General features: G+C 36.4%; 2 protein-coding genes across 2 annotated transcripts; both read left to right on the top strand.

Annotated features, from left to right (window-relative positions):
• The first annotated feature begins 13,234 nt into the window (after positions 1-13,234).
• On the top strand, positions 13,235-13,672 carry LOC123314013. The gene has a single exon (XM_044899125.1). It carries the CDS (start codon positions 13,235-13,237, stop codon positions 13,670-13,672), a length of 438 nt encoding a protein of 145 aa, XP_044755060.1.
• Positions 13,673-29,982: 16,310 nt separating this feature from the next.
• On the top strand, positions 29,983-34,306 carry LOC123314012. The gene is made up of 4 exons (XM_044899124.1): positions 29,983-30,296; positions 30,372-30,538; positions 31,537-31,764; positions 31,893-34,306. Exons 1-4 carry the CDS (start codon positions 29,983-29,985, stop codon positions 34,304-34,306), a joined length of 3,123 nt encoding a protein of 1,040 aa, XP_044755059.1.
• The last annotated feature ends 37,783 nt before the right edge of the window (positions 34,307-72,089 follow it).

Here is a 72,089-nt window from a genome sequence, read left to right as displayed (position 1 = left end):
TCGAACCAAATCTTGAAACTGCACATAATTTTCGGTTTGAGATGCACATGTTGAATTTCAGTTCGATAATTCAGATATGAATTGAGATTTTAGTGGTCAATTCGGCAAAGTGTGATATCAATTCCTCGAAAATTGTTGGATCAATTCGAACCAAATCTTGAAACAGCACATAGTTTTCGAATTGAGATGCACATGTTGAATTTCAGTTCGATAGTTCTGATAGGAATTGAGATTTCAGTGGTCTATTCGGCAAAGTGTGATATCAATTCCTAAACTATTGGATCAATTCGACCCAAATCTCAAAACTGTACATAGTTTTCGAATTGAGATGCACATGTTGAATTTCAGATCGATAGTTCTGATAGGAATGAAGATTTCAGAGTCGATTCGGCAAAATATCATTTCAATTCCTAAAGAACTATTGGATCGATTCGAACCAAATCTTGAAACTGCACATAGTTTTCGAATTGAGATGCACATGTTGAATTTCAGTTCGATAGTGCAGATAGGAATTGAGATTTCAGTGGTCTATTCGGCAGTGTGATATCAATTCCTCAAAAACTGTTGAACCAATTCGACCCAAATCTTGAAACTGCACATAGTTTTCGAATTGAGATGCACATGTTGAATTTCAGATCGATAGTTCTGATAGGAATGAAGATTTCAGTGGTCTATTCGGCAAAGTGTGATATCAATTCCTCGAAAACTGTTGGATCAATTCGAACCAAATCTTGAAACTGCACATAGTTTTCGAAATGAGATGCACATGTTGAATTTCAGATCGATAGTTCTAATAGGAATGGAGATTTCAGAAGTCGATTCGACAAAATATCATTTCAATTCCTAAGGAACTATTGGATCGATTCGAACCAAATCTTGAAACTGCACATAGTTTTCGAATTGAGATGCACATGTTGAATTTCAGTTCGATAGTGCAGATAGGAATTTAGATTTCAGTGGTCTATTCGGCAAAGTGTGATATCAATTCCTCGAAAACTGTTGAAATAATTCGACCCAAATCTTGAAACTGCACTTAGTTTTCGAATTGAGATGCACAAGTTGAATTTCATATCGATAGTTCTGATAGGAATGAAGATTTCAGTAGTCGATTCGGCAAAATATCATTTCAATTCCTAAGGAACTATTGGATCGATTCGAACCAAATCTTGAAACTGCACATAGTTTTTGAATTGAGATGCACATGTTGAATTTCAGTTCGATAGTTCATATAGGAATTGAGATTTCAGTGGTCAATTCGGCGAAGTGTGATATCAATTCCTCGAAAGCTGTCGGATCAATTCGAACCAAATCTTGAAACTGCACATAGTTTTCGCAATGAGATGCACATGTTGAATTTCAGATCGATAGTTCTAATAGGAATTGAGATTTCAGAAGTCGATTCGGCAAAATATCATTTAAATTCCTAAGGAACTATTGGATCGATTCGAACCAAATCTTGAAACTGCACATAGTTTTCTAATTGAGATGCACATGTTGAATTTCAGTTCGATAGTTCAGATAGGAATTGAGATTTCAGTGGTCAATTCGGCAAAGTGTGATATCAATTACTCGAAAACTGTTGGATCAATTCGAACCAAATCTTGAAACTGCACATAGTTTTCGAATTGAGATGCACATGTTGAATTTCAGTTCGACAGTTAAGATAGGAATTGAGATTTCAGTGGTCGATTCGACAAAACATCATTTCAATTCCTAAGGAACTATTGGATCAATTCGACCCAAATCCCGAAACTGTACACAGTTTTTGATTTGAGATGCACATGTTGAATTTTTGTTCGATAGTTCAGATAGGAATTGTGATTTCAGTGGTCTATTCGGAAAAGTGTCATATCAATTCCTCGAAAACTGTTAGATCAATTCGAACCAAATCTTGAAACTGCACATAATTTTCGGTTTGAGATGCACATGTTGAATTTCAGTTCGATAATTCAGATATGAATTGAGATTTTAGTGGTCAATTCGGCAAAGTGTGATATCAATTCCTCGAAAATTGTTGGATCCATTCGAACCAAATCTTGAAACAGCACATAGTTTTCGAATTGAGATGCACATGTTGAATTTCAGTTCGATAGTTCTGATAGGAATTGAGATTTCAGTGGTCTATTCGGCAAAGTGTGATATCAATTCCTAAACTATTGGATCAATTCGACCCAAATCTCGAATCTGTACACAGTTTTCGAATTGAGATGCACATGTGTAATTTCAGTTCGATAGTTCAGATAGGAATTGATATTTCAGTGGTCAATTCGGCAAAGTGTGATATCAATTCCTCGAAAATTGTTGGATCAATTCGAACCAAATCTTGAAACTTTACACAGTTTTCGAATTGAGATGCACATGTTGAATTTCAGTTCGATAGTTCAGATAGGAATTGAGATTTTAGTGGTCAATTCGGCAAAGTGTGATATCAATTCCTCTAAAATCGTTGGATCAATTCCAACCAAATCTTGAAACAGCACATAGTTTTCGAATTGAGATGCACATGTTGAATTTCAGTTCAATAGTTCAGATAGGAATTGATATTTCAGTGGTCAATTCGGCAAAGTGTGATATTAATTCCTCGAAAATTATTGTATCAATTCGAACCAAATCTTGAAACTTTACACAGTTTTCGAATTGAGATGCACATGTTGAATTTCAGTTCGATAATTCAGATAGGAATTGAGATTTTAGTGGTCAATTCGGCAAAGTGTGATATCAATTCCTCGAAAATTGTCGGATCAATTCGAACCAAATCTTGAGATGCACATGTTGAATTTCAGTTCGATAGTGCAGATAGGAATTGAGATTTCAGTGGTCTATTCGGCAAAGTGTGATATCAATTCCTCGAAAACTGTTGGATCAATTCGAACCAAATCTTGAAACTGCACATAGTTTTCGAAATGAGATGCACATGTTGAATTTCAGTTCGATAGTTCTGATAGGAATGAAGATTTCAGTAGTCGATTCGGCAAAATATCATTTCAATTCCTAAGGAACTATTGGATCGATTCGAACCAAATCTTGAAACTGCACATAGTTTTCGAATTGAGATGCACATGTTGAATTTCAGTTCGATAGTTCAGATAGGAATTGAGATTTCAGTGGTGAATTCGGCAAAGTGTGATATCAATTCCTCAAAAACTGTTGAACCAATTCGACCCAAATCTTGAAACTGCACATAGTTTTCGAATTGAGATGCACATGTTGAATTTCAGATCGATAGTTCTGATAGGAATGAAGATTTCAGTAGTCGATTCGGCAAAATATCATTTCAATTCCTAAGGAACTATTGGATCGATTCGAACCAAATCTTGAAACTGCACATAGTTTTCGAATTGAGATGCACATATTGAATTTCAGTTCGATAGTGCAGATAGGAATTGAGATTTCAGTGGTCTATTCGGCAAAGTGTGATATCAATTCCTCGAAAACTGTTGGATCAATTCGAACCAAATCTTGAAACTGCACATAGTTTTCGAATTGAGATGCACCTATTGAATTTCAGTTCGATAGTGCAGATAGGAATTGAGATTTCAGTGGTCTATTCGGCAAAGTGTGATATCAATTCCTCGAAAACTGTTGGATCAATTCGAACCAAATCTTGAAACTGCAGGTAGTTTTAGAAATGAGATGCACATGTTGAATTTCAGATCGATAGTTCTAATAGGAATGGAGATTTCTGAAGTCGATTCGACAAAATATCATTTCAATTCCTAAGGAACTATTGGATCGATTCGAACCAAATCTTGAAACTGCACATAGTTTTCGAATTGAGATGCACATGTTGAATTTCAGTTCGATAGTGCAGATAGGAATTGAGATTTCATTGGTCTATTCGGCAAAGTGTGATATCATTTCCTCGAAAACTGTTAAACCAATTCGACCCAAATCTTGAAACTGCACATAGTTTTAGAATTGAGATGCACATGTTGAATTTCAGATCGATAGTTCTGATAGGAATGAAGATTTCAGTAGTCGATTCGGCAAAGTGTGATATCAATTCCTCAAAAACTGTTGAACCAATTCGACCCAAATCTTGAAACTGCACATAGTTTTCGAATTGAGATGCACATGTTGAATTTCAGATCGATAGTTCTGATAGGAATGAAGATTTCAGAAGTTGATTCGACAAAATATCATTTCAATTCCTAAGGAACTATTAGATCAATTCGAACCAAATCTTGAAACTGCACATAGTTTTCAAATTGAGATGCACATGTTGAATTTCAGTTCGATAGTGCAGATAGGAATTGAGATTTCAGTGGTCTATTCGGCAAAGTGTGATATCAATTCCTCGAAAACTGTTGGATCAATTCGAACCAAATCTTGAAACTGCACATAGTTTTCGAATTGAGATGCACATGTTGAATTTCAGTTCGATAGTGCAGATAGGAATTGAGATTTCAGTGGTCTATTCGGCAAAGTGTGATATCAATTCCTCGAAAACTGTTGGATCAATTCGAACCAAATCTTGAAACTGCACATAGTTTTCGAATTGAGATGCACATGTTGAATTTCAGTTCGATAGTGCAGATAGGAATTGAGATTTCAGTGGTCTATTCGGCAAAGTGTGATATCAATTCCTCGAAAGCTGTCGGATCAATTCGAACCAAATCTTGAAACTGCACATAGTTTTCGCAATGAGATGCACATGTTGAATTTCAGATCGATAGTTCTAATAGGAATGGAGATTTCAGAAGTCGATTCGGCAAAATATCATTTAAATTCCTAAGGAACTATTGGATCGATTCGAACCAAATCTTGAAACTGCACATAGTTTTCTAATTGAGATGCACATGTTGAATTTCAGTTCGATAGTTCAGATAGGAATTGAGATTTCAGTGGTCAATTCGGCAAAGTGTGATATCAATTACTCGAAAACTGTTGGATCAATTCGAACCAAATCTTGAAACTGCACATAGTTTTCGAATTGAGATGCACATGTTGAATTTCAGTTCGACAGTTAAGATAGGAATTGAGATTTCAGTGGTCGATTCGACAAAACATCATTTCAATTCCTAAGGAACTATTGGATCAATTCGACCCAAATCCCGAAACTGTACACAGTTTTTGATTTGAGATGCACATGTTGAATTTTTGTTCGATAGTTCAGATAGGAATTGTGATTTCAGTGGTCTATTCGGAAAAGTGTCATATCAATTCCTCGAAAACTGTTAGATCAATTCGAACCAAATCTTGAAACTGCACATAATTTTCGGTTTGAGATGCACATGTTGAATTTCAGTTCGATAATTCAGATATGAATTGAGATTTTAGTGGTCAATTCGGCAAAGTGTGATATCAATTCCTCGAAAATTGTTGGATCCATTCGAACCAAATCTTGAAACAGCACATAGTTTTCGAATTGAGATGCACATGTTGAATTTCAGTTCGATAGTTCTGATAGGAATTGAGATTTCAGTGGTCTATTCGGCAAAGTGTGATATCAATTCCTAAACTATTGGATCAATTCGACCCAAATCTCAAAACTGTACATAGTTTTCGAATTGAGATGCACATGTTGAATTTCAGATCGATAGTTCTGATAGGAATGAAGATTTCAGAGTCGATTCGGCAAAATATCATTTCAATTCCTAAAGAACTATTGGATCGATTCGAACCAAATCTTGAAACTGCACATAGTTTTCGAATTGAGATGCACATGTTGAATTTCAGTTCGATAGTGCAGATAGGAATTGAGATTTCAGTGGTCTATTCGGCAGTGTGATATCAATTCCTCAAAAACTGTTGAACCAATTCGACCCAAATCTTGAAACTGCACATAGTTTTCGAATTGAGATGCACATGTTGAATTTCAGATCGATAGTTCTGATAGGAATGAAGATTTCAGTGGTCTATTCGGCAAAGTGTGATATCAATTCCTCGAAAACTGTTGGATCAATTCGAACCAAATCTTGAAACTGCACATAGTTTTCGAAATGAGATGCACATGTTGAATTTCAGATCGATAGTTCTAATAGGAATGGAGATTTCAGAAGTCGATTCGACAAAATATCATTTCAATTCCTAAGGAACTATTGGATCGATTCGAACCAAATCTTGAAACTGCACATAGTTTTCGAATTGAGATGCACATGTTGAATTTCAGTTCGATAGTGCAGATAGGAATTTAGATTTCAGTGGTCTATTCGGCAAAGTGTGATATCAATTCCTCGAAAACTGTTGAAATAATTCGACCCAAATCTTGAAACTGCACTTAGTTTTCGAATTGAGATGCACAAGTTGAATTTCATATCGATAGTTCTGATAGGAATGAAGATTTCAGTAGTCGATTCGGCAAAATATCATTTCAATTCCTAAGGAACTATTGGATCGATTCGAACCAAATCTTGAAACTGCACATAGTTTTTGAATTGAGATGCACATGTTGAATTTCAGTTCGATAGTTCATATAGGAATTGAGATTTCAGTGGTCAATTCGGCGAAGTGTGATATCAATTCCTCGAAAGCTGTCGGATCAATTCGAACCAAATCTTGAAACTGCACATAGTTTTCGCAATGAGATGCACATGTTGAATTTCAGATCGATAGTTCTAATAGGAATTGAGATTTCAGAAGTCGATTCGGCAAAATATCATTTAAATTCCTAAGGAACTATTGGATCGATTCGAACCAAATCTTGAAACTGCACATAGTTTTCTAATTGAGATGCACATGTTGAATTTCAGTTCGATAGTTCAGATAGGAATTGAGATTTCAGTGGTCAATTCGGCAAAGTGTGATATCAATTACTCGAAAACTGTTGGATCAATTCGAACCAAATCTTGAAACTGCACATAGTTTTCGAATTGAGATGCACATGTTGAATTTCAGTTCGACAGTTAAGATAGGAATTGAGATTTCAGTGGTCGATTCGACAAAACATCATTTCAATTCCTAAGGAACTATTGGATCAATTCGACCCAAATCCCGAAACTGTACACAGTTTTTGATTTGAGATGCACATGTTGAATTTTTGTTCGATAGTTCAGATAGGAATTGTGATTTCAGTGGTCTATTCGGAAAAGTGTCATATCAATTCCTCGAAAACTGTTAGATCAATTCGAACCAAATCTTGAAACTGCACATAATTTTCGGTTTGAGATGCACATGTTGAATTTCAGTTCGATAATTCAGATATGAATTGAGATTTTAGTGGTCAATTCGGCAAAGTGTGATATCAATTCCTCGAAAATTGTTGGATCCATTCGAACCAAATCTTGAAACTGCACATAGTTTTCGAATTGAGATGCACATGTTGAATTTCAGTTCGATAGTGCAGATAGGAATTGAGATTTCAGTGGTCTATTCGGCAAAGTGTGATATCAATTCCTAAACTATTGGATCAATTCGACCCAAATCTCGAATCTGTACACAGTTTTCGAATTGAGATGCACATGTGTAATTTCAGTTCGATAGTTCAGATAGGAATTGATATTTCAGTGGTCAATTCGGCAAAGTGTGATATCAATTCCTCGAAAATTGTTGGATCAATTCGAACCAAATCTTGAAACTTTACACAGTTTTCGAATTGAGATGCACATGTTGAATTTCAGTTCGATAGTTCAGATAGGAATTGAGATTTTAGTGGTCAATTCGGCAAAGTGTGATATCAATTCCTCTAAAATCGTTGGATCAATTCCAACCAAATCTTGAAACAGCACATAGTTTTCGAATTGAGATGCACATGTTGAATTTCAGTTCAATAGTTCAGATAGGAATTGATATTTCAGTGGTCAATTCGGCAAAGTGTGATATTAATTCCTCGAAAATTATTGTATCAATTCGAACCAAATCTTGAAACTTTACACAGTTTTCGAATTGAGATGCACATGTTGAATTTCAGTTCGATAATTCAGATAGGAATTGAGATTTCAGTGGTCAATTCGGCAAAGTGTGATATCAATTCCTCGAAAATTGTCGGATCAATTCGAACCAAATCTTGAGATGCACATGTTGAATTTCAGTTCGATAGTGCAGATAGGAATTGAGATTTCAGTGGTCTATTCGGCAAAGTGTGATATCAATTCCTCGAAAACTGTTGGATCAATTCGAACCAAATCTTGAAATTGCACATAGTTTTCGAAATGAGATGCACATGTTGAATTTCAGTTCGATAGTTCTGATAGGAATGAAGATTTCAGTAGTCGATTCGGCAAAATATCATTTCAATTCCTAAGGAACTATTGGATCGATTCGAACCAAATCTTGAAACTGCACATAGTTTTCGAATTGAGATGCACATGTTGAATTTCAGTTCGATAGTTCAGATAGGAATTGAGATTTCAGTGGTGAATTCGGCAAAGTGTGATATCAATTCCTCAAAAACTGTTGAACCAATTCGACCCAAATCTTGAAACTGCACATAGTTTTCGAATTGAGATGCACATGTTGAATTTCAGATCGATAGTTCTGATAGGAATGAAGATTTCAGTAGTCGATTCGGCAAAATATCATTTCAATTCCTAAGGAACTATTGGATCGATTCGAACCAAATCTTGAAACTGCACATAGTTTTCGAATTGAGATGCACATATTGAATTTCAGTTCGATAGTGCAGATAGGAATTGAGATTTCAGTGGTCTATTCGGCAAAGTGTGATATCAATTCCTCGAAAACTGTTGGATCAATTCGAACCAAATCTTGAAACTGCACATAGTTTTCGAATTGAGATGCACCTATTGAATTTCAGTTCGATAGTGCAGATAGGAATTGAGATTTCAGTGGTCTATTCGGCAAAGTGTGATATCAATTCCTCGAAAACTGTTGGATCAATTCGAACCAAATCTTGAAACTGCAGGTAGTTTTAGAAATGAGATGCACATGTTGAATTTCAGATCGATAGTTCTAATAGGAATGGAGATTTCTGAAGTCGATTCGACAAAATATCATTTCAATTCCTAAGGAACTATTGGATCGATTCGAACCAAATCTTGAAACTGCACATAGTTTTCGAATTGAGATGCACATGTTGAATTTCAGTTCGATAGTGCAGATAGGAATTGAGATTTCATTGGTCTATTCGGCAAAGTGTGATATCATTTCCTCGAAAACTGTTAAACCAATTCGACCCAAATCTTGAAACTGCACATAGTTTTCGAATTGAGATGCACATGTTGAATTTCAGATCGATAGTTCTGATAGGAATGAAGATTTCAGTAGTCGATTCGGCAAAGTGTGATATCAATTCCTCAAAAACTGTTGAACCAATTCGACCCAAATCTTGAAACTGCACATAGTTTTCGAATTGAGATGCACATGTTGAATTTCAGATCGATAGTTCTGATAGGAATGAAGATTTCAGAAGTTGATTCGACAAAATATCATTTCAATTCCTAAGGAACTATTAGATCAATTCGAACCAAATCTTGAAACTGCACATAGTTTTCAAATTGAGATGCACATGTTGAATTTCAGTTCGATAGTGCAGATAGGAATTGAGATTTCAGTGGTCTATTCGGCAAAGTGTGATATCAATTCCTCGAAAACTGTTGGATCAATTCGAACCAAATCTTGAAACTGCACATAGTTTTCGAATTGAGATGCACATGTTGAATTTCAGTTCGATAGTGCAGATAGGAATTGAGATTTCAGTGGTCTATTCGGCAAAGTGTGATATCAATTCCTCGAAAACTGTTGGATCAATTCGAACCAAATCTTGAAACTGCACATAGTTTTCGAATTGAGATGCACATGTTGAATTTCAGTTCGATAGTGCAGATAGGAATTGAGATTTCAGTGGTCTATTCGGCAAAGTGTGATATCAATTCCTCGAAAACTGTTGGATCAATTCGAACCAAATCTTGAAACTGCACATAGTTTTCGAAATGAGATCACATGTTGAATTTCAGATCGATAGTTCTAATAGGAATGGAGATTTCAGAAGTCGATTCGACAAAATATCATTTCAATTCCTAAGGAACTATTGGATCGATTCGAACCAAATCTTGAAACTGCACATAGTTTTCGAATTGAGATGCACATGTTGAATTTCAGTTCGATAGTGCAGATAGGAATTGAGATTTCAGTGGTCTATTCGGCAAAGTGTGATATCAATTCCTCAAAAACTGTTGAACCAATTCGACCCAAATCTTGAAACTGCACATAGTTTTCGAATTGAGATGCACATGTTGAATTTCAGATCGATAGTTCTGATAGGAATGAAGATTTCAGTAGTCGATTCGGCAAAATATCATTTCAATTCCTAAGGAACTATTGGATCGATTCGAAACAAATCTTGAAACTGCACATAGTTTTCGAATTGAGATGCACATGTTGAATTTCAGTTCGATAGTTCAGATAGGAATTGAGATTTCAGTGGTCAATTCGACAAAGTGTGATATCAATTCCTCGAAAACTGTTGGATCAATTCGAACCAAATCTTGAAACTGCACATAGTTTTCGAATTGAGATGCACATGTTGAATTTCAGTTCGATAGTGCAGATAGGAATTGAGATTTCAGTGGTCTATTCGGCAAAGTGTGATATCAATTCCTCGAAAACTGTTGGATCAATTCGAACCAAATCTTGAAACTGCACATAGTTTTCGAAATGAGATGCACATGTTGAATTTCAGATCGATAGTTCTAATAGGAATGGAGATTTCAGAAGTTGATTCGACAAAATATCATTTCAATTCCTAAGGAACTATTAGATCAATTCGAACCAAATCTTGAAACTGCACATAGTTTTCGGATTGAGATGCACATGTTGAATTTCAGTTCGATAGTTCAGATAGGAATTGAGATTTCAGTGGTCAATTCGGCAAAGTGTGATATCAATTCCTTGAAAACTGTTGGATCAATTCGAACCAAATCTTGAAACTGCACATAGTTTTCGAAATGAGATGCATATGTTGAATTTCAGTTCGATAGTTCTGATAGTAATTGATATTTCAGTGTTCTATTCGGCAAAGTGTGATATCAATTCCTCAAAAACTGTTGAACCAATTCGACCCAAATCTTGAAACTGCACATAGTTTTCGAATTGAGATGCACATGTTGAATTTCAGATCGATAGTTCTGATAGGAATGAAGATTTCAGTAGTTGTTGGAATTAAGAATCCCCCTACTTTGTTTTTCGAATATATGTTGATCGTCGAGTTGTCAGTGTGTAATGTTTTTTTGAGTAGAACTTGTCATAGTTGTCAAATACATATATTGAAATAAAAGTTGTTAATATAAGAAGTAGATTTGGCCCTCAATTCGAAAAACGTACACCCATATCTGATAGCTAGGGAACTATAGACTGAGGAAACATTAGTTCCAACATATGGCGACCGTGACAGGACCCTCTATTACAGGTATGGAAAAAACCAAGAAAGCCTTAGCTCTACAAAGAACAGCTTTTATAAGGATCTATGATAAGTTGAAAGAAGATTTCTCCAAAGAAAAATGCGATATCCTAGAAATACAGAGTAGCATCAAAGTCTTGGATGAAATAATGCTTCAAGTATCTGAACTGAATCAACTCATGATTGATATAATGTTGGATGCAGGAGAAGAAGAAGCGAATATGAATGCAGAAGTGGAATTGATGAATACGATGAGTTCTCAATATCACAAGATAAAATGTAGTTTCGATAAGTTAATATGTCAAAGCAGTGTCTCCAAGAAATCAGAATCCAGAAGCAAATTGAAGATTCCCAAACTTCAATTCAGACAGTTTGGTGGTGAAACGAAAGATTGGCTTGGATTTTGGAATCAATTCAGCAGAATTGATGAAGATTCTGATATAGAAGAGGAGGATAAACTACAATATTTAGTTCAAGCTACCACACCAGGCTCTCGAGCTAGACAAATTGTGGAAAGTTACCCTGCTTCTAAAGGTAACTATGTTAAAGCAGTGGATAGTTTGAAACAAAGATTTGGAAGAGAAGATTTGTTAATAGAAGTTTATGTCCGAGAACTTCTCAAGCTAGTTTTGATGAATCTGAATACCAAAAATAAACTATCAACATTTTTTGACAAAATTGAATCACAATTGAGAGCATTAGAAAGTCTGGGTGTAAAATCAGATACCTGCGCTGCGATGCTATACCCTTTGGTTGAATCATGCCTAGGAGAAGATTTAATACGAGCATGGCATAGAAGTCAGTTCTATTCATCAGAGTGCAGTTTGAAGAAGCGTCTTGATGCTCTCATGAATTTTCTGAGAGAAGAAGTGATGAACGAAGACAGAATTCATCTCGCGGTGTCCAGTTTCAAAGACAGACGAAAGCCTGAAGATAGGAGCATACGTACTAGTTCTAATGTACTGAATGTACTGCTTCTGAATTGTACAACAAAGGAGTTCCACGATGTGTGTTTTGCAAAAATTCACATTCAACTGATCAATGTAAGGAAGTGTTGAAACTCAGTTTTGCAGAAAGGAAACAGAAATTGTCAGAAAATGCTTGTTGCCACCTATGCACCAAATTTGGTCATATAGCTCGAAGATGCCGCTCTCGAGAAAAATGCCACAGATGTCAAGGTAGACATTGTGTTATTATGTGTCCCAAAAACGATGTCGAGTCATCATCGAGTTCTAATGATAGGAATTTGAAAGAGCCAAACTTAAAAATTGATGAACACAGTCTGTCCAACCACACTTTTCCCGAAATTTTTTTGCAAACCATAGTAGTAGAACTGAGGGGGGACAAAGAATGTCGCCGAGTAAGACTCTTGATCGATACTGGATCCCACAAGTCATATATTACAAGAAAAATTGCCGAAGAGATGGGGTACCCTCCAGTTCGAGAAGAACAGCTAGTACATTCACTTTTTGGAGGAACACAAACTGAATCTGTGAGTCATAGATGCTTCAGAATTTCTCTTCAAAGTCTTACTGAAGACTACTGTTGCAACTTCGAAGTTTTGGATCAACCATTGATTTGCAACCACATAAGCTCAGTGAAAAAGGGACCTTGGCTGGATGAACTGAAACAAATGGGAGTAGAAATTACTGATACTACAGATGGGCCAATTGATGTTTTGGTTGGTGCCGACATAGCCGGAAAACTTTTTTCCGGACGTAAACAAGATTTGGATTGTGGACTTGTAGCGGTTCATACATTACTAGGTTGGACACTCATGGGAAAACTGAAATCAGAATACTCATCTAAGACATCCCTTCTTGTAACTTCAATGTTTTCGAAAAATATGTCCATATGTGTGACTTATGGAACCTAGATGTCCTTGGTATTCAAGCTCCTGAAAATTCTGAATCACAACGGGAACAAGAAAAACTTGTTATGGAACATTTTCTAACAACAGTTAAACGAAGAGATGACAGGCGATATGAAGAGTGTATGCCTTGGATTGAAGGTCATCCCCCTTTATCATCCAACTTCGATTTATCCTATAAAAGACTCCTCCACACTGTGAAAAAGTTGAAAAAGGATAATTTCTATAACGTCTACGATAGCGTCTTCGACAATTGGTTAGCTGAAGGAGTTATAGAATGTTCGTCAGAAAATGAACCTCTTGAAACATCATCTCAGTCTGGTCATTTTTTACCTCATCATCCAGTATATAAGCCCAGTAGTACCACAACACCTGTACGTCCAGTTTTTGATGCTTCGTCAGGAGCAAAGAATCAACCATCTTTGAATCAGTGCCTTGAGAAAGGAATCAACCTCATTGAATTAATTCCATCTATGATTCTACGTTTCCGCTTGGATAAGATATGAATCACAGCTGATATAAGAAAGGCATTTCTTCAGATTGGATTACAAGAAAACGATAGAAACTTTCTGAAGTTTCTTTGGTATGATAAAAACGGAAAAATAAAAATTTATAGACATGCCCGTGTCGTATTTGGAGTAACTTGCAGTCCTTTTCTATTGGGAGCAGTCCTCGAATTTCATCTGCAGGAAACTCTAAGAGAATCAATTCATGAAGAAAACTCGTATAAGTGTCATATCAATTCCTCGAAAACTGTTAGATCAATTCGAACCAAATCTTGAAACTGCACATAATTTTCGGTTTGAGATGCACATGTTGAATTTCAGTTCGATAATTCAGATATGAATTGAGATTTTAGTGGTCAATTCGGCAAAGTGTGATATCAATTCCTCGAAAATTGTTGGATCCATTCGAACCAAATCTTGAAACAGCACATAGTTTTCGAATTGAGATGCACATGTTGAATTTCAGTTCGATAGTTCTGATAGGAATGAAGATTTCATTAGTCGATTCGGCAAAATATCATTTTAATTCCTAAGGAACTATTGGATCGATTCGAACCAAATCTTGAAACTGCACATAGTTTTCGAATTGAGATGCACATGTTGAATTTCAGTTCGATAGTGCAGATAGGAATTGAGATTTCAGTGGTCTATTCGGCAGTGTGATATCAATTCCTCAAAAGCGGTCGGATCAATTCGAACCAAATCTTGAAACTGCACATAGTTTTCGAAATGAGATGCACATGTTGAATTTCAGATCGATAGTTCTAATAGGAATGGAGATTTCAGAAGTCGATTCGGCAAAATATCATTTAAATTCCTAAGGAACTATTGGATCCATTCGAACCAAATCTTGAAACTGCACATAGTTTTCTAATTGAGATGCACATGTTGAATTTCAGTTCGATAGTTCAGATAGGAATTGAGATTTCAGTGGTCAATTCGGCAAAGTGTGATATCAATTCCTCGAAAACTGTTGGATCAATTCGAACCAAATCTTGAAACTGCACATAGTTTTCGAATTGAGATGCACATGTTGAATTTCAGTTCGACAGTTAAGATAGGAATTGAGATTTCAGTGGTCGATTCGACAAAACATCATTTCAATTCCTAAGGAACTATTGGATCAATTCGACCCAAATCCCGAAACTGTACACAGTTTTTGATTTGAGATGCACATGTTGAATTTTTGTTCGATAGTTCAGATAGGAATTGTGATTTCAGTGGTCTATTCGGAAAAGTGTCATATCAATTCCTCGAAAACTGTTGGATCAATTCGAACCAAATCTTGAAACTGCACATAATTTTCGGTTTGAGATGCACATGTTGAATTTCAGTTCGATAATTCAGATATGAATTGAGATTTTAGTGGTCAATTCGGCAAAGTGTGATATCAATTCCTCGAAAATTGTTGGATCCATTCGAACCAAATCTTGAAACAGCACATAGTTTTCGAATTGAGATGCACATGTTGAATTTCAGTTCGATAGTTCTGATAGGAATTGAGATTTCAGTGGTCTATTCGGCAAAGTGTGATATCAATTCCTAAAGAACTATTGGATCAATTCGACCCAAATCTCGAAACTGTACACAGTTTTCGAATTGAGATGCACATGTGTAATTTCAGTTCGATAGTTCAGATAGGAATTGATATTTCAGTGGTCAATTCGGCAAAGTGTGATATCAATTCCTCGAAAATTGTTGGATCAATTCGAACCAAATCTTGAAACTTTACACAGTTTTCGAATTGAGATGCACATGTTGAATTTCAGTTCGATAGTTCAGATAGGAATTGAGATTTTAGTGGTCATTTCGGCAAAGTGTGATATCAATTCCTCGAAAACTGTTGGATCAATTCGAACCAAATCTTGAAACTGCACATAGTTTTCGAATTGAGATGCACATATTGAATTTCAGTTCGATAGTGCAGATAGGAATTGAGATTTCAGTGGTCTATTCGGCAAAGTGTGATATCAATTCCTCGAAAACTGTTGGATCAATTCGAACCAAATCTTGAAACTGCAGGTAGTTTTCGAAATGAGATGCACATGTTGAATTTCAGATCGATAGTTCTAATAGGAATGGAGATTTCTGAAGTCGATTAGACAAAATATCATTTCAATTCCTAAGGAACTATTGAATCGATTCGAACCAAATCTTGAAACTGCACATAGTTTTCGAATTGAGATGCACATGTTGAATTTCAGTTCGATAGTGCAGATAGGAATTGAGATTTCAGTGGTCTATTCGGCAAAGTGTGATATCATTTGCTCGAAAACTGTCAAACCAATTCGACCCAAATCTTGAAACTGCACATAGTTTTCGAATTGAGATGCACATGTTGAATTTCAGATCGATAGTTCTGATAGGAATGAAGATTTCAGTAGTCGATTCGGCAAAGTGTGATATCAATTCCTCAAAAACTGTTGAACCAATTCGACCCAAATCTTGAAACTGCACATAGTTTTCGAATTGAGATGCACATGTTGAATTTCAGTTCGATAGTGCAGATAGGAATTGAGATTTCAGTGGTCAATTCGGCAAAGTGTGATATCAATTCCTCGAAAACTGTTGGATCAATTCGAACCAAATCTTGAAACTGCACATAGTTTTCAAATTGAGATGCACATGTTGAATTTCAGTTCGATAGTGCAGATAGGAATTGAGATTTCAGTGGTCAATTCGGCAAAGTGTGATATCAATTCCTCGAAAACTGTTGGATCAATTCGAACCAAATCTTGAAACTGCAGGTAGTTTTCGAAATGAGATGCACATGTTGAATTTCAGATCGATAGTTCTAATAGGAATGGAGATTTCTGAAGTCGATTCGACAAAATATCATTTCAATTCCTAAGGAACTATTGAATCGATTCGAACCAAATCTTGAAACTGCACATAGTTTTCGAATTGAGATGCACATGTTGAATTTCAGTTCGATAGTGCAGATAGGAATTGAGATTTCAGTGGTCTATTCGGCAAAGTGTGATATCATTTGCTCGAAAACTGTTAAACCAATTCGACCCAAATCTTGAAACTGCACATAGTTTTCGAATTGAGATGCACATGTTGAATTTCAGATCGATAGTTCTGATAGGAATGAAGATTTCAGTAGTCGATTCGGCAAAATATCATTTCAATTCCTAAGGAACTATTGGATCGATTCGAACCAAATCTTGAAACTGCACATAGTTTTCGAATTGAGATGCACATGTTGAATTTCAGTTCGATAGTTCAGATAGGAATTGAGATTTCAGTGGTCAATTCGGCAAAGTGTGATATCAATTCCTCGAAAACTGTTGAATCAATTCGAACCAAATCTTGAAACTGCACATAGTTTTCAAATTGAGATGCACATGTTGAATTTCAGTTCGATAGTGCAGATAGGAATTGAGATTTCAGTGGTCAATTCGGCAAAGTGTGATATCAATTCCTCGAAAACTGTTGGATCAATTCGAACCAAATCTTGAAACTGCACATAGTTTTCGAATTGAGATGCACATGTTGAATTTCAGTTCGATAGTGCAGATAGGAATTGAGATTTCAGTGGTCTATTCGGCAAAGTGTGATATCAATTCCTCGAAAACTGTTGGATCAATTCGAACCAAATCTTGAAACTGCACATAGTTTTCGAATTGAGATGCACATGTTGAATTTCAGTTCGATAGTGCAGATAGGAATTGAGATTTCAGTGGTCTATTCGGCAAAGTTTGATATCAATTCCTCAAAAACTGTTGAACCAATTCGACCCAAATCTTGAAACTGCACATAGTTTTCGAATTGAGATGCACATGTTGAATTTCAGATCGATAGTTCTGATAGGAATGAAGATTTCAGTAGTCGATTCGGCAAAATATCATTTCAATTCCTAAGGAACTATTGGATCGATTCGAACCAAATCTCGAAACTGCACATAGTTTTCGAATTGAGATGCACATATTGAATTTCAGTTCGATAGTGCAGATAGGAATTGAGATTTCAGTGGTCTATTCGGCAAAGTGTGATATCAATTCCTCGAAAACTGTTGGATCAATTCGAACCAAATCTTGAAACTGCACATAGTTTTCGAATTGAGATGCACATATTGAATTTCAGTTCGATAGTGCAGATAGGAATTGAGATTTCAGTGGTCTATTCGGCAAAGTGTGATATCAATTCCTCGAAAACTGTTGGATCAATTCGAACCAAATCTTGAAACTGCAGGTAGTTTTCGAAATGAGATGCACATGTTGAATTTCAGATCGATAGTTCTAATAGGAATGGAGATTTCTGAAGTCGATTCGACAAAATATCATTTCAATTCCTAAGGAACTATTGAATCGATTCGAACCAAATCTTGAAACTGCACATAGTTTTCGAATTGAGATGCACATGTTGAATTTCAGTTCGATAGTGCAGATAGGAATTGAGATTTCAGTGGTCTATTCGGCAAAGTGTGATATCATTTCCTCGAAAACTGTTAAACCAATTCGACCCAAATCTTGAAACTGCACATAGTTTTCGAATTGAGATGCACATGTTGAATTTCAGATCGATAGTTCTGATAGGAATGAAGATTTCAGTAGTCGATTCGGCAAAATATCATTTCAATTCCTAAGGAACTATTGGATCGATTCGAACCAAATCTTGAAACTGCACATAGTTTTCGAATTGAGATGCACATGTTGAATTTCAGTTCGAAAGTTCAGATAGGAATTGAGATTTCAGTGGTCAATTCGGCAAAGTGTGATATCAATTCCTCGAAAACTGTTGGATCAATTCGAACCAAATCTTGAAACTGCACATAGTTTTCAAATTGAGATGCACATGTTGAATTTCAGTTCGATAGTGCAGATAGGAATTGAGATTTCAGTGGTCAATTCGGCAAAGTGTGATATCAATTCCTCGAAAACTGTTGGATCAATTCGAACCAAATCTTGAAACTGCACATAGTTTTCGAATTGAGATGCACATGTTGAATTTCAGTTCGATAGTGCAGATAGGAATTGAGATTTCAGTAGTCTATTCGGCAAAGTGTGATATCAATTCCTCGAAAACTGTTGGATCAATTCGAACCAAATCTTGAAACTGCACATAGTTTTCGAAATGAGATCACATGTTGAATTTCAGATCGATAGTTCTGATAGGAATGAAGATTTCAGTAGTCGATTCGGCAAAATATCATTTCAATTCCTAAGGAACTATTGGATCGATTCGAACCAAATCTTGAATTTTTACACAGTTTTCGAATTGAGATGCACATGTTGAATTTCAGTTCGATAGTGCAGATAGGAATTGAGATTTCAGTGGTCTATTCGGCAAAGTGTGATATCAATTCCTCAAAAACTGTTGAACCAATTCGACCCAAATCTTGAAACTGCACATAGTTTTCGAATTGAGATGCACATGTTGAATTTCAGATCGATAGTTCTGATAGGAATGAAGATTTCAGTAGTCGATTCGGCAAAATATCATTTCAATTCCTAAGGAACTATTGGATCGATTCGAAACAAATCTTGAAACTGCACATAGTTTTCGAATTGAGATGCACATGTTGAATTTCAGTTCGATAGTTCAGATAGGAATTGAGATTTCAGTGGTCAATTCGGCAAAGTGTGATATCAATTCCTCGAAAACTGTTGGATCAATTCGAACCAAATCTTGAAACTGCACATAGTTTTCGAATTGAGATGCACTTGTTGAATTTCAGTTCGATAGTGCAGATAGGAATTGAGATTTCAGTGGTCTATTCGGCAAAGTGTGATATCAATTCCTCGAAAACTGTTGGATCAATTCGAACCAAATCTTGAAACTGCACATAGTTTTCGAATTGAGATGCACATGTTGAATTTCAGTTCGATAGTGCAGATAGGAATTGAGATTTCAGTGGTCAATTCGGCAAAGTGTGATATCAATTCCTCAAAAACTGTTGAACCAATTCGACCCAAATCTTGAAACTGCACATAGTTTTCGAATTGAGATGCACATATTGAATTTCAGATCGATAGTTCTGATAGGAATGAAGATTTCAGTAGTCGTTTCGGCAAAATATCATTTCAATTCCTAAAGAACTATTGGATCGATTCGAAACAAATCATGAAACTGCACATAGTTTTCGAATTGAGATGCACATGTTGAATTTCAGTTCGATAGTTCAGATAGGAATTGAGATTTCAGTGGTCAATTCGGCAAAGTGTGATATCAATTCCTCGAAAACTGTTGGATCAATTCGAACCAAATCTTGAAACTGCACATAGTTTTCGAATTGAGATGCACATGTTGAATTTCAGTTCGATAGTGCAGATAGGAATTGAGATTTCAGTGGTCAATTCGGCAAAGTGTGATATCAATTCCTCGAAAACTGTTGGATCAATTCGAACCAAATCTTGAAACTGCACATAGTTTTCGAATTGAGATGCACATGTTGAATTTCAGATCGATAGTTCTGATAGGAATGAAGATTTCAGTAGTCGATTCGGCAAAATATCATTTCAATTCCTAAGGAACTATTGGATCGATTCGAACCAAATCTTGAAACTGCACATAGTTTTCGAATTGAGATGCACATATTGAATTTCAGTTCGATAGTGCAGATAGGAATTGAGATTTCAGTGGTCTATTCGGCAAAGTGTGATATCAATTCCTCGAAAACTGTTGGATCAATTCGAACCAAATCTTGAAACTGCACATAGTTTTCGAATTGAGATGCACATGTTGAATTTCAGATCGATAGTTCTGATAGGAATGAAGATTTCAGTAGTCGATTCGGCAAAATATCATTTCAATTCCTAAGGAACTATTGGATCGATTCGAACCAAATCTTGAAACTGCACATAGTTTTCGAATTGAGATGCACATGTTGAATTTCAGTTCGATAGTGCAGATAGGAATTGAGATTTCAGTGGTCAATTCGGCAAAGTGTGATATCAATTCCTCGAAAACTGTTGGATCAATTCGAACCAAATCTTGAAACTGCACATAGTTTTCGAATTGAGATGCACATGTTGAATTTCAGATCGATAGTTCTGATAGGAATGAAGATTTCAGTAGTCGATTCGGCAAAATATCATTTCAATTCCTAAGGAACTATTGGATCGATTCGAACCAAATCTTGAAACTGCACATAGTTTTCGAATTGAGATGCACATGTTGAATTTCAGTTCGATAGTGCAGATAGGAATTGAGATTTCAGTGGTCTATTCGGCAAAGTGTGATATCAATTCCTCGAAAACTGTTGGATCAATTCGAACCAAATCTTGAAACTGCACATAGTTTTCGAATTGAGATGCACATATTGAATTTCAGTTCGATAGTGCAGATAGGAATTGAGATTTCAGTGGTCTATTCGGCAAAGTGTGATATCAATTCCTCGAAAACTGTTGGATCAATTCGAACCAAATCTTGAAACTGCAGGTAGTTTTCGAAATGAGATGCACATGTTGAATTTCAGATCGATAGTTCTAATAGGAATGGAGATTTCTGAAGTCGATTCGACAAAATATCATTTCAATTCCTAAGGAACTATTGAATCGATTCGAACCAAATCTTGAAACTGCACATAGTTTTCGAATTGAGATGCACATGTTGAATTTCAGTTCGATAGTGCAGATAGGAATTGAGATTTCAGTGGTCTATTCGGCAAAGTGTGATATCATTTCCTCGAAAACTGTTAAACCAATTCGACCCAAATCTTGAAACTGCACATAGTTTTCGAATTGAGATGCACATGTTGAATTTCAGATCGATAGTTCTGATAGGAATGAAGATTTCAGTAGTCGATTCGGCAAAATATCATTTCAATTCCTAAGGAACTATTGGATCGATTCGAACCAAATCTTGAAACTGCACATAGTTTTCGAATTGAGATGCACATGTTGAATTTCAGTTCGAAAGTTCAGATAGGAATTGAGATTTCAGTGGTCAATTCGGCAAAGTGTGATATCAATTCCTCGAAAACTGTTGGATCAATTCGAACCAAATCTTGAAACTGCACATAGTTTTCTAATTGAGATGCACATGTTGAATTTCAGTTCGATAGTTCAGATAGGAATTGAGATTTCAGTGGTCAATTCGGCAAAGTGTGATATCAATTCCTCGAAAACTGTTGGATCAATTCGAACCAAATCTTGAAACTGCACATAGTTTTCGAATTGAGATGCACATGTTGAATTTCAGTTCGATAGTGCAGATAGGAATTGAGATTTCAGTAGTCTATTCGGCAAAGTGTGATATCAATTCCTCGAAAACTGTTGGATCAATTCGAACCAAATCTTGAAACTGCACATAGTTTTCGAAATGAGATCACATGTTGAATTTCAGATCGATAGTTCTGATAGGAATGAAGATTTCAGTAGTCGATTCGGCAAAATATCATTTCAATTCCTAAGGAACTATTGGATCGATTCGAACCAAATCTTGAATTTTTACACAGTTTTCGAATTGAGATGCACATATTGAATTTCAGATCGATAGTTCTGATAGGAATGAAGATTTCAGTAGTCGATTCGGCAAAATATCATTTCAATTCCTAAGGAACTATTGGATCGATTCGAAACAAATCTTGAAACTGCACATAGTTTTCGAATTGAGATGCACATGTTGAATTTCAGATCGATAGTTCTGATAGGAATGAAGATTTCAGTAGTCGATTCGGCAAAATATCATTTCAATTCCTAAGGAACTATTGGATCGATTCGAAACAAATCTTGAAACTGCACATAGTTTTCGAATTGAGATGCACATGTTGAATTTCAGTTCGATAGTTCAGATAGGAATTGAGATTTCAGTGGTCAATTCGGCAAAGTGTGATATCAATTCCTCGAAAACTGTTGGATCAATTCGAACCAAATCTTGAAACTGCACATAGTTTTCGAATTGAGATGCACTTGTTGAATTTCAGTTCGATAGTGCAGATAGGAATTGAGATTTCAGTGGTCTATTCGGCAAAGTGTGATATCAATTCCTCGAAAACTGTTGGATCAATTCGAACCAAATCTTGAAACTGCACATAGTTTTCGAATTGAGATGCACATGTTGAATTTCAGTTCGATAGTGCAGATAGGAATTGAGATTTCAGTGGTCAATTCGGCAAAGTGTGATATCAATTCCTCAAAAACTGTTGAACCAATTCGACCCAAATCTTGAAACTGCACATAGTTTTCGAATTGAGATGCACATATTGAATTTCAGATCGATAGTTCTGATAGGAATGAAGATTTCAGTAGTCGATTCGGCAAAATATCATTTCAATTCCTAAGGAACTATTGGATCGATTCGAAACAAATCTTGAAACTGCACATAGTTTTCGAATTGAGATGCACATGTTGAATTTCAGTTCGATAGTTCAGATAGGAATTGAGATTTCAGTGGTCAATTCGGCAAAGTGTGATATCAATTCCTCGAAAACTGTTGGATCTATTCGAACCAAATCTTGAAACTGCACATAGTTTTCGAATTGAGATGCACATGTTGAATTTCAGTTCGATAGTGCAGATAGGAATTGAGATTTCAGTGGTCAATTCGGCAAAGTGTGATATCAATTCCTCGAAAACTGTTGGATCAATTCGAACCAAATCTTGAAACTGCACATAGTTTTCGAATTGAGATGCACATGTTGAATTTCAGATCGATAGTTCTGATAGGAATGAAGATTTCAGTAGTCGATTCGGCAAAATATCATTTCAATTCCTAAGGAACTATTGGATCGATTCGAACCAAATCTTGAAACTGCACATAGTTTTCGAATTGAGATGCACATATTGAATTTCAGTTCGATAGTGCAGATAGGAATTGAGATTTCAGTGGTCTATTCGGCAAAGTGTGATATCAATTCCTCGAAAACTGTTGGATCAATTCGAACCAAATCTTGAAACTGCACATAGTTTTCGAATTGAGATGCACATGTTGAATTTCAGATCGATAGTTCTGATAGGAATGAAGATTTCAGTAGTCGATTCGGCAAAATATCATTTCAATTCCTAAGGAACTATTGGATCGATTCGAACCAAATCTTGAAACTGCACATAGTTTTCGAATTGAGATGCACATGTTGAATTTCAGTTCGATAGTGCAGATAGGAATTGAGATTTCAGTGGTCAATTCGGCAAAGTGTGATATCAATTCCTCGAAAACTGTTGGATCAATTCGAACCAAATCTTGAAACTGCACATAGTTTTCGAATTGATATGCACATGTTGAATTTCAGATCGATAGTTCTGATAGGAATGAAGATTTCAGTAGTCGATTCGGCAAAATATCATTTCAATTCCTAAGGAACTATTGGATCGATTCGAACCAAATCTTGAAACTGCACATAGTTTTCGAATTGAGATGCACATGTTGAATTTCAGTTCGATAGTGCAGATAGGAATTGAGATTTCAGTGGTCTATTCGGCAAAGTGTGATATCATTTCCTCGAAAACTGTTAAACCAATTCGACCCAAATCTTGAAACTGCACATAGTTTTCGAATTGAGATGCACATGTTGAATTTCAGATCGATAGTTCTGATAGGAATGAAGATTTCAGTAGTCGATTCGGCAAAATATCATTTCAATTCCTAAGGAACTATTGGATCGATTCGAACCAAATCTTGAAACTGCACATAGTTTTCGAATTGAGATGCACATGTTGAATTTCAGTTCGATAGTTCAGATAGGAATTGAGATTTCAGTGGTCAATTCGGCAAAGTGTGATATCAATTCCTCGAAAACTGTTGGATCAATTCGAACCAAATCTTGAAACTGCACATAGTTTTCAAATTGAGATGCACATGTTGAATTTCAGTTCGATAGTGCAGATAGGAATTGAGATTTCAGTGGTCAATTCGGCAAAGTGTGATATCAATTCCTCGAAAACTGTTGGATCAATTCGAACCAAATCTTGAAACTGCAGGTAGTTTTCGAAATGAGATGCACATGTTGAATTTCAGATCGATAGTTCTAATAGGAATGGAGATTTCTGAAGTCGATTCGACAAAATATCATTTCAATTCCTAAGGAACTATTGAATCGATTCGAACCAAATCTTGAAACTGCACATAGTTTTCGAATTGAGATGCACATGTTGAATTTCAGTTCGATAGTGCAGATAGGAATTGAGATTTCAGTGGTCTATTCGGCAAAGTGTGATATCATTTGCTCGAAAACTGTTAAACCAATTCGACCCAAATCTTGAAACTGCACATAGTTTTCGAATTGAGATGCACATGTTGAATTTCAGATCGATAGTTCTGATAGGAATGAAGATTTCAGTAGTCGATTCGGCAAAATATCATTTCAATTCCTAAGGAACTATTGGATCGATTCGAACCAAATCTTGAAACTGCACATAGTTTTCGAATTGAGATGCACATGTTGAATTTCAGTTCGATAGTTCAGATAGGAATTGAGATTTCAGTGGTCAATTCGGCAAAGTGTGATATCAATTCCTCGAAAACTGTTGGATCAATTCGAACCAAATCTTGAAACTGCACATAGTTTTCAAATTGATATGCACATGTTGAATTTCAGTTCGATAGTGCAGATAGGAATTGAGATTTCAGTGGTCAATTCGGCAAAGTGTGATATCAATTCCTCGAAAACTGTTGGATCAATTCGAACCAAATCTTGAAACTGCACATAGTTTTCGAATTGAGATGCACATGTTGAATTTCAGTTCGATAGTGCAGATAGGAATTGAGATTTCAGTGGTCTATTCGGCAAAGTTTGATATCAATTCCTCAAAAACTGTTGAACCAATTCGACCCAAATCTTGAAACTGCACATAGTTTTCGAATTGAGATGCACATGTTGAATTTCAGATCGATAGTTCTGATAGGAATGAAGATTTCAGTAGTCGATTCGGCAAAATATCATTTCAATTCCTAAGGAACTATTGGATCGATTCGAACCAAATCTTGAAACTGCACATAGTTTTCGAATTGAGATGCACATATTGAATTTCAGTTCGATAGTGCAGATAGGAATTGAGATTTCAGTGGTCTATTCGGCAAAGTGTGATATCAATTCCTCGAAAACTGTTGGATCAATTCGAACCAAATCTTGAAACTGCACATAGTTTTCGAATTGAGATGCACATATTGAATTTCAGTTCGATAGTGCAGATAGGAATTGAGATTTCAGTGGTCTATTCGGCAAAGTGTGATATCAATTCCTCGAAAACTGTTGGATCAATTCGAACCAAATCTTGAAACTGCAGGTACTTTTCGAAATGAGATGCACATGTTGAATTTCAGTTCGATAGTGCAGATAGGAATTGAGATTTCAGTGGTCTATTCGGCAAAGTGTGATATCAATTCCTCGAAAACTGTTGGATCAATTCGAACCAAATCTTGAAACTGCACATAGTTTTCGAAATGAGATCACATGTTGAATTTCAGATCGATAGTTCTAATAGGAATGGAGATTTCAGAAGTCGATTCGACAAAATATCATTTCAATTCCTAAGGAACTATTGGATCGATTCGAACCAAATCTTGAAACTGCACATAGTTTTCGAATTGAGATGCACATGTTGAATTTCAGTTCGATAGTGCAGATAGGAATTGAGATTTCAGTGGTCTATTCGGCAAAGTGTGATATCAATTCCTCAAAAACTGTTGAACCAATTCGACCCAAATCTTGAAACTGCACATAGTTTTCGAATTGAGATGCACATGTTGAATTTCAGATCGATAGTTCTGATAGGAATGAAGATTTCAGTAGTCGATTCGGCAAAATATCATTTCAATTCCTAAGGAACTATTGGATCGATTCGAAACAAATCTTGAAACTGCACATAGTTTTCGAATTGAGATGCACATGTTGAATTTCAGTTCGATAGTGCAGATAGGAATTGAGATTTCAGTGGTCAATTCGGCAAAGTGTGATATCAATTCCTCGAAAACTGTTGGATCAATTCGAACCAAATCTTGAAACTGCACATAGTTTTCGAATTGAGATGCACATGTTGAATTTCAGTTCGATAGTGCAGATAGGAATTGAGATTTCAGTGGTCTATTCGGCAAAGTGTGATATCAATTCCTCGAAAACTGTTGGATCAATTCGAACCAAATCTTGAAACTGCACATAGTTTTCGAAATGAGATGCACATGTTGAATTTCAGATCGATAGTTCTGATAGGAATGAAGATTTCAGTAGTCGATTCGGCAAAATATCATTTCAATTCCTAAGGAACTATTGGATCGATTCGAAACAAATCTTAAAACTGCACATAGTTTTCAAATTGAGATGCACATGTTGAATTTCAGTTCGATAGTGCAGATAGGAATTGAGATTTCAGTGGTCAATTCGGCAAAGTGTGATATCAATTCCTCGAAAACTGTTGGATCAATTCGAACCAAATCTTGAAACTGCACATAGTTTTCGAATTGAGATGCACATGTTGAATTTCAGTTCGATAGTGCAGATAGGAATTGAGATTTCAGTGGTCTATTCGGCAAAGTGTGATATCAATTCCTCGAAAACTGTTGGATCAATTCGAACCAAATCTTGAAACTGCACATAGTTTTCGAAATGAGATCACATGTTGAATTTCAGATCGATAGTTCTGATAGGAATGAAGATTTCAGTAGTCGATTCGGCAAAATATCATTTCAATTCCTAAGGAACTATTGGATCGATTCGAAACAAATCTTGAAACTGCACATAGTTTTCGAATTGAGATGCACATGTTGAATTTCAGTTCGATAGTTCAGATAGGAATTGAGATTTCAGTGGTCAATTCGGCAAAGTGTGATATCAATTCCTCGAAAACTGTTGGATCAATTCGAACCAAATCTTGAAACTGCACATAGTTTTCGAATTGAGATGCACATGTTGAATTTCAGTTCGATAGTGCAGATAGGAATTGAGATTTCAGTGGTCTATTCGGCAAAGTGTGATATCAATTCCTCGAAAACTGTTGGATCAATTCGAACCAAATCTTGAAACTGCACATAGTTTTCGAAATGAGATGCACATGTTGAATTTCAGATCGATAGTTCTAATAGGAATGGAGATTTCAGAAGTTGATTCGACAAAATATCATTTCAATTCCTAAGGAACTATTAGATCAATTCGAACCAAATCTTGAAACTGCACATAGTTTTCGGATTGAGATGCACATGTTGAATTTCAGTTCGATAGTTCAGATAGGAATTGAGATTTCAGTGGTCAATTCGGCAAAGTGTGATATCAATTCCTTGAAAACTGTTGGATCAATTCGAACCAAATCTTGAAACTGCACGTAGTTTTCGAAATGAGATGCATATGTTGAATTTTAGTTCGATAGTTCTGATAGGAATTGATATTTCAGTGTTCTATTCGGCAAAGTGTGATATCAATTCCTCAAAAACTGTTGAACCAATTCGACCCAAATCTTGAAACTGCACATAGTTTTCGAATTGAGATGCACATGTTGAATTTCAGATCGATAGTTCTGATAGGAATGAAGATTTCAGTAGTTGTTGGAATTAAGAATCCCCCTACTTTGTTTTTCGAATATATGTTGATCGTCGAGTTGTCAGTGTGTAATGTTTTTTTGAGTAGAACTTGTCATAGTTGTCAAATACATATATTGAAATAAAAGTTGTTAATATAAGAAGTAGATTTGGCCCTCAATTCGAAAAAGGTACACCCATATCTGATAGCTAGGGAACTATAGACTGAGGAAACATTAGTTCCAACATATGGCGACCATTCATTCATTCATTGCTGTATCCCGTTACCGGGAATAAATCAACAAAAAGAAGAAGGAAAAAAAAAAAAAAAAAAAAAAAAAAAAAAATTCGAACAGACTTGTAACTTCTTAGTGCTAGTTGCGACTGTGTGCCCTCCTGTGACTAAAGAGACCCAACCGTGACCTGCAGATCCTTCCACACTCAGGGCATGGATAGTCACCAACCAGATCTGGCCGCCGCTGTATCCTTCTCGATTCTCCATTATAACTGTGGACCAAAGACCTCCACTGTGACCTGTCTAACGCTAGTTGTTCCCAGTTATGATTAGCATTAACTGATTTTAGGGATTGATGTAGTGTGTCCTTAAACCGCTTATACTGGCCTCCTGGTTTCCGGGCTCCCTCATTGAGTTCGCCGTATAGAGCTATTTTGGGGAGTCTTGTGTCTTGCATCCTCAGAATGTGGCCGCTCCATCTGAGTCGGGCCCTCGTTACTTGAGTCTCAATTGTTGTACAACTCGCGCGCTGCAAGACTTCTGCATTCGAAACTTTGTGGAACCATCTGATGTGCATTATCTGTCTTAGATGACGTTGCTGCGTCTGTTCAAGCTGTTTAATATGTCGCCTGTAGGGAGTCCAGCTTTCGCTTCCGTAAAGAAGCGTTGGGAGGACCACTGCTCTGTAAACAGCTGTCTTGGTCTTCAGATTGAGATCATGATTTTGGAACACTCTGTCCTTCAGCTTCCAGAATGCCCGTGATGCCGAATTGATACGGTTGTGTATTTCCGTGTCAAGGTTAGCCCTAGTATTTATGAAGCTTCCCAAGTATTTGAACTGCTCGACCTGTTCTAGAGTTTCATTGTCCAGGCTGATATCTGTTTGAAGGCTTTCTGGCGGACTTACCAGGATTTTGGTTTTGTCAATATTGAGTCTAAGGCCTAAAGCTTCGTATATATGTTTATAGGTGTCCATCATTATCTGTAGATCCTCTGAGCTGCTAGCGATGAGTGAACAGTCGTCTGCATATTGAAGTTCCGTGATAAACTTGGTACGGGTTTTTGCTCTGAGGCGCTTCAGGTTAAACAGGCCTCCATCAAATCTGAATCTTATCCCAACACCTCTTACGGGCATGCTCATGTCAGCAATTATCGATACAGCTATGGCGAAAATATTGAACAGTAAAGGCGCTAATACGCAGCCTTGTTTTATTCCAGAGTTGGTTGAGAAATGGTCGGTTGTAGAGCCATTATGCTGTATTCTAGCGGTGTTGTTGGTATGAAGGCTTTTACACACTGCTAGGAATTTTTCGGGTACTCCTAGACGTGCCATGATTTTCCATAGCGCTCTCCGATTCACCGAGTCGAATGCCTTGCTTAAATCGATGAAGGCTGTATAAATCCTTGATTGTTGTTCACGGGCCTTTTCTTGTAGCTGTCGCAGTGTAAAAATTAGGTCCACCGTACCTCGATTTGGTCGAAAGCCGCACTGGGATTCAGGTAAAAGCCTCTGTAAGAGTGGAACCAGTCGATTAGCCATAATCTTCGAGAGAATTTTACCGGCCACATTAAGCAACGATATGCCCCTGTAATTGTTGCAATTCGACGTATCGCCTTTGTTCTTATAGAGGTTGATAACTAAAGCGTCTCTGAAGTCTTGTGGCACATCTCCCTGTTCCCAGATATGGCGACCGTGACAGGACCCTCTATTACAGGTATGGAAAAAACCAAGAAAGCCTTAGCTCTACAAAGAACAGCTTTTATAAGGATCTATGATAAGTTGAAAGAAGATTTCTCCAAAGAAAAATGCGATATCCTAGAAATACAGAGTAGCATCAAAGTCTTGGATGAAATAATGCTTCAAGTATCTGAACTGAATCAACTCATGATTGATATAATGTTGGATGCAGGAGAAGAAGAAGCGAATATGAATGCAGAAGTGGAATTGATGAATACGATGAGTTCTCAATATCACAAGATAAAATGTAGTTTCGATAAGTAAATATGTCAAAGCAGTGTCTCCAAGAAATCAGAATCCAGAAGCAAATTGAAGATTCCCAAACTTCAATTCAGACAGTTTGGTGGTGAAACGAAAGATTGGCTTGGATTTTGGAATCAATTCAGCAGAATTGATGAAGATTCTGATATAGAAGAGGAGGATAAACTACAATATTTAGTTCAAGCTACCACACCAGGCTCTCGAGCTAGACAAATTGTGGAAAGTTACCCTGCTTCTAAAGGTAACTATGTTAAAGCAGTGGATAGTTTGAAACAAAGATTTGGAAGAGAAGATTTGTTAATAGAAGTTTATGTCCGAGAACTTCTCAAGCTAGTTTTGATGAATCTGAATACCAAAAATAAACTATCAACATTTTTTGACAAAATTGAATCACAATTGAGAGCATTAGAAAGTCTGGGTGTAAAATCAGATACCTGCGCTGCGATGCTATACCCTTTGGTTGAATCATGCCTAGGAGAAGATTTAATACGAGCATGGCATAGAAGTCAGTTCTATTCATCAGAGTGCAGTTTGAAGAAGCGTCTTGATGCTCTCATGAATTTTCTGAGAGAAGAAGTGATGAACGAAGACAGAATTCATCTCGCGGTGTCCAGTTTCAAAGACAGACGAAAGCCTGAAGATAGGAGCATACGTACTAGTTCTAATGTACCCACTGCTTCTGAATTGTACAACAAAGGAGTTCCACGATGTGTGTTTTGCAAAAATTCACATTCAACTGATCAATGTAAGGAAGTGTTGAAACTCAGTTTTGCAGAAAGGAAACAGAAATTGTCAGAAAATGCTTGTTGCCACCTATGCACCAAATTTGGTCATATAGCTCGAAGATGCCGCTCTCGAGAAAAATGCCACAGATGTCAAGGTAGACATTGTGTTATTATGTGTCCCAAAAACGATGTCGAGTCATCATCGAGTTCTAATGATAGGAATTTGAAAGAGCCAAACTTAAAAATTGATGAACACAGTCTGTCCAACCACACTTTTCCCGAAATTTTTTTGCAAACCATAGTAGTAGAACTGAGGGGGGACAAAGAATGTCGCCGAGTAAGACTCTTGATCGATACTGGATCCCACAAGTCATATATTACAAGAAAAATTGCCGAAGAGATGGGGTACCCTCCAGTTCGAGAAGAACAGCTAGTACATTCACTTTTTGGAGGAACACAAACTGAATCTGTGAGTCATAGATGCTCAGAATTTCTCTTCAAAGTCTTACTGAAGACTACTGTTGCAACTTCGAAGTTTTGGATCAACCATTGATTTGCAACCACATAAGCTCAGTGAAAAAGGGACCTTGGCTGGATGAACTGAAACAAATGGGAGTAGAAATTACTGATACTACAGATGGGCCAATTGATGTTTTGGTTGGTGCCGACATAGCCGGAAAACTTTTTTCCGGACGTAAACAAGATTTGGATTGTGGACTTGTAGCGGTTCATACATTACTAGGTTGGACACTCATGGGAAAACTGAAATCAGAATACTCATCTAAGACATCCCTTCTTGTAACTTCAATGTTTTCGAAAAATATGTCCATATGTGTGACTTATGGAACCTAGATGTCCTTGGTATTCAAGCTCCTGAAAATTCTGAATCACAACGGGAACAAGAAAAACTTGTTATGGAACATTTTCTAACAACAGTTAAACGAAGAGATGACAGGCGATATGAAGTGTGTATGCCTTGGATTGAAGGTCATCCCCCTTTATCATCCAACTTCGATTTATCCTATAAAAGACTCCTCCACACTGTGAAAAAGTTGAAAAAGGATAATTTCTATAACGTCTACGATAGCGTCTTCGACAATTGGTTAGCTGAAGGAGTTATAGAATGTTCGTCAGAAAATGAACCTCTTGAAACATCATCTCAGTCTGGTCATTTTTTACCTCATCATCCAGTATATAAGCCCAGTAGTACCACAACACCTGTACGTCCAGTTTTTGATGCTTCGTCAGGAGCAAAGAATCAACCATCTTTGAATCAGTGCCTTGAGAAAGGAATCAACCTCATTGAATTAATTCCATCTATGATTCTACGTTTCCGCTTGGATAAGATAGGAATCACAGCTGATATAAGAAAGGCATTTCTTCAGATTGGATTACAAGAAAACGATAGAAACTTTCTGAAGTTTCTTTGGTATGATAAAAACGGAAAAATAAAAATTTATAGACATGCCCGTGTCGTATTTGGAGTAACTTGCAGTCCTTTTCTATTGGGAGCAGTCCTCGAATTTCATCTGCAGGAAACTCTAAGAGAATCAATTCATGAAGGAAACTCGTATAGTCCCGAAGTTATTTCGAAATTATTGAAGTCATTTTACGTTGACAATATTCTTATAAGTGTACAAAACGAAGAAGCTCTCAACCAATTTATTGAACAGTCAACTAAAATTCTGGCTGATGGAAAGTTCGAGTTGAGAGGGTGGGAGCATTCTTTGCCAGAAAATGTCGAAGTCGAAGCAAAAAGTAACATCCTTGGACTCATCTGGAATCGTAAATTGGACACCTTAGAACTTTCTCTAGAATGGTTTGATAAAATGGATGTAGGACTGATAACTAAACGAACTATATTATCTGCAGCACACAAACTGTTTGATCCAATTGGTTTCTCATGTCTAGTGACACTGATCCCAAAAATTTTGCTCCAAAGGACTTGGTCTACGAAATTGGGATGGGATTTGGAAGTTGATGAAGTAGTTCAAGAATTATTCCTGAAGTGGTTAAAAGAACAACCCTATTTGACATCCGTTAAGATTCCTCGGTGGATATCTTTAGATTCCACTATATTGACCACTCAATCTGTACATGTTTTCTGTGATGCAAGTGCAGATGCCTATGCAGCTTGTATTTTTCTCAGAACAGAAACTGGTGATGGTCAAGTGGTTTTGAGATTAATCGAAGGAAAATCTAGAGTAGCACCTATTAAAAAATTAACCATACCACGTCTCGAACTTTTGGCTGCAACAATTGGAGTGAGAATATTTCGAAATTTCCAGACAAACTATGAAATCAACCTTCAAGCATTTTTTTGGTCAGACTCCTCAACTGTTTTATCTTGGATCAAAAGGAAAGAAAATTGGAAACCATTCATCTGGAACCGTGTTGAAGAAATAAAACGTTTTTCTAAACCTATAGACTGGTACCATGTTCCTGGTGATATGAATCCTGCAGATCTTCCATCACGAGGATGTTCTGCTAAATCACTAGCTGATGGAAGATGGTGGGAGGGTCCAAAATGGTTGTGTGATCCAATTTCCCAATGGCCTAGTCAGAATTTTGATAGTAATGAAGAGGAAATAAACTGCGAAAGAAGAAAAACTGTTGTTTCCTCGTTGTCGGTGTCTAAAGATTTTGTATGGTACTACAAGTACTTTTCGAAGTTCAGCAAAATCGTCAAGATGGTTGCATGGATCAAACGATTCGTCAATAATAGCAGAAAGAAAAATACTGAAGACTCAAAATTTCTGACTGTCGATGAACTGGAAGTATCAAGAAAACTAGTAATTCGTTTCATACAAGAAGAAAGTTTTGAGTCTGTAGAAGATCCCAAATTATCATCATTATGTCCCTTTACTGATAACCAAGGACTGATCAGATTGCGAACAAAAATTTCAGATAGAACTGATGCAGAGGATTTTCGTATGCCATTTGTATTGCCCACAAACCATGAAGTTGTGAAACGTTTGATTTTCGAAGAACATATGAAGAATAATCATGTTGGAGTACAAGGATTGATGAGTATTCTTAGAGCGAATTATTGGATTCTTAAAAGTAGACGCACTATTAGATACGTTATCAGTAGTTGCATCTCTTGTAAGCGATTTAGATGCAAACTTCTCAAATGTCCTGCCATAAGTTTACCAGAAAAGAAAAGCGAGAATCATACCAAAGGTGAAGAGGAACAGTTATCGAAAGGATCGTTAACTAGAGATCCGGTAGTTAGAACGAGATCAGGAAGACCTGTAAAAGTTCCTGAAAGATTTGGACATTGATTGTGTCATTACTTCGATGTATGAATGACACAAGGTGGGAGTGTGTTGGAATTAAGAATCCCCCTACTTTGTTTTTCGAATATATGTTGATCGTCGAGTTGTCAGTGTGTAATGTTTTTTTGAGTAGAACTTGTCATAGTTGTCAAATACATATATTGAAATAAAAGTTGTTAATATAAGAAGTAGATTTGGCCCTCAATTCGAAAAAGGTACACCCATATCTGATAGCTAGGGAACTATAGACTGAGGAAACATTAGTTCCAACAGTAGTCGATTCGGCAAAATATCATTTCAATTCCTAAGGAACTAATGGATCGATTCGAACCTAATCTTGAAACTGCACATAGTTTTCGAATTGAGATGCACCGGTTGAATTTCAGTTCGATAGTTCAGATAGGAATTGAGATTTCAGTGGTCTATTCGGCAAAGTGTGATATCAATTCCTCGAAAACTGTTGGATCAATTCGAACCAAATCTTGAAACTGCACATAGTTTTCGAATTGAGATGCAAATATTGAATTTCAGTTCGATAGTGCAGATAGGAATTGAGATTTCAGTGGTCTATTCGGCAAAGTGTGATATCAATTCCTCAAAAACTGTTGAACCAATTCGACCCAAATCTTGAAACTGCACATAGTTTTCGAATTGAGATGCATATGTTGAATTTCAGTTCGATAGTTCTGATAGGAATTGATATTTCAGTGTTCTATTCGGCAAAGTGTGATATCAATTCCTCAAAAACTGTTGAACCAATTCGACCCAAATCTTGAAACTGCACATAGTTTTCGAATTGAGATGCACATGTTGAATTTCAGATCGATAGTTCTGATAGGAATGAAGATTTCAGTAGTTGATTCGGCAAAATATCATTTCAATTCCTAAGGAACTAATGGATCGATTCGAACCTAATCTTGAAACTGCACATAGTTTTCGAATTGAGATGCACCGGTTGAATTTCAGTTCGATAGTTCAGATAGGAATTGAGATTTCAGTGGTCTATTCGGCAAAGTGTGATATCAATTCCTCGAAAACTGTTAGATCAATTCGAACCAAATCTTGAAACTGCACGTAGTTTTCGAATTGAGATGCACATGTTGAATTTCAGATCGATAGTTCTGATAGGAATGAAGATTTCAGTAGTCGATTCGGCAAAATATCATTTCAATTCCTAAGGAACTATTAGATCGATTCGAACCAAATCTTGAAACTGCACATAGTTTACGAATTGAGATGCACATGTTGAATTTCAGTTCGATAGTGCAGATAGAAATTGAGATTTCAGTGGTCTATTCGGCAAAGTGTGATATCAATTCCTCAAAAACTGTTGAACCAATTCGACCCAAATCTTGAAACTGCACATAGTTTTCGAATTGAGATGCACTTGTTGAATTTCAGATCGATAGTTCTGATAGGAATGAAGATTTCAGTAGTCGATTCGGCAAAATAACATTTCAATTCCTAAGGAACTATTAGATCGATTCGAACCAAATCTTGAAACTGCACATAGTTTTCGAATTGAGATGCACATGTTGAATTTCAGTTCGATAGTTCTGATAGGAATTGATATTTCAGTGTTCTATTCGGCAAAGTGTGATATCAATTCCTCAAAAACTGTTGAACCAATTCGACCCAAATCTTGAAACTGCACATAGTTTTCGAATTGAGATGCACATGTTGAATTTCAGATCGATAGTTCTGATAGGAATGAAGATTTCAGTAGTCGATTCGGCAAAATATCATTTCAATTCCTAAGGAACTAATGGATCGATTCGAACCTAATCTTGAAACTGCACATAGTTTTCGAATTGAGATGCACCGGTTGAATTTCAGTTCGATAGTTCAGATAGGAATTGAGATTTCAGTGGTCTATTCGGCAAAGTGTGATATCAATTCCTCGAAAACTGTTAGATCAATTCGAACCAAATCTTGAAACTGCACATAGTTTTCGAATTGAGATGCACATGTTGAATTTCAGATCGATAGTTCTGATAGGAATGAAGATTTCAGTAGTCGATTCGGCAAAATATCATTTCAATTCCTAAGGAACTATTAGATCGATTCGAACCAAATCTTGAAACTGCACATAGTTTACGAATTGAGATGCACATGTTGAATTTCAGTTCGATAGTGCAGATAGGAATTGAGATTTCAGTGGTCTATTCGGCAAAGTGTGATATCAATTCCTCAAAAACTGTTGAACCAATTCGACCCAAATCTTGAAACTGCACATAGTTTTCGAATTGAGATGCACATGTTGAATTTCAGATCGATAGTTCTGATAGGAATGAAGATTTCAGTAGTCGATTCGGCAAAATATCATTTCAATTCCTAAGGAACTATTAGATCGATTCGAACCAAATCTTGAAACTGCACATAGTTTTCGAATTGAGATGCACATGTTGAATTTCAGTTCGATAGTGCAGATAGGAATTGAGATTTCAGTGGTCTATTCGGCAAAGTGTGATATCAATTCCTCAAAAACTGTTGAATCAATTCGACCCAAATCTTGAAACTGCACATAGTTTTCGAATTGAGATGCACATGTTGAATTTCAGATCGATAGTTCTGATAGGAATGAAGATTTCAGTAGTCGATTCGGCAAAATATCATTTCAATTCCTAAGGAACTATTGGATCGATTCGAACCAAATCTTGAAACTGCACATAGTTTTCGAATTGAGATGCACTTGTTGAATTTCAGTTCGATAGTTCAGATAGGAATTGAGATTTCAGTGGTCAATTCGGCAAAGTGTGATATCAATTCCTCGAAAACTGTTGGATCAATTCGAACCAAATCTTGAAACTGCACATAGTTTTCCAATTTAGATGCACATGTTGAATTTCAGATCGATAGTTCTGATAGGAATGAGGATTTCAGTAGTCGATTCGGCAAAATATCATTTCAATTCCTAAGGAACTATTGGATCGATTCGAACCAAATCTTGAAACTGCACATAGTTTTCGAATTGAGATGCACATGTTGAATTTCAGTTCGATAGTGCAGATAGGAATTGAGATTTCAGTGGTCTATTCGGCAAAGTGTGATATCAATTCCTCAAAAACTGTTGAACCAATTCGACCCAAATCTTGAAACTGCACATAGTTTTCGAATTGAGATGCACATGTTGAATTTCAGATCGATAGTTCTGATAGGAATGAAGATTTCAGTAGTCGATTCGGCAAAATATCATTTCAATTCCTAAGGAACTATTGGATCGATTCGAACCAAATCTTGAAACTGCACATAGTTTTCGAATTGAGATGCACTTGTTGAATTTCAGTTCGATAGTTCAGATAGGAATTGAGATTTCAGTGGTCAATTCGGCAAAGTGTGATATCAATTCCTCGAAAACTGTTGGATCAATTCGAACCAAATCTTGAAACTGCACATAGTTTTCGAATTGAGATGCACATGTTGAATTTCAGATCGATAGTTCTGATAGGAATGAAGATTTCAGTAGTCGATTCGGCAAAATATCATTTCAATTCCTAAGGAACTATTGGATCGATTCGAACCAAATCTTGAAACTGCACATAGTTTTCGAATTGAGATGCACATGTTGAATTTCAGTTCGATAGTGCAGATAGGAATTGAGATTTCAGTGGTCTATTCGGCAGTGTGATATCAATTCCTCAAAAGCTGTCGGATCAATTCGAACCAAATCTTGAAACTGCACATAGTTTTCGAAATGAGATGCACATGTTGAATTTCAGATCGATAGTTCTAATAGGAATGGAGATTTCAGAAGTCGATTCGGCAAAATATCATTTAAATTCCTAAGGAACTATTGGATCCATTCGAACCAAATCTTGAAACTGCACATAGTTTTCTAATTGAGATGCACATGTTGAATTTCAGTTCGATAGTTCAGATAGGAATTTCAGTGGTCAATTCGGCAAAGTGTGATATCAATTCCTCGAAAACTGTTGGATCAATTCGAACCAAATCTTGAAACTGCACATAGTTTTCGAATTGAGATGCACATGTTGAATTTCAGTTCGACAGTTAAGATAGGAATTGAGATTTCAGTGGTCGATTCGACAAAACATCATTTCAATTCCTAAGGAACTATTGGATCAATTCGACCCAAATCCCGAAACTCTACACAGTTTTTGATTTGAGATGCACATGTTGAATTTTTGTTCGATAGTTCAGATAGGAATTGTGATTTCAGTGGTCTATTCGGAAAAGTGTCATATCAATTCCTCGAAAACTGTTGGATCAATTCGAACCAAATCTTGAAACTGCACATAATTTTCGGTTTGAGATGCACATGTTGAATTTCAGTTCGATAATTCAGATATGAATTGAGATTTTAGTGGTCAATTCGGCAAAGTGTGATATCAATTCCTCGAAAATTGTTGGATCCATTCGAACCAAATCTTGAAACAGCACATAGTTTTCGAATTGAGATGCACATGTTGAATTTCAGTTCGATAGTTCTGATAGGAATTGAGATTTCAGTGGTCTATTCGGCAAAGTGTGATATCAATTCCTAAAGAACTATTGGATCAATTCGACCCAAATCTCGAAACTGTACACAGTTTTCGAATTGAGATGCACATGTGTAATTTCAGTTCGATAGTTCAGATAGGAATTGATATTTCAGTGGTCAATTCGGCAAAGTGTGATATCAATTCCTCGAAAATTGTTGGATCAATTCGAACCAAATCTTGAAACTTTACACAGTTTTCGAATTGAGATGCACATGTTGAATTTCAGTTCGATAGTTCAGATAGGAATTGAGATTTTAGTGGTCAATTCGGCAAAGTGTGATATCAATTCCTCTAAAATTGTTGGATCAATTCCAACCAAATCTTGAAACAGCACATAGTTTTCGAATTGAGATGCACATGTTGAATTTCAGTTCAATAGTTCAGATAGGAATTGATATTTCAGTGGTCAATTCGGCAAAGTGTGATATTAATTCCTCGAAAATTATTGGATCAATTCGAACCAAATCTTGAAACTTTACACAGTTTTCGAATTGAGATGCACATGTTGAATTTCAGTTCGATAATTCAGATAGGAATTGAGATTTTAGTGGTCAATTCGGCAAAGTGTGATATCAATTCCTCGAAAATTGTCGGATCAATTCGAACCAAATCTTGGAACTGCACATAGTTCTCGAATTGAGATGCACATGTTGAATTTCAGTTCGATAGTGCAGATAGGAATTGAGATTTCAGTGGTCTATTCGGCAAAGTGTGATATCAATTCCTCAAAAACTGTTGAATCAATTCGACCCAAATCTTGAAACTGCACATAGTTTTCGAATTGAGATGCACATGTTGAATTTCAGATCGATAGTTCTGATAGGAATGAAGATTTCAGTAGTCGATTCGGCAAAATATCATTTCAATTCCTAAGGAACTATTGGATCGATTCGAACCAAATCTTGAAACTGCACATAGTTTTCGAATTGAGATGCACTTGTTGAATTTCAGTTCGATAGTTCAGATAGGAATTGAGATTTCAGTGGTCAATTCGGCAAAGTGTGATATCAATTCCTCGAAAACTGTTGGATCAATTCGAACCAAATCTTGAAACTGCACATAGTTTTCGAATTGAGATGCACATGTTGAATTTCAGTTCGACAGTTAAGATAGGAATTGAGATTTCAGTGGTCGATTCGACAAAACATCATTTCAATTCCTAAGGAACTATTGGATCAATTCGAACCAAATCTTGAAACTGCACATAGTTTTCGAATTGAGATGCACATATTGAATTTCAGTTCGATAGTGCAGATAGGAATTGAGATTTCAGTGGTCAATTCGGCAAAGTGTGATATCAATTCCTCGAAAACTGTTGGATCAATTCGAACCAAATCTTGAAACTGCACATAGTTTTCGAATTGAGATGCACATGTTGAATTTCAGTTCAATAGTTCAGATAGGAATTGATATTTCAGTGGTCAATTCGGCAAAGTGTGATATTAATTCCTCGAAAATTATTGGATCAATTCGAACCAAATCTTGAAACTTTACACAGTTTTCGAATTGAGATGCACATGTTGAATTTCAGTTCGATAATTCAGATAGGAATTGAGATTTTAGTGGTCAATTCGGCAAAGTGTGATATCAATTCCTCGAAAATTGTCGGATCAATTCGAACCAAATCTTGGAACTGCACATAGTTCTCGAATTGAGATGCACATGTTGAATTTCAGTTCGATAGTGCAGATAGGAATTGAGATTTCAGTGGTCTATTCGGCAAAGTGTGATATCAATTCCTCAAAAACTGTTGAATCAATTCGACCCAAATCTTGAAACTGCACATAGTTTTCGAATTGAGATGCACATGTTGAATTTCAGATCGATAGTTCTGATAGGAATGAAGATTTCAGTAGTCGATTCGGCAAAATATCATTTCAATTCCTAAGGAACTATTGGATCGATTCGAACCAAATCTTGAAACTGCACATAGTTTTCGAATTGAGATGCACTTGTTGAATTTCAGTTCGATAGTTCAGATAGGAATTGAGATTTCTGTGGTCAATTCGGCAAAGTGTGATATCAATTCCTCGAAAACTGTTGGATCAATTCGAACCAAATCTTGAAACTGCACATAGTTTTCGAATTGAGATGCACATGTTGAATTTCAGATCGATAGTTCTGATAGGAATGAAGATTTCAGTAGTCGATTCGGCAAAATATCATTTCAATTCCTAAGGAACTATTGGATCGATTCGAACCAAATCTTGAAACTGCACATAGTTTTCGAATTGAGATGCACTTGTTGAATTTCAGTTCGATAGTGCAGATAGGAATTGAGATTTCAGTGGTCTATTCGGCAAAGTGTGATATCAATTCCTCAAAAACTGTTGAACCAATTCGACCCAAATCTTGAAACTGCACATGGTTTTCTAATTGAGATGCACATGTTGAATTTCAGTTCGATAGTTCTGATAGGAATGAAGATTTCAGTAGTCGATTCGGCAAAATATCATTTCAATTCCTAAGGAACTATTGGATCGATTCGAACCAAATCTTGAAACTGCACATAGTTTTCGAATTGAGATGCACATATTGAATTTCAGTTCGATAGTGCAGATAGGAATTGAGATTTCAGTGGTCTATTCGGCAAAGTGTGATATCAATTCCTCGAAAACTGTTGGATCAATTCGAACCAAATCTTGAAACTGCACATAGTTTTCGAATTGAGATGCACATATTGAATTTCAGTTCGATAGTGCAGATAGGAATTGAGATTTCAGTGGTCTATTCGGCAAAGTGTGATATCAATTCCTCGAAAACTGTTGGATAAATTCGAACCAAATCTTGAAACTGCAGGTAGTTTTCGAAATGAGATGCACATGTTGAATTTCAGATCGATAGTTCTAATAGGAATGGAGATTTCTGAAGTCGATTCGACAAAATATCATTTCAATTCCTAAGGAACTATTGGATCGATTCGAACCAAATCTTGAAACTGCACATAATTTTCGAATTGAGATACACATGTAATTTCAGTTCGATAGTGCAGATAGGAATTGAGATTTCAGTGGTCTATTCGGCAAAGTGTGATATCATTTCCTCAAAAACTGTTAAACCAATTCGACCCAAATCTTGAAACTGCACATAGTTTTCGAATTGAGATGCACATGTTGAATTTCAGATCGATAGTTCTGATAGGAATGAAGATTTCAGTAGTCGATTCGGCAAAATATCATTTCAATTCCTAAGGAACTATTGGATCGATTCGAACCAAATCTTGAAACTGCACATAGTTTTCGAATTGAGATGCACATGTTGAATTTCAGTTCGATAGTTCAGATAGGAATTGATATTTCAGTGGTCAATTCGGCAAAGTGTGATATCAATTCCTCGAAAATTGTTGGATCAATTCGAACCAAATCTTGAAACTTTACACAGTTTTCGAATTGAGATGCACATGTTGAATTTCAGTTCGATAGTTCAGATAGGAATTGAGATTTTAGTGGTCAATTCGGCAAAGTGTGATATCAATTCCTCTAAAATTGTTGGATCAATTCCAACCAAATCTTGAAACAGCACATAGTTTTCGAATTGAGATGCACATGTTGAATTTCAGTTCAATAGTTCAGATAGGAATTGATATTTCAGTGGTCAATTCGGCAAAGTGTGATATTAATTCCTCGAAAATTATTGGATCAATTCGAACCAAATCTTGAAACTTTACACAGTTTTCGAATTGAGATGCACATGTTGAATTTCAGTTCGATAATTCAGATAGGAATTGAGATTTTAGTGGTCAATTCGGCAAAGTGTGATATCAATTCCTCGAAAATTGTCGGATCAATTCGAACCAAATCTTGGAACTGCACATAGTTCTCGAATTGAGATGCACATGTTGAATTTCAGTTCGATAGTGCAGATAGGAATTGAGATTTCAGTGGTCTATTCGGCAAAGTGTGATATCAATTCCTCAAAAACTGTTGAATCAATTCGACCCAAATCTTGAAACTGCACATAGTTTTCGAATTGAGATGCACATGTTGAATTTCAGATCGATAGTTCTGATAGGAATGAAGATTTCAGTAGTCGATTCGGCAAAATATCATTTCAATTCCTAAGGAACTATTGGATCGATTCGAACCAAATCTTGAAACTGCACATAGTTTTCGAATTGAGATGCACATGTTGAATTTCAGTTCGACAGTTAAGATAGGAATTGAGATTTCAGTGGTCGATTCGACAAAACATCATTTCAATTCCTAAGGAACTATTGGATCAATTCGAACCAAATCTTGAAACTGCACATAGTTTTCGAATTGAGATGCACATATTGAATTTCAGTTCGATAGTGCAGATAGGAATTGAGATTTCAGTGGTCAATTCGGCAAAGTGTGATATCAATTCCTCGAAAACTGTTGGATCAATTCGAACCAAATCTTGAAACTGCACATAGTTTTCGAATTGAGATGCACATGTTGAATTTCAGTTCAATAGTTCAGATAGGAATTGATATTTCAGTGGTCAATTCGGCAAAGTGTGATATTAATTCCTCGAAAATTATTGGATCAATTCGAACCAAATCTTGAAACTTTACACAGTTTTCGAATTGAGATGCACATGTTGAATTTCAGTTCGATAATTCAGATAGGAATTGAGATTTTAGTGGTCAATTCGGCAAAGTGTGATATCAATTCCTCGAAAATTGTCGGATCAATTCGAACCAAATCTTGGAACTGCACATAGTTCTCGAATTGAGATGCACATGTTGAATTTCAGTTCGATAGTGCAGATAGGAATTGAGATTTCAGTGGTCTATTCGGCAAAGTGTGATATCAATTCCTCAAAAACTGTTGAATCAATTCGACCCAAATCTTGAAACTGCACATAGTTTTCGAATTGAGATGCACATGTTGAATTTCAGATCGATAGTTCTGATAGGAATGAAGATTTCAGTAGTCGATTCGGCAAAATATCATTTCAATTCCTAAGGAACTATTGGATCGATTCGAACCAAATCTTGAAACTGCACATAGTTTTCGAATTGAGATGCACTTGTTGAATTTCAGTTCGATAGTTCAGATAGGAATTGAGATTTCTGTGGTCAATTCGGCAAAGTGTGATATCAATTCCTCGAAAACTGTTGGATCAATTCGAACCAAATCTTGAAACTGCACATAGTTTTCGAATTGAGATGCACATGTTGAATTTCAGATCGATAGTTCTGATAGGAATGAAGATTTCAGTAGTCGATTCGGCAAAATATCATTTCAATTCCTAAGGAACTATTGGATCGATTCGAACCAAATCTTGAAACTGCACATAGTTTTCGAATTGAGATGCACATGTTGAATTTCAGTTCGATAGTGCAGATAGGAATTGAGATTTCAGTGGTCTATTCGGCAAAGTGTGATATCAATTCCTCAAAAACTGTTGAACCAATTCGACCCAAATCTTGAAACTGCACATGGTTTTCTAATTGAGATGCACATGTTGAATTTCAGTTCGATAGTTCAGATAGGAATTGAGATTTCAGTGGTCAATTCGGCAAAGTGTGATATCAATTCCTCTAAAACTGTTGGATCAATTCGAACCAAATCTTGAAACTGCACATAGTTTTCGAATTGAGATGCACGTGTTGAATTTCAGTTCGACAGTTAAGATAGGAATTGAGATTTCAGTGGTCGATTCGACAAAACATCATTTCAATTCCTAAGGAACTATTGTATCAATTCGACCCAAATCCCGAAACTGTACACAGTTTTTGATTTGAGATGCACATGTTGAATTTTTGTTCGATAGTTCAGATAGGAATTGTGATTTCAGTGGTCTATTCGGAAAAGTGTCATATCAATTCCTCGAAAACTGTTGGATCAATTCGAACCAAATCTTGAAACTGCACATAATTTTCGGTTTGAGATGCACATGTTGAATTTCAGTTCGATAATTCAGATATGAATTGAGATTTTAGTGGTCAATACGGCAAAGTGTGATATCAATTCCTCGAAAATTGTTGGATCCATTCGAACCAAATCTTGAAACAGCACATAGTTTTCGAATTGAGATGCACATGTTGAATTTCAGTTCGATAGTTCTGATAGGAATTGAGATTTCAGTAGTCTATTCGGCAAAGTGTGATATCAATTCCTAAAGAACTATTGGATCAATTCGACCCAAATCTCGAAACTGTACACAGTTTTCGAATTGAGATGCACATGTGTAATTTCAGTTCGATAGTTCAGATAGGAATTGATATTTCAGTGGTCAATTCGGCAAAGTGTGATATCAATTCCTCGAAAATTGTTGGATCAATTCGAACCAAATCTTGAAACTTTACACAGTTTTCGAATTGAGATGCACATGTTGAATTTCAGTTCGATAGTTCAGATAGGAATTGAGATTTTAGTGGTCAATTCGGCAAAGTGTGATATCAATTCCTCTAAAATTGTTGGATCAATTCCAACCAAATCTTGAAACAGCACATAGTTCTCGAATTGAGATGCACATGTTGAATTTCAGTTCGATAGTGCAGATAGGAATTGAGATTTCAGTGGTCTATTCGGCAAAGTGTGATATCAATTCCTCGAAAACTGTTGGATCAATTCGAACCAAATCTTGAAATTGCACATAGTTTTCGAAATGAGATGCACATGTTGAATTTCAGTTCGATAGTTCTGATAGGAATGAAGATTTCAGTAGTCGATTCGGCAAAATATCATTTCAATTCCTAAGGAACTATTGGATCAATTCGAACCAAATCTTGAAACTGCACATAGTTTTCGAATTGAGATGCACATATTGAATTTCAGTTCGATAGTGCAGATAGGAATTGAGATTTCAGTGGTCTATTCGGCAAAGTGTGATATCAATTCCTCGAAAACTGTTGGATAAATTCGAACCAAATCTTGAAACTGCAGGTAGTTTTCGAAATGAGATGCACATGTTGAATTTCAGTTCGATAGTTCTGATAGGAATGAAGATTTCAGTAGTCGATTCGGCAAAATATCATTTCAATTCCTAAGGAACTATTGGATCAATTCGAACCAAATCTTGAAACTGCACATAGTTTTCGAATTGAGATGCACATATTGAATTTCAGTTCGATAGTGCAGATAGGAATTGAGATTTCAGTGGTCTATTCGGCAAAGTGTGATATCAATTCCTCGAAAACTGTTGGATAAATTCGAACCAAATCTTGAAACTGCAGGTAGTTTTCGAAATGAGATGCACATGTTGAATTTCAGATCGATAGTTCTAATAGGAATGGAGATTTCTGAAGTCGATTCGACAAAATATCATTTCAATTCCTAAGGAACTATTGGATCGATTCGAACCAAATCTTGAAACTGCACATAATTTTCGAATTGAGATGCACATGTAATTTCAGTTCGATAGTGCAGATAGGAATTGAGATTTCAGTGGTCTATTCGGCAAAGTGTGATATCATTTCCTCATAAACTGTTAAACCAATTCGACCCAAATCTTGAAACTGCACATAGTTTTCGAATTGAGATGCACATGTTGAATTTCAGATCGATAGTTCTGATAGGAATGAAGATTTCAGTAGTCGATTCGGCAAAATATCATTTCAATTCCTAAGGAACTATTGGATCGATTCGAACCAAATCTTGAAACTGCACATAGTTTTCGAATTGAGATGCACATGTTGAATTTCAGTTCGATAGTTCAGATAGGAATTGATATTTCAGTGGTCAATTCGGCAAAGTGTGATATCAATTCCTCGAAAATTGTTGGATCAATTCGAACCAAATCTTGAAACTTTACACAGTTTTCGAATTGAGATGCACATGTTGAATTTCAGTTCGATAGTTCAGATAGGAATTGAGATTTTAGTGGTCAATTCGGCAAAGTGTGATATCAATTCCTCTAAAATTGTTGGATCAATTCCAACCAAATCTTGAAACAGCACATAGTTTTCGAATTGAGATGCACATGTTGAATTTCAGTTCAATAGTTCAGATAGGAATTGATATTTCAGTGGTCAATTCGGCAAAGTGTGATATTAATTCCTCGAAAATTATTGGATCAATTCGAACCAAATCTTGAAACTTTACACAGTTTTCGAATTGAGAAGCACATGTTGAATTTCAGTTCGATAATTCAGATAGGAATTGAGATTTTAGTGGTCAATTCGGCAAAGTGTGATATCAATTCCTCGAAAATTGTCGGATCAATTCGAACCAAATCTTGGAACTGCACATAGTTCTCGAATTGAGATGCACATGTTGAATTTCAGTTCGATAGTGCAGATAGGAATTGAGATTTCAGTGGTCTATTCGGCAAAGTGTGATATCAATTCCTCAAAAACTGTTGAATCAATTCGACCCAAATCTTGAAACTGCACATAGTTTTCGAATTGAGATGCACATGTTGAATTTCAGATCGATAGTTCTGATAGGAATGAAGATTTCAGTAGTCGATTCGGCAAAATATCATTTCAATTCCTAAGGAACTATTGGATCGATTCGAACCAAATCTTGAAACTGCACATAGTTTTCGAATTGAGATGCACATGTTGAATTTCAGTTCGACAGTTAAGATAGGAATTGAGATTTCAGTGGTCGATTCGACAAAACATCATTTCAATTCCTAAGGAACTATTGGATCAATTCGAACCAAATCTTGAAACTGCACATAGTTTTCGAATTGAGATGCACATATTGAATTTCAGTTCGATAGTGCAGATAGGAATTGAGATTTCAGTGGTCAATTCGGCAAAGTGTGATATCAATTCCTCGAAAACTGTTGGATCAATTCGAACCAAATCTTGAAACTGCACATAGTTTTCGAATTGAGATGCACATGTTGAATTTCAGTTCAATAGTTCAGATAGGAATTGATATTTCAGTGGTCAATTCGGCAAAGTGTGATATTAATTCCTCGAAAATTATTGGATCAATTCGAACCAAATCTTGAAACTTTACACAGTTTTCGAATTGAGATGCACATGTTGAATTTCAGTTCGATAATTCAGATAGGAATTGAGATTTTAGTGGTCAATTCGGCAAAGTGTGATATCAATTCCTCGAAAATTGTCGGATCAATTCGAACCAAATCTTGGAACTGCACATAGTTCTCGAATTGAGATGCACATGTTGAATTTCAGTTCGATAGTGCAGATAGGAATTGAGATTTCAGTGGTCTATTCGGCAAAGTGTGATATCAATTCCTCAAAAACTGTTGAATCAATTCGACCCAAATCTTGAAACTGCACATAGTTTTCGAATTGAGATGCACATGTTGAATTTCAGATCGATAGTTCTGATAGGAATGAAGATTTCAGTAGTCGATTCGGCAAAATATCATTTCAATTCCTAAGGAACTATTGGATCGATTCGAACCAAATCTTGAAACTGCACATAGTTTTCGAATTGAGATGCACTTGTTGAATTTCAGTTCGATAGTTCAGATAGGAATTGAGATTTCTGTGGTCAATTCGGCAAAGTGTGATATCAATTCCTCGAAAATTGTTGGATCAATTCGAACCAAATCTTGAAACTGCACATAGTTTTCGAATTGAGATGCACATGTTGAATTTCAGATCGATAGTTCTGATAGGAATGAAGATTTCAGTAGTCGATTCGGCAAAATATCATTTCAATTCCTAAGGAACTATTGGATCGATTCGAACCAAATCTTGAAACTGCACATAGTTTTCGAATTGAGATGCACATGTTGAATTTCAGTTCGATAGTGCAGATAGGAATTGAGATTTCAGTGGTCTATTCGGCAAAGTGTGATATCAATTCCTCAAAAACTGTTGAACCAATTCGACCCAAATCTTGAAACTGCACATGGTTTTCTAATTGAGATGCACATGTTGAATTTCAGTTCGATAGTTCAGATAGGAATTGAGATTTCAGTGGTCAATTCGGCAAAGTGTGATATCAATTCCTCTAAAACTGTTGGATCAATTCGAACCAAATCTTGAAACTGCACATAGTTTTCGAATTGAGATGCACGTGTTGAATTTCAGTTCGACAGTTAAGATAGGAATTGAGATTTCAGTGGTCGATTCGACAAAACATCATTTCAATTCCTAAGGAACTATTGTATCAATTCGACCCAAATCCCGAAATTGTACACAGTTTTTGATTTGAGATGCACATGTTGAATTTTTGTTCGATAGTTCAGATAGGAATTGTGATTTCAGTGGTCTATTCGGAAAAGTGTCATATCAATTCCTCGAAAACTGTTGGATCAATTCGAACCAAATCTTGAAACTGCACATAATTTTCGGTTTGAGATGCACATGTTGAATTTCAGTTCGATAATTCAGATATGAATTGAGATTTTAGTGGTCAATACGGCAAAGTGTGATATCAATTCCTCGAAAATTGTTGGATCCATTCGAACCAAATCTTGAAACAGCACATAGTTTTCGAATTGAGATGCACATGTTGAATTTCAGTTCGATAGTTCTGATAGGAATTGAGATTTCAGTAGTCTATTCGGCAAAGTGTGATATCAATTCCTAAAGAACTATTGGATCAATTCGACCCAAATCTCGAAACTGTACACAGTTTTCGAATTGAGATGCACATGTGTAATTTCAGTTCGATAGTTCAGATAGGAATTGATATTTCAGTGGTCAATTCGGCAAAGTGTGATATCAATTCCTCGAAAATTGTTGGATCAATTCGAACCAAATCTTGAAACTTTACACAGTTTTCGAATTGAGATGCACATGTTGAATTTCAGTTCGATAGTTCAGATAGGAATTGAGATTTTAGTGGTCAATTCGGCAAAGTGTGATATCAATTCCTCTAAAATTGTTGGATCAATTCCAACCAAATCTTGAAACAGCACATAGTTTTCGAATTGAGATGCACATGTTGAATTTCAGTTCAATAGTTCAGATAGGAATTGATATTTCAGTGGTCAATTCGGCAAAGTGTGATATTAATTCCTCGAAAATTATTGGATCAATTCGAACCAAATCTTGAAACTTTACACAGTTTTCGAATTGAGATGCACATGTTGAATTTCAGTTCGATAATTCAGATAGGAATTGAGATTTTAGTGGTCAATTCGGCAAAGTGTGATATCAATTCCTCGAAAATTGTCGGATCAATTCGAACCAAATCTTGGAACTGCACATAGTTCTCGAATTGAGATGCACATGTTGAATTTCAGTTCGATAGTGCAGATAGGAATTGAGATTTCAGTGGTCTATTCGGCAAAGTGTGATATCAATTCCTCGAAAACTGTTGGATCAATTCGAACCAAATCTTGAAATTGCACATAGTTTTCGAAATGAGATGCACATGTTGAATTTCAGTTCGATAGTTCTGATAGGAATGAAGATTTCAGTAGTCGATTCGGCAAAATATCATTTCAATTCCTAAGGAACTATTGGATCGATTCGAACCAAATCTTGAAACTGCACATAGTTTTCGAATTGAGATGCACATGTTGAATTTCAGTTCGATAGTTCAGATAGGAATTGAGATTTCAGTGGTCAATTCGGCAAAGTGTGATATCAATTCCTCAAAAACTGTTGAACCAATTCGACCCAAATCTTGAAACTGCACATAGTTTTCGAATTGAGATGCACATGTTGAATTTCAGATCGATAGTTCTGATAGGAATGAAGATTTCAGTAGTCGATTCGGCAAAATATCATTTCAATTCCTAAGGAACTATTGGATCGATTCGAACCAAATCTTGAAACTGCACATAGTTTTCGAATTGAGATGCACATATTGAATTTCAGTTCGATAGTGCAGATAGGAATTGAGATTTCAGTGGTCTATTCGGCAAAGTGTGATATCAATTCCTCGAAAACTGTTGGATCAATTCGAACCAAATCTTGAAACTGCACATAGTTTTCGAATTGAGATGCACATATTGAATTTCAGTTCGATAGTGCAGATAGGAATTGAGATTTCAGTGGTCTATTCGGCAAAGTGTGATATCAATTCCTCGAAAACTGTTGGATAAATTCGAACCAAATCTTGAAACTGCAGGTAGTTTTCGAAATGAGATGCACATGTTGAATTTCAGATCGATAGTTCTAATAGGAATGGAGATTTCTGAAGTCGATTCGACAAAATATCATTTCAATTCCTAAGGAACTATTGGATCGATTCGAACCAAATCTTGAAACTGCACATAATTTTCGAATTGAGATGCACATGTAATTTCAGTTCGATAGTGCAGATAGGAATTGAGATTTCAGTGGTCTATTCGGCAAAGTGTGATATCATTTCCTCAAAAACTGTTAAACCAATTCGACCCAAATCTTGAAACTGCACATAGTTTTCGAATTGAGATGCACATGTTGAATTTCAGATCGATAGTTCTGATAGGAATGAAGATTTCAGTAGTCGATTCGGCAAAATATCATTTCAATTCCTAAGGAACTATTGGATCGATTCGAACCAAATCTTGAAACTGCACATAGTTTTCGAATTGAGATGCACATGTTGAATTTCAGTTCGATAGTTCAGATAGGAATTGATATTTCAGTGGTCAATTCGGCAAAGTGTGATATCAATTCCTCGAAAATTGTTGGATCAATTCGAACCAAATCTTGAAACTTTACACAGTTTTCGAATTGAGATGCACATGTTGAATTTCAGTTCGATAGTTCAGATAGGAATTGAGATTTTAGTGGTCAATTCGGCAAAGTGTGATATCAATTCCTCTAAAATTGTTGGATCAATTCCAACCAAATCTTGAAACAGCACATAGTTTTCGAATTGAGATGCACATGTTGAATTTCAGTTCAATAGTTCAGATAGGAATTGATATTTCAGTGGTCAATTCGGCAAAGTGTGATATTAATTCCTCGAAAATTATTGGATCAATTCGAACCAAATCTTGAAACTTTACACAGTTTTCGAATTGAGATGCACATGTTGAATTTCAGTTCGATAATTCAGATAGGAATTGAGATTTTAGTGGTCAATTCGGCAAAGTGTGATATCAATTCCTCGAAAATTGTCGGATCAATTCGAACCAAATCTTGGAACTGCACATAGTTCTCGAATTGAGATGCACATGTTGAATTTCAGTTCGATAGTGCAGATAGGAATTGAGATTTCAGTGGTCTATTCGGCAAAGTGTGATATCAATTCCTCAAAAACTGTTGAATCAATTCGACCCAAATCTTGAAACTGCACATAGTTTTCGAATTGAGATGCACATGTTGAATTTCAGATCGATAGTTCTGATAGGAATGAAGATTTCAGTAGTCGATTCGGCAAAATATCATTTCAATTCCTAAGGAACTATTGGATCGATTCGAACCAAATCTTGAAACTGCACATAGTTTTCGAATTGAGATGCACTTGTTGAATTTCAGTTCGATAGTTCAGATAGGAATTGAGATTTCAGTGGTCAATTCGGCAAAGTGTGATATCAATTCCTCGAAAACTGTTGGATCAATTCGAACCAAATCTTGAAACTGCACATAGTTTTCGGTTTGAGATGCACATGTTGAATTTCAGTTCGATAATTCAGATATGAATTGAGATTTTAGTGGTCAATTCGGCAAAGTGTGATATCAATTCCTCGAAAATTGTTGGATCCATTCGAACCAAATCTTGAAACAGCACATAGTTTTCGAATTGAGATGCACATGTTGAATTTCAGTTCGATAGTTCTGATAGGAATTGAGATTTCAGTAGTCTATTCGGCAAAGTGTGATATTAATTCCTCGAAAATTATTGGATCAATTCGAACCAAATCTTGAAACTTTACACAGTTTTCGAATTGAGATGCACATGTTGAATTTCAGTTCGATAATTCAGATAGGAATTGAGATTTTAGTGGTCAATTCGGCAAAGTGTGATATCAATTCCTCGAAAATTGTCGGATCAATTCGAACCAAATCTTGGAACTGCACATAGTTCTCGAATTGAGATGCACATGTTGAATTTCAGTTCGATAGTGCAGATAGGAATTGAGATTTCAGTGGTCTATTCGGCAAAGTGTGATATCAATTCCTCGAAAACTGTTGGATCAATTCGAACCAAATCTTGAAATTGCACATAGTTTTCGAAATGAGATGCACATGTTGAATTTCAGTTCGATAGTTCTGATGGGAATGAAGATTTCAGTAGTCGATTCGGCAAAATATCATTTCAATTCCTAAGGAACTATTGGATCGATTCGAACCAAATCTTGAAACTGCACATAGTTTTCGAATTGAGATGCACATGTTGAATTTCAGTTCGATAGTTCAGATAGGAATTGAGATTTCAGTGGTCAATTCGGCAAAGTGTGATATCAATTCCTCAAAAACTGTTGAACCAATTCGACCCAAATCTTGAAACTGCACATAGTTTTCGAATTGAGATGCACATGTTGAATTTCAGATCGATAGTTCTGATAGGAATGAAGATTTCAGTAGTCGATTCGGCAAAATATCATTTCAATTCCTAAGGAACTATTGGATCGATTCGAACCAAATCTTGAAACTGCACATAGTTTTCGAATTGAGATGCACATATTGAATTTCAGTTCGATAGTGCAGATAGGAATTGAGATTTCAGTGGTCTATTCGGCAAAGTGTGATATCAATTCCTCGAAAACTGTTGGATCAATTCGAACCAAATCTTGAAACTGCACATAGTTTTCGAATTGAGATGCACATATTGAATTTCAGTTCGATAGTGCAGATAGGAATTGAGATTTCAGTGGTCTATTCGGCAAAGTGTGATATCAATTCCTCGAAAACTGTTGGATCAATTCGAACCAAATCTTGAAACTGCAGGTAGTTTTCGAAATGAGATGCACATGTTGAATTTCAGATCGATAGTTCTAATAGGAATGGAGATTTCTGAAGTCGATTCGACAAAATATCATTTCAATTCCTAAGGAACTATTGGATCGATTCGAACCAAATCTTGAAACTGCACATAATTTTCGAATTGAGATGCACATGTAATTTCAGTTCGATAGTGCAGATAGGAATTGAGATTTCAGTGGTCTATTCGGCAAAGTGTGATATCATTTCCTCAAAAACTGTTAAACCAATTCGACCCAAATCTTGAAACTGCACATAGTTTTCGAATTGAGATGCACATGTTGAATTTCAGATCGATAGTTCTGATAGGAATGAAGATTTCAGTAGTCGATTCGGCAAAATATCATTTCAATTCCTAAGGAACTATTGGATCGATTCGAACCAAATCTTGAAACTGCACATAGTTTTCGAATTGAGATGCACATGTTGAATTTCAGTTCGATAGTTCAGATATGAATTGAGATTTCAGTGGTCAATTCGGCAAAGTGTGATATCAATTCCTCGAAAACTGTTGGATCAATTCGAACCAAATCTTGAAACTGCACATAGTTTTCGAATTGAGATGCACATGTTGAATTTCAGTTCGATAGTGCAGATAGGAATTGAGATTTCAGTGGTCAATTCGGCAAAGTGTGATATCAATTCCTCGAAAACTGTTGGATCAATTCGAACCAAATCTTGAAACTGCACATAGTTTTCGAATTGAGATGCACATGTTGAATTTCAGTTCGATAGTGAAGATAGGAATTGAGATTTCAGTGGTCTATTCGGCAAAGTGTGATATCAATTACTCGAAAACTGTTGGATCAATTCGAACCAAATCCTGAAACTGCACATAGTTTTCGAATTGAGATGCACATGTTGAATTTCAGTTCGATAGTGCAGATAGGAATTGAAATTTCAGTGGTCTATTCGGCAAAGTGTGATATCAATTCCTCGAAAACTGTTGGATCAATTCGAACCAAATCTTGAAACTGCACATAGTTTTCGAAATGAGATCACATGTTGAATTTCAGATCGATAGTTCTAATAGGAATGGAGATTTCAGAAGTCGATTCGACAAAATATCATTTCAATTCCTAAGGAACTATTGGATCGATTCGAACCAAATCTTGAAACTGCACATAGTTTTCGAATTGAGATGCACATGTTGAATTTCAGTTCGATTCATTCATTCATTCATTGCTGTATCCCGTTACCGGGAATGAATCTACAAAAAGAAGAAGAAAAAAAAATATTCGAACAGACTTGTAACTTCTTAGTGCTAGTTGCGACTGTGTGCCCTCCTGTGACTAAAGAGACCCAACCGTGACTTGCAGATCCTTCCACACTCAGGGCATGGATAGTCTCCAACCAGATCTGGCCGCCGCTGTATCCTTCTCGATTCTCCACTATAACTGTGGACCAAAGACCTCCACTGCGACCTGTCTAACGCTAGTTGTTCCCAGTTATGATTAGCATTAACTGATTTTAGGGATTGATGTAGTGTATCCTTAAACCGCTTATACTGGCCTTCTGGTTTCCGGGCTCCCTCAGTGAGTTCGCCGTATAGAGCTATTTTGGGGAGTCTTGTGTCTTGCATCCTCAGAATGTGGCCGCTCCATCTGAGTCGGGCCCTCGTTACTTGAGTCTCAATTGTTGTACAACTCGCGCGCTGCAAGACTTCTGCATTCGAAACTTTGTGGAACCATCTGATGTGCATTATCTGTCTTAGATGACGTTGCTGCGTCTGTTCAAGCTGTTTAATATGTCGCCTGTAGGGAGTCCAGCTTTCGCTTCCGTAAAGAAGCGTTGGGAGGACCACTGCTCTGTAAACAGCTGTCTTGGTCTTCAGATTGAGGTCGTGATTTTGGAACACTCTGTCCTTCAGCTTCCAGAATGCCCGTGATGCCGAATTGATACGGTTGTGTATTTCCGTGTCAAGGTTAGCCCTAGTATTTATGAAGCTTCCCATGTATTTGAACTGCTCAACCTGTTCTAGAGTTTCATTGTCCAGGCTGATATCTGTTTGAAGGCTTTCTGGCGGACTTACCAGGATTTTGGTCTTGTCAATATTGAGTCTAAGGCCTAAAGCTTCGTATATATGTTTATAGGTGTCCATCATTATCTGTAGATCCTCTGAGCTGCTAGCGATGAGTGAACAGTCGTCTGCATATTGAAGTTCGATAGTGCAGATAGGAATTGAGATTTCAGTGGTCTATTCGGCAAAGTGTGATATCAATTCCTCAACAACTGTTGAACCAATTCGACCCAAATCTTGAAACTGCACATAGTTTTCGAATTGAGATGCACATGTTGAATTTCAGATCGATAGTTCTGATAGGAATGAAGATTTCAGTAGTCGATTCGGCAAAATATCATTTCAATTCCTAAGGAACTATTGGATCGATTCGAAACAAATCTTGAAACTGCACATAGTTTTCGAATTGAGATGCACATGTTGAATTTCAGTTCGATAGTTCAGATAGGAATTGAGATTTCAGTGGTCAATTCGGCAAAGTGTGATATCAATTCCTCGAAAACTGTTGGATCAATTCGAACCAAATCTTGAAACTGCACATAGTTTTCGAATTGAGATGCACATGTTGAATTTCAGTTCGATAGTGCAGATAGGAATTGAGATTTCAGTGGTCTATTCGGCAAAGTGTGATATCAATTCCTCGAAAACTGTTGGATCAATTCGAACCAAATCTTGAAACTGCACATAGTTTTCGAAATGAGATGCACATGTTGAATTTCAGATCGATAGTTCTAATAGGAATGGAGATTTCAGAAGTTGATTCGACAAAATATCATTTCAATTCCTAAGGAACCATTGGATCGATTCGAAACAAATCTTGAAACTGCACATAGTTTTCGAATTGAGATGCACATGTTGAATTTCAGTTCGATAGTTCAGATAGGAATTGAGATTTCAGTGGTCAATTCGGCAAAGTGTGATATCAATTCCTCGAAAACTGTTGAATCAATTCGAACCAAATCTTGAAACTGCACATAGTTTTCGAATTGAGATGCACATGTTGAATTTCAGTTCGATAGTGCAGATAGGAATTGAGATTTCAGTGGTCTATTCGGCAAAGTGTGATATCAATTCCTCGAAAACTGTTGGATCAATTCGAACCAAATCTTGAAACTGCACATAGTTTTCGAATTGAGATGCACATGTTGAATTTCAGTTCGATAGTTCAGATAGGAATTGAGATTTCAGTGGTCAATTCGGCAAAGTGTGATATCAATTCCTCGAAAACTGTTGGATCAATTCGAACCAAATCTTGAAACTGCACATAGTTTTCGGATTGAGATGCACATGTTGAATTTCAGTTCGATAGTTCAGATAGGAATTGAGATTTCAGTGGTCAATTCGGCAAAGTGTGATATCAATTCCTTGAAAACTGTTGGATCAATTCGAACCAAATCTTGAAACTGCACATAGTTTTCGAAATAAGATGCATATGTTGAATTTCAGTTCGATAGTTCTGATAGGAATTGATATTTCAGTGTTCTATTCGGCAAAGTGTGATATCAATTCCTCAAAAACTGTTGAACCAATTCGACCCAAATCTTGAAACTGCACATAGTTTTCGAATTGAGATGCACATGTTGAATTTCAGATCGATAGTTCTGATAGGAATGAAGATTTCAGTAGTCGATTCGGCAAAATATCATTTCAATTCCTAAGGAACTAATGGATCGATTCGAACCTAATCTTGAAACTGCACATAGTTTTCGAATTGAGATGCACCGGTTGAATTTCAGTTCGATAGTTCAGATAGGAATTGAGATTTCAGTGGTCTATTCGGCAAAGTGTGATATCAATTCCTCAACAACTGTTGAACCAATTCGACCCAAATCTTGAAACTGCACATAGTTTTCGAATTGAGATGCACATGTTGAATTTCAGATCGATAGTTCTGATAGGAATGGAGATTTCAGAAGTCGATTCGACAAAATATCATTTCAATTCCTAAGGAACTATTGGATCGATTCGAACCAAATCTTGAAACTGCACATAGTTTTCGAATTGAGATGCACATGTTGAATTTCAGTTCGATAGTGCAGATAGGAATTGAGATTTCAGTGGTCTATTCGGCAAAGTTTGATATCAATTCCTCAAAAACAGTTGAACCAATTCGACCCAAATCTTGAAACAGCACATAGTTTTCGAATTGAGATGCACATGTTGAATTTCAGTTCGATAGTTCTGATAGGAATTGAGATTTCAGTAGTCTATTCGGCAAAGTGTGATATTAATTCCTCGAAAATTATTGGATCAATTCGAACCAAATCTTGAAACTTTACACAGTTTTCGAATTGAGATGCACATGTTGAATTTCAGTTCGATAATTCAGATAGGAATTGAGATTTTAGTGGTCAATTCGGCAAAGTGTGATATCAATTCCTCGAAAATTGTCGGATCAATTCGAACCAAATCTTGGAACTGCACATAGTTCTCGAATTGAGATGCACATGTTGAATTTCAGTTCGATAGTGCAGATAGGAATTGAGATTTCAGTGGTCTATTCGGCAAAGTGTGATATCAATTCCTCGAAAACTGTTGGATCAATTCGAACCAAATCTTGAAATTGCACATAGTTTTCGAAATGAGATGCACATGTTGAATTTCAGTTCGATAGTTCTGATGGGAATGAAGATTTCAGTAGTCGATTCGGCAAAATATCATTTCAATTCCTAAGGAACTATTGGATCGATTCGAACCAAATCTTGAAACTGCACATAGTTTTCGAATTGAGATGCACATGTTGAATTTCAGTTCGATAGTTCAGATAGGAATTGAGATTTCAGTGGTCAATTCGGCAAAGTGTGATATCAATTCCTCAAAAACTGTTGAACCAATTCGACCCAAATCTTGAAACTGCACATAGTTTTCGAATTGAGATGCACATGTTGAATTTCAGATCGATAGTTCTGATAGGAATGAAGATTTCAGTAGTCGATTCGGCAAAATATCATTTCAATTCCTAAGGAACTATTGGATCGATTCGAACCAAATCTTGAAACTGCACATAGTTTTCGAATTGAGATGCACATATTGAATTTCAGTTCGATAGTGCAGATAGGAATTGAGATTTCAGTGGTCTATTCGGCAAAGTGTGATATCAATTCCTCGAAAACTGTTGGATCAATTCGAACCAAATCTTGAAACTGCACATAGTTTTCGAATTGAGATGCACATATTGAATTTCAGTTCGATAGTGCAGATAGGAATTGAGATTTCAGTGGTCTATTCGGCAAAGTGTGATATCAATTCCTCGAAAACTGTTGGATCAATTCGAACCAAATCTTGAAACTGCAGGTAGTTTTCGAAATGAGATGCACATGTTGAATTTCAGATCGATAGTTCTAATAGGAATGGAGATTTCTGAAGTCGATTCGACAAAATATCATTTCAATTACTAAGGAACTATTGGATCGATTCGAACCAAATCTTGAAACTGCACATAATTTTCGAATTGAGATGCACATGTAATTTCAGTTCGATAGTGCAGATAGGAATTGAGATTTCAGTGGTCTATTCGGCAAAGTGTGATATCATTTCCTCAAAAACTGTTAAACCAATTCGACCCAAATCTTGAAACTGCACATAGTTTTCGAATTGAGATGCACATGTTGAATTTCAGATCGATAGTTCTGATAGGAATGAAGATTTCAGTAGTCGATTCGGCAAAATATCATTTCAATTCCTAAGGAACTATTGGATCGATTCGAACCAAATCTTGAAACTGCACATAGTTTTCGAATTGAGATGCACATGTTGAATTTCAGTTCGATAGTTCAGATATGAATTGAGATTTCAGTGGTCAATTCGGCAAAGTGTGATATCAATTCCTCGAAAACTGTTGGATCAATTCGAACCAAATCTTGAAACTGCACATAGTTTTCGAATTGAGATGCACATGTTGAATTTCAGTTCGATAGTGCAGATAGGAATTGAGATTTCAGTGGTCAATTCGGCAAAGTGTGATATCAATTCCTCGAAAACTGTTGGATCAATTCGAACCAAATCTTGAAACTGCACATAGTTTTCGAATTGAGATGCACATGTTGAATTTCAGTTCGATAGTGAAGATAGGAATTGAGATTTCAGTGGTCTATTCGGCAAAGTGTGATATCAATTACTCGAAAACTGTTGGATCAATTCGAACCAAATCCTGAAACTGCACATAGTTTTCGAATTGAGATGCACATGTTGAATTTCAGTTCGATAGTGCAGATAGGAATTGAAATTTCAGTGGTCTATTCGGCAAAGTGTGATATCAATTCCTCGAAAACTGTTGGATCAATTCGAACCAAATCTTGAAACTGCACATAGTTTTCGAAATGAGATCACATGTTGAATTTCAGATCGATAGTTCTAATAGGAATGGAGATTTCAGAAGTCGATTCGACAAAATATCATTTCAATTCCTAAGGAACTATTGGATCGATTCGAACCAAATCTTGAAACTGCACATAGTTTTCGAATTGAGATGCACATGTTGAATTTCAGTTCGATTCATTCATTCATTCATTGCTGTATCCCGTTACCGGGAATGAATCTACAAAAAGAAGAAGAAAAAAAAATATTCGAACAGACTTGTAACTTCTTAGTGCTAGTTGCGACTGTGTGCCCTCCTGTGACTAAAGAGACCCAACCGTGACTTGCAGATCCTTCCACACTCAGGGCATGGATAGTCTCCAACCAGATCTGGCCGCCGCTGTATCCTTCTCGATTCTCCACTATAACTGTGGACCAAAGACCTCCACTGCGACCTGTCTAACGCTAGTTGTTCCCAGTTATGATTAGCATTAACTGATTTTAGGGATTGATGTAGTGTATCCTTAAACCGCTTATACTGGCCTCCTGGTTTCCGGGCTCCCTCAGTGAGTTCGCCGTATAGAGCTATTTTGGGGAGTCTTGTGTCTTGCATCCTCAGAATGTGGCCGCTCCATCTGAGTCGGGCCCTCGTTACTTGAGTCTCAATTGTTGTACAACTCGCGCGCTGCAAGACTTCTGCATTCGAAACTTTGTGGAACCATCTGATGTGCATTATCTGTCTTAGATGACGTTGCTGCGTCTGTTCAAGCTGTTTAATATGTCGCCTGTAGGGAGTCCAGCTTTCGCTTCCGTAAAGAAGCGTTGGGAGGACCACTGCTCTGTAAACAGCTGTCTTGGTCTTCAGATTGAGGTCGTGATTTTGGAACACTCTGTCCTTCAGCTTCCAGAATGCCCGTGATGCCGAATTGATACGGTTGTGTATTTCCGTGTCAAGGTTAGCCCTAGTATTTATGAAGCTTCCCATGTATTTGAACTGCTCAACCTGTTCTAGAGTTTCATTGTCCAGGCTGATATCTGTTTGAAGGCTTTCTGGCGGACTTACCAGGATTTTGGTCTTGTCAATATTGAGTCTAAGGCCTAAAGCTTCGTATATATGTTTATAGGTGTCCATCATTATCTGTAGATCCTCTGAGCTGCTAGCGATGAGTGAACAGTCGTCTGCATATTGAAGTTCGATAGTGCAGATAGGAATTGAGATTTCAGTGGTCTATTCGGCAAAGTGTGATATCAATTCCTCAACAACTGTTGAACCAATTCGACCCAAATCTTGAAACTGCACATAGTTTTCGAATTGAGATGCACATGTTGAATTTCAGATCGATAGTTCTGATAGGAATGAAGATTTCAGTAGTCGATTCGGCAAAATATCATTTCAATTCCTAAGGAACTATTGGATCGATTCGAAACAAATCTTGAAACTGCACATAGTTTTCGAATTGAGATGCACATGTTGAATTTCAGTTCGATAGTTCAGATAGGAATTGAGATTTCAGTGGTCAATTCGGCAAAGTGTGATATCAATTCCTCGAAAACTGTTGGATCAATTCGAACCAAATCTTGAAACTGCACATAGTTTTCGAATTGAGATGCACATGTTGAATTTCAGTTCGATAGTGCAGATAGGAATTGAGATTTCAGTGGTCTATTCGGCAAAGTGTGATATCAATTCCTCGAAAACTGTTGGATCAATTCGAACCAAATCTTGAAACTGCACATAGTTTTCGAAATGAGATGCACATGTTGAATTTCAGATCGATAGTTCTAATAGGAATGGAGATTTCAGAAGTTGATTCGACAAAATATCATTTCAATTCCTAAGGAACCATTGGATCGATTCGAAACAAATCTTGAAACTGCACATAGTTTTCGAATTGAGATGCACATGTTGAATTTCAGTTCGATAGTTCAGATAGGAATTGAGATTTCAGTGGTCAATTCGGCAAAGTGTGATATCAATTCCTCGAAAACTGTTGAATCAATTCGAACCAAATCTTGAAACTGCACATAGTTTTCGAATTGAGATGCACATGTTGAATTTCAGTTCGATAGTGCAGATAGGAATTGAGATTTCAGTGGTCTATTCGGCAAAGTGTGATATCAATTCCTCGAAAACTGTTGGATCAATTCGAACCAAATCTTGAAACTGCACATAGTTTTCGAATTGAGATGCACATGTTGAATTTCAGTTCGATAGTTCAGATAGGAATTGAGATTTCAGTGGTCAATTCGGCAAAGTGTGATATCAATTCCTCGAAAACTGTTGGATCAATTCGAACCAAATCTTGAAACTGCACATAGTTTTCGGATTGAGATGCACATGTTGAATTTCAGTTCGATAGTTCAGATAGGAATTGAGATTTCAGTGGTCAATTCGGCAAAGTGTGATATCAATTCCTTGAAAACTGTTGGATCAATTCGAACCAAATCTTGAAACTGCACATAGTTTTCGAAATAAGATGCATATGTTGAATTTCAGTTCGATAGTTCTGATAGGAATTGATATTTCAGTGTTCTATTCGGCAAAGTGTGATATCAATTCCTCAAAAACTGTTGAACCAATTCGACCCAAATCTTGAAACTGCACATAGTTTTCGAATTGAGATGCACATGTTGAATTTCAGATCGATAGTTCTGATAGGAATGAAGATTTCAGTAGTCGATTCGGCAAAATATCATTTCAATTCCTAAGGAACTAATGGATCGATTCGAACCTAATCTTGAAACTGCACATAGTTTTCGAATTGAGATGCACCGGTTGAATTTCAGTTCGATAGTTCAGATAGGAATTGAGATTTCAGTGGTCTATTCGGCAAAGTGTGATATCAATTCCTCAACAACTGTTGAACCAATTCGACCCAAATCTTGAAACTGCACATAGTTTTCGAATTGAGATGCACATGTTGAATTTCAGATCGATAGTTCTGATAGGAATGAAGATTTCAGTAGTCGATTCGGCAAAATATCATTTCAATTCCTAAGGAACTATTGGATCGATTCGAAACAAATCTTGAAACTGCACATAGTTTTCGAATTGAGATGCACATGTTGAATTTCAGTTCGATAGTTCAGATAGGAATTGAGATTTCAGTGGTCAATTCGGCAAAGTGTGATATCAATTCCTCGAAAACTGTTGGATCAATTCGAACCAAATCTTGAAACTGCACATAGTTTTCGAATTGAGATGCACATGTTGAATTTCAGTTCGATAGTGCAGATAGGAATTGAGATTTCAGTGGTCTATTCGGCAAAGTGTGATATCAATTCCTCGAAAACTGTTGGATCAATTCGAACCAAATCTTGAAACTGCACATAGTTTTCGAAATGAGATGCATATGTTGAATTTCAGATCGATAGTTCTAATAGGAATGGAGATTTCAGAAGTTGATTCGACAAAATATCATTTCAATTCCTAAGGAACTATTGGATCGATTCGAAACAAATCTTGAAACTGCACATAGTTTTCGAATTGAGATGCACATGTTGAATTTCAGTTCGATAGTTCAGATAGGAATTGAGATTTCAGTGGTCAATTCGGCAAAGTGTGATATCAATTCCTCGAAAACTGTTGGATCAATTCGAACCAAATCTTGAAACTGCACATAGTTTTCGAATTGAGATGCACATGTTGAATTTCAGTTCGATAGTGCAGATAGGAATTGAGATTTCAGTGGTCTATTCGGCAAAGTGTGATATCAATTCCTCGAAAACTGTTGGATCAATTCGAACCAAATCTTGAAACTGCACATAGTTTTCGAATTGAGATGCACATGTTGAATTTCAGTTCGATAGTTCAGATAGGAATTGAGATTTCAGTGGTCAATTCGGCAAAGTGTGATATCAATTCCTCGAAAACTGTTGGATCAATTCGAACCTAATCTTGAAACTGCACATAGTTTTCGGATTGAGATGCACATGTTGAATTTCAGTTCGATAGTTCAGATAGGAATTGAGATTTCAGTGGTCAATTCGGCAAAGTGTGATATCAATTCCTTGAAAACTGTTGGATCAATTCGAACCAAATCTTGAAACTGCACATAGTTTTCGAAATAAGATGCATATGTTGAATTTCAGTTCGATAGTTCTGATAGGAATTGATATTTCAGTGTTCTATTCGGCAAAGTGTGATATCAATTCCTCAAAAACTGTTGAACCAATTCGACCCAAATCTTGAAACTGCACATAGTTTTCGAATTGAGATGCACATGTTGAATTTCAGATCGATAGTTCTGATAGGAATGAAGATTTCAGTAGTCGATTCGGCAAAATATCATTTCAATTCCTAAGGAACTAATGGATCGATTCGAACCTAATCTTGAAACTGCACATAGTTTTCGAATTGAGATGCACCGGTTGAATTTCAGTTCGATAGTTCAGATAGGAATTGAGATTTCAGTGGTCTATTCGGCAAAGTGTGATATCAATTCCTCAAAAACTGTTGAACCAATTCGACCCAAATCTTGAAACTGCACATAGTTTTCGAATTGAGATGCACATGTTGAATTTCAGTTCGATAGTTCAGATAGGAATTGAGATTTCAGTGTTCTATTCGGCAAAGTGTGATATCAATTCCTCGAAAACTGTTGGATCAATTCGAACCAAATCTTGAAACTGCACATAGTTTTCGAATTGAGATGCAAATATTGAATTTCAGTTCGATAGTGCAGATAGGAATTGAGATTTCAGTGGTCTATTCGGCAAAGTGTGATATCAATTCCTCAAAAACTGTTGAACCAATTCGACCCAAATCTTGAAACTGCACATAGTTTTCGAATTGAGATGCACATGTTGAATTTCAGATCGATAGTTCTGATAGGAATGAAGATTTCAGTAGTCGATTCGGCAAAATATCATTTCAATTCCTAAGGAACTAATGGATCGATTCGAACCTAATCTTGAAACTGCACATAGTTTTCGAATTGAGATGCACCGGTTGAATTTCAGTTCGATAGTTCAGATAGGAATTGAGATTTCAGTGGTCTATTCGGCAAAGTGTGATATCAATTCCTCAAAAACTGTTGAACCAATTCGACCCAAATCTTGAAACTGCACATAGTTTTCGAATTGAGATGCACATGTTGAATTTCAGTTCGATAGTTCAGATAGGAATTGAGATTTCAGTGGTCAATTCGGCAAAGTGTGATATCAATTCCTCGAAAACTGTTGGATCAATTCGAACCAAATCTTGAAACTGCACATAGTTTTCGAATTGAGATGCAAATATTGAATTTCAGTTCGATAGTGCAGATAGGAATTGAGATTTCAGTGGTCTATTCGGCAAAGTGTGATATCAATTCCTCAAAAACTGTTGAACCAATTCGACCCAAATCTTGAAACTGCACATAGTTTTCGAATTGAGATGCACATGTTGAATTTCAGTTCGATAGTTCAGATAGGAATTGAGATTTCAGTGTTCTATTCGGCAAAGTGTGATATCAATTCCTCAAAAACTGTTGAACCAATTCGACCCAAATCTTGAAACTGCACATAGTTTTCGAATTGAGATGCACATGTTGAATTTCAGATCGATAGTTCTGATAGGAATGAAGATTTCAGTAGTCGATTCGGCAAAATATCATTTCAATTCCTAAGGAACTATTGGATTGATTCGAACCTAATCTTGAAACTGCACATAGTTTTCGAATTGAGATGCACCGGTTGAATTTCAGTTCGATAGTTCAGATAGGAATTGAGATTTCAGTGGTCAATTCGGCAAAGTGTGATATCAATTCCTCGAAAACTGTTGGATCAATTCGAACCAAATCTTGAAACTGCACATAGTTTTCGAATTGAGATGCACATATTGAATTTCAGTTCGAAAGTGCAGATAGGAATTGAGATTTCAGTGGTCTATTCGGCAAAATGTGATATCAATTCCTCGAAAACTGTTGGATCAATTCGAACCAAATCTTGAAACTGCAGGTAGTTTTCGAAATGAGATGCACATGTTGAATTTCAGATCGATAGTTCAGATAGGAATTGAGATTTCAGTGGTCAATTCGGCAAAGTGTGATATCAATTCCTCGAAAACTGTTGGATCAATTCGAACCAAATCTTGAAACTGCACATAGTTTTCGAATTGAGATGCACATGTTGAATTTCAGATCGATAGTTCTGATAGGAATGAAGATTTCAGTAGTCGATTCGGCAAAATATCATTTCAATTCCTAAGGAACTATTGGATTGATTCGAACCTAATCTTGAAACTGCACATAGTTTTCGAATTGAGATGCACATGTTGAATTTCAGTTCGATAGTTCAGATAGGAATTGAGATTTCAGTGGTCAATTCGGCAAAGTGTGATATCAATTCCTCGAAAACTGTTGGATCAATTCGAACCAAATCTTGAAACTGCACATAGTTTTCGAATTGAGATGCACATGTTGAATTTCAGTTCCATAGTGCAGATAGGAATTGAGATTTCAGTGGTCAATTCGGCAAAGTGTGATATCAATTCCTCGAAAACTGTTGGATCAATTCGAACCAAATCTTGAAACTGCACATAGTTTTCGAATTGAGATGCACATGTTGAATTTCAGTTCGATAGTGCAGATAGGAATTGAGATTTCAGTGGTCTATCCGGCAAAGTGTGATATCAATTCCTCGAAAACTGTTGGATCAATTCGAACCAAATCTTGAAACTGCACATAGTTTTCGAATTGAGATGCACATGTTGAATTTCAGTTCGATAGTGCAGATAGGAATTGAGATTTCAGTGGTCTATTCGGCAAAGTGTGATATCAATTCCTCGAAAACTGTTGGATCAATTCGAACCAAATCTTGAAACTGCACATAGTTTTCGAAATGAGATCACATGTTGAATTTCAGATCGATAGTTCTAATAGGAATGGAGATTTCAGAAGTCGATTCGACAAAATATCATTTCAATTCCTAAGGAACTATTGGATCGATTCGAACCAAATCTTGAAACTGCACATAGTTTTCGAATTGAGATGCACATGTTGAATTTCAGTTCGATAGTGCAGATAGGAATTGAGATTTCAGTGGTCTATTCGGCAAAGTTTGATATCAATTCCTCAAAAACAGTTGAACCAATTCGACCCAAATCTTGAAACTGCACATAGTTTTCGAATTGAGATGCACATGTTGAATTTCAGATCGATAGTTCTGATAGGAATGAAGATTTCAGTAGTCGATTCGGCAAAATATCATTTCAATTCCTAAGGAACTATTGGATCGATTCGAAACAAATCTTGAAACTGCACATAGTTTTCGAATTGAGATGCACATGTTGAATTTCAGTTCGATAGTTCAGATAGGAATTGAGATTTCAGTGGTCAATTCGGCAAAGTGTGATATCAATTCCTCGAAAACTGTTGGATCAATTCGAACCAAATCTTGAAACTGCACATAGTTTTCGAATTGAGATGCACATGTTGAATTTCAGTTCGATAGTGCAGATAGGAATTGAGATTTCAGTGGTCTATTCGGCAAAGTGTGATATCAATTCCTCGAAAACTGTTGGATCAATTCGAACCAAATCTTGAAACTGCACATAGTTTTCGAAATGAGATGCACATGTTGAATTTCAGATCGATAGTTCTAATAGGAATGGAGATTTCAGAAGTTGATTCGACAAAATATCATTTCAATTCCTAAGGAACTATTAGATCAATTCGAACCAAATCTTGAAACTGCACATAGTTTTCGGATTGAGATGCACATGTTGAATTTCAGTTCGATAGTTCAGATAGGAATTGAGATTTCAGTGGTCAATTCGGCAAAGTGTGATATCAATTCCTTGAAAACTGTTGGATCAATTCGAACCAAATCTTGAAACTGCACATAGTTTTCGAAATGAGATGCACATGTTGAATTTCAGATCGATAGTTCTAATAGGAATGGAGATTTCAGAAGTTGATTCGACAAAATATCATTTCAATTCCTAAGGAACTATAAGATCAATTCGAACCAAATCTTGAAACTGCACATAGTTTTCGGATTGAGATGCACATGTTGAATTTCAGTTCGATAGTTCAGATAGGAATTGAGATTTCAGTGGTCAATTCGGCAAAGTGTGATATCAATTCCTCAAAAACTGTTGAACCAATTCGACCCAAATCTTGAAACTGCACATAGTTTTCGAATTGAGATGCACATGTTGAATTTCAGATCGATAGTTCTGATAGGAATGAAGATTTAAGTAGTCGATTCGGCAAAATATTATTTCAATTCCTAAGGAACTAATGGATCGAATCGAACCTTATCTTGAAACTGCACATAGTTTTCGAATTGAGATGCACCGGTTGAATTTCAGTTCGATAGTTCAGATAGGAATTGAGATTTCAGTGGTCTATTCGGCAAAGTGTGATATCAATTCCTCGAAAACTGTTGGATCAATTCGAACCAAATCTTGAAACTGCACATAGTTTTCGAATTGAGATGCAAATATTGAATTTCAGTTCGATAGTGCAGATAGGAATTGAGATTTCAGTGGTCTATTCGGCAAAGTGTGATATCAATTCCTCAAAAACTGTTGACCAATTCGACCCAAATCTTGAAACTGCACATAGTTTTCGAATTGAGATGCACATGTTGAATTTCAGTTCGATAGTTCAGATAGGAATTGAGATTTCAGTGTTCTATTCGGCAAAGTGTGATATCAATTCCTCAAAAACTGTTGAACCAATTCGACCCAAATCTTGAAACTGCACATAGTTTTCGAATTGAGATGCACATGTTGAATTTCAGATCGATAGTTCTGATAGGAATGAAGATTTCAGTAGTCGATTCGGCAAAATATCATTTCAATTCCTAAGAACTATTGGATTGATTCGAACCTAATCTTGAAACTGCACATAGTTTTCGAATTGAGATGCACCGGTTGAATTTCAGTTCGATAGTTCAGATAGGAATTGAGATTTCAGTGGTCAATTCGGCAAAGTGTGATATCAATTCCTCGAAAACTGCTGGATCAATTCGAACCAAATCTTGAAACTGCACATAGTTTTCGAATTGAGATGCACATATTGAATTTCAGTTCGAAAGTGCAGATAGGAATTGAGATTTCAGTGGTCTATTCGGCAAAGTGTGATATCAATTCCTCGAAAACTGTTGGATCAATTCGAACCAAATCTTGAAACTGATGGTAGTTTTCGAAATGAGATGCACATGTTGAATTTCAGATCGATAGTTCTAATAGGAATGGAGATTTCAGAAGTCGATTCGACAAAATATCATTTCAATTCCTAAGGAACTATTGGATCGATTCGAACCAAATCTTGAAACTGCACATAGTTTTCGAATTGAGATGCACATGTTGAATTTCAGTTCGATAGTGCAGATAGGAATTTAGATTTCAGTGGTCTATTCGGCAAAGTGTGATATCAATTCCTCAAAAACTGTTAAACCAATTCGACCCAAATCTTGAAACTGCACATAGTTTTCGAATTGAGATGCACATGTTGAATTTCAGATCGATAGTTCTGATAGGAATGAAGATTTCAGTAGTCGATTCGGCAAAATATCATTTCAATTCCTAAGGAACTTTTGGATCGATTCGAACCAAATCTTGAAACTGCACATAGTTTTCGAATTGAGATGCACATGTTGAATTTCAGTTCGATAGTTCAGATAGGAATTGAGATTTCAGTGGTCAATTCGGCAAAGTGTGATATCAATTCCTCGAAAACTGTTGGATCAATTCGAACCAAATCTTGAAACTGCACATAGTTTTCGAATTGAGATGCACATGTTGAATTTCAGTTCGATAGTGCAGATAGGAATTGAGATTTCAGTGGTCTATTCGGCAAAGTGTGATATCAATTCCTCGAAAACTGTTGGATCAATTCGAACCAAATCTTGAAACTGCACATAGTTTTCGAAATGAGATGCACATGTTGAATTTCAGATCGATAGTTCTGATAGGAATGGAGATTTCAGAAGTTGATTCGACAAAATATCATTTCAATTCCTAAGGAACTATTAGATCAATTCGAACCAAATCTTGAAACTGCACATAGTTTTCGGATTGAGATGCACATGTTGAATTTCAGTTCGATAGTTCAGATAGGAATTGAGATTTCAGTGGTCAATTCGGCAAAGTGTGATATCAATTCCTTGAAAACTGTTGGATCAATTCGAACCAAATCTTGAAACTGCACATAGTTTTCGAAATGAGATGCACATGTTGAATTTCAGATCGATAGTTCTAATAGGAATGGAGATTTCAGAAGTTGATTCGACAAAATATCATTTCAATTCCTAAGGAACTATAAGATCAATTCGAACCAAATCTTGAAACTGCACATAGTTTTCGGATTGAGATGCACATGTTGAATTTCAGTTCGATAGTTCAGATAGGAATTGAGATTTCAGTGGTCAATTCGGCAAAGTGTGATATCAATTCCTCAAAAACTGTTGAACCAATTCGACCCAAATCTTGAAACTGCACATAGTTTTCGAATTGAGATGCACATGTTGAATTTCAGATCGATAGTTCTGATAGGAATGAAGATTTAAGTAGTCGATTCGGCAAAATATTATTTCAATTCCTAAGGAACTAATGGATCGAATCGAACCTTATCTTGAAACTGCACATAGTTTTCGAATTGAGATGCACCGGTTGAATTTCAGTTCGATAGTTCAGATAGGAATTGAGATTTCAGTGGTCTATTCGGCAAAGTGTGATATCAATTCCTCGAAAACTGTTGGATCAATTCGAACCAAATCTTGAAACTGCACATAGTTTTCGAATTGAGATGCAAATATTGAATTTCAGTTCGATAGTGCAGATAGGAATTGAGATTTCAGTGGTCTATTCGGCAAAGTGTGATATCAATTCCTCAAAAACTGTTGACCAATTCGACGCAAATCTTGAAACTGCACATAGTTTTCGAATTGAGATGCACATGTTGAATTTCAGTTCGATAGTTCAGATAGGAATTGAGATTTCAGTGTTCTATTCGGCAAAGTGTGATATCAATTCCTCAAAAACTGTTGAACCAATTCGACCCAAATCTTGAAACTGCACATAGTTTTCGAATTGAGATGCACATGTTGAATTTCAGATCGATAGTTCTGATAGGAATGAAGATTTCAGTAGTCGATTCGGCAAAATATCATTTCAATTCCTAAGAACTATTGGATTGATTCGAACCTAATCTTGAAACTGCACATAGTTTTCGAATTGAGATGCACCGGTTGAATTTCAGTTCGATAGTTCAGATAGGAATTGAGATTTCAGTGGTCAATTCGGCAAAGTGTGATATCAATTCCTCGAAAACTGCTGGATCAATTCGAACCAAATCTTGAAACTGCACATAGTTTTCGAATTGAGATGCACATATTGAATTTCAGTTCGAAAGTGCAGATAGGAATTGAGATTTCAGTGGTCTATTCGGCAAAGTGTGATATCAATTCCTCGAAAACTGTTGGATCAATTCGAACCAAATCTTGAAACTGATGGTAGTTTTCGAAATGAGATGCACATGTTGAATTTCAGATCGATAGTTCTAATAGGAATGGAGATTTCAGAAGTCGATTCGACAAAATATCATTTCAATTCCTAAGGAACTATTGGATCGATTCGAACCAAATCTTGAAACTGCACATAGTTTTCGAATTGAGATGCACATGTTGAATTTCAGTTCGATAGTGCAGATAGGAATTTAGATTTCAGTGGTCTATTCGGCAAAGTGTGATATCAATTCCTCAAAAACTGTTAAACCAATTCGACCCAAATCTTGAAACTGCACATAGTTTTCGAATTGAGATGCACATGTTGAATTTCAGATCGATAGTTCTGATAGGAATGAAGATTTCAGTAGTCGATTCGGCAAAATATCATTTCAATTCCTAAGGAACTTTTGGATCGATTCGAACCAAATCTTGAAACTGCACATAGTTTTCGAATTGAGAAGCACATGTTGAATTTCAGTTCGATAGTTCAGATAGGAATTGAGATTTCAGTGGTCAATTCAGCAAAGTGTGATATCAATTCCTCGAGAACTTTTGGATCAATTCGAACCAAATCTTGAAACTGCACATAGTTTTCGAAATGAGATGCACATGTTGAATTTCAGATCGATAGTTCTAATAGGAATGGAGATTTCAGAAGTCGATTCGACAAAATATCATTTCAATTCCTAAGGAACTATTGGATCGATTCGAACCAAATCTTGAAACTGCACATAGTTTTCGAATTGAGATGCACATGTTGAATTTCAGTTCGATAGTGCAGATAGGAATTGAGATTTCAGTGGTCTATTCGGCAAA

This window comes from Coccinella septempunctata, chromosome 5 (assembly GCF_907165205.1).
Source record: "Coccinella septempunctata chromosome 5, icCocSept1.1, whole genome shotgun sequence".
Taxonomy (NCBI): Eukaryota; Metazoa; Arthropoda; class Insecta; order Coleoptera; family Coccinellidae; genus Coccinella; species Coccinella septempunctata.
The sequence above is the reverse complement of the archived record's forward strand: the minus strand, read 5'-3'. Positions and strand labels throughout refer to the sequence as shown.

Bases quoted from the DNA above. Each gene is read 5' to 3' on its own strand.
- LOC123314013 (XM_044899125.1), top strand. From the start codon at position 13,235: ATGGAACATTTTCTAACAACAGTTAAACGAAGAGATGACAGGCGATAT.
- LOC123314012 (XM_044899124.1), top strand. From the start codon at position 29,983: ATGGCGACCGTGACAGGACCCTCTATTACAGGTATGGAAAAAACCAAG. The intron at 30,297-30,371 runs GTAAATATGTCA...ACTTCAATTCAG, and splicing joins ATAAAATGTAGTTTCGATAA to ACAGTTTGGTGGTGAAACGA. The intron at 31,765-31,892 runs GTTGGACACTCA...TTGGTATTCAAG, and splicing joins AGCGGTTCATACATTACTAG to CTCCTGAAAATTCTGAATCA.